Source organism: Dermacentor silvarum, chromosome 10 (genome assembly GCF_013339745.2).
Source record: "Dermacentor silvarum isolate Dsil-2018 chromosome 10, BIME_Dsil_1.4, whole genome shotgun sequence".
NCBI lineage: Eukaryota > Metazoa > Arthropoda > Arachnida > Ixodida > Ixodidae > Dermacentor > Dermacentor silvarum.
The window spans coordinates 99737650-99801173 of record NC_051163.1 but is presented as its reverse complement, the minus strand read 5'-3'; the positions used below and the strand labels follow the sequence as shown (position 1 = coordinate 99801173).

Below are 63524 nucleotides of genomic sequence, written 5' to 3'. Positions count from 1 at the left end.
TTTGCCTTGGTAGTATTCCCTTTCCTTTTTGATGAACCTTTGTTCACAGGTTGTACAGTCCAAATGGGCATATTCATTGCTTTGTTTCATGACAGCTTTATCAGTCACATTGCCTCACCCATGTGAGTGTATTCTGTTTCCTTTGTGAAAGGCTACTGTTGTGATCTTTAATCATGAGACCTGTTTCTGTGATCTTTCCTGTACAAGTACGTGCAAATATTTGCGCAAGCTGCTGTGATAGCCTTGTTGCCTTAAGACATTTTGTAATAAAGTGCAATAATTGTATACATATTGTTTGTCTGGTAATTTTAGTTATAGCTAAACTAGTTGGTGGTATTACTAGGTAAAAGAAGTTGCATTTGCTATATTTTGGCTATGATAGAACACCAATAAGCACTTCTTGCTTTCCTATTGTTTGCTTGCTGTGAAAGCTGCACATGTGTTTTGGAATTGCTTCAATAGACACCCGCTTCGAACATTAGTTTTACTGCTCCGAAAAGCATTTGTGCCTGCTCCGAAAGCCCATTTTGCTGCTCCGACAAGCATTTTTGCCTGCTCCGAAAGCCTGTTTTACTGCTCCGAAAAGCATTTTTGCCTGCTCCGAAAGCTGCTCCGAAATGGCCAAGGCCAGTATCATCACTGCGACCAGCACAGACAAGCCGGCACAGCAGTGTCTGGGAGGGATCCATAGTCGCCAAACAACTGACTACGTCACGCGGCCGCGCAACTTCTCATTGCTCCCCACGTCGAGCGGACAGGACCACATCACAGCCTAGCCGATGCTTAGCGAGAAAGTAGACGAGGACCGCTGCTGCAACGACGACTGAAGCGCAGCCCCGACGGTCAAAACACTCCCTGCACTCGACGTGCCCAGGCGTTCAGTGGCGTGCGAAAACATTCCCAACATCACGTGTGCGCACTTATACGCCTTTCAGAACGTGATCGTTGACGATTTGGGCAAGAAGAAACCATCCCGTAGATACGTTTCTCAAGGGACCGCGAAAAAAGAGAGAAAAAAAAAGCCGCAGTTTCGCCCGAAAGGTGAAGCAATGGAAGCGCAGCAGCAGCAACAGCGAGCGAATTGACCTTTGCGCTGTCTCTCGCTTCAACGCGAACTAAACGTCGAAGGCACAGCGCATACGAAGCTACTGGCACTAGGCGCACTTTGTCAACATCGCAGATCATTTCGATGATAAGGTCCGCGCGGGTGCGCACTTCGCGCACGTTGCAGATCGGTTTCAGGATACGGCACCCACGCGGGTGCGTCGTGTATCTGCAACTTGCCGGTCGCTTGTTGCAACACATCGGTTGCTTGTTGCATTGTACAAGCTGGCTGCCCTGCTAAATTTACCTGACTGCCATATTCAAACGCAACGTAACATGCAGGAACATTATAGATTGGCGAAGTATCACCAGGAACGCTTGGTTATTCGATTGCGAAAGCATTTGCGATGGTTAATTCAAACATACCGCGCACCGACAATGCTCTCAGCAGCGCGCGAAATCACGTGGCGGTGCCTCCAACCGGCATTGCTCCGACACTGCCATAGAGCAAAAGCTAAGGCGAGACCCCTCAACGCCGCGCGGAGAAAAAAAAAAAGAACCGCGGCGTCACAGCAAGGTCGCCGTTTCTGCGTGGTGCCGTAACACGCGTGTACATGCCGATGTCTCGGCCAATGCTGAGGCTGCAGCACAGAGAAGCAACGGCGGAGGCCCAGTCCGGCTGACAGTCCGGCCAACGCTCGCTTCAGCGGCAGAAAACGAAACTTCAGGGAGCGGGCTAAGCTGGCGCCGTGCCGGCGGGAGCGGCGGACGCGCATGGAGACAGTTGAAGGTGAGGGGGCTACAAGGGTGTTGAGAGGGAGGGCGAGGGGAGCCACCGAAGCGACAGAGTTGCTGAGGCCAAATCCGCTTCCCTGCCGCCCTCCTCCTCGCCTGCGACAGTCCTCGCGCGCACCCGTCGCTGTGTCGCCTTTTCCTCTTATCAACCACAATCTCTCTCTCTCTCGCCGTGCCTGCGCCGCCCGCTCCCGGAAGTTTCGTTTTCTGCCGTTATCGCGAAGCGAGCGTTGGCCGACGCGGGCAGTTTCGTGGCCCTCGCTTGATATGTGCTTGCGCGCCGCGATATTTCACGAATCGCACCGTTCGTACGTCGTGCTATGGTGCACGAATATTTCAAAAATAAGTCCTTCTTTTAATTCAAACAAATTTTTGGGCCCCTTCGAGTTTGAATTATCGAGATTCGACTATACATGGAAGTCAATGAGATTTAGGTCGGGATCGCGAAAACGGGACGTAGTAGCCGGGAAAACGCAGCAGCGAGGAAGGTATCAATGGGGTTCCACTATTAGAAATCTTTTCTGGTAAAAATAAATTTTTTTTTTCATATTGTGTATGTTTTGATGATACGAATTTCGGGTGATACGAATATTTCACGCGAACCCGCGAGATTCGTATCACCGAGATTTTACTGTAGTGCCATTCTGGTTGCGTCCGTACCCCTTGGCGATGTCGTTTCTCGGTGACCAAACTGCAACTTTGATCGCCAACACCTGGCGAAGCAGCGCTGATAAGACCTAACAGCCTAGGCAATGTTCCCATGACAAAAATTTCCTCAAACTGCCACAAGAAGTTTGCCGCTTATCGAGTGACTCGACAGGGATTGCACAGAATAGACTCGGGACCGTAGAAGTGGCGTGCAAGTCTGTGGGTGATCAGCCGTGAACTACACTGTGCATTAAGTTGGCGATTGGCGAAAATGTGACCAACTGGTCAAACGTGTCGGCTTCTATACATGACTCGTCGAAGGTTCCAGCGCAATCGCTGGTGCTGTGTGCCTTCCAGAAAGTACTACACAAGTCATGTCGCACGTACGATCAGATTACACAAAGTCCGGTGACAACAGACAACGGATAGAACCACCGATAACATTCGAGAAACTTCCGTTATACACAGCGCGTCCTGCGACGAGCAATAACGTTTAACATTTGATAGCCGGTGAAAAGTGGTCACCGGAGAAATAGTAAAGGAGTACACATGTCAATATTCCTTGAAATAAAGCATGGCTAACCAAATTTTGTATATACAGTGCAGTCCACTTATGACGAAATCGAGAAGAACGAGAAATCGCTATACAGTAGCCGACCGATTTTCCGGACTTCGCGGGACTGAAAAATGGTCCGAAAAATCGAGCAGTCTGAAAAACCGAACGGTCCGAAGAACTCGCCCCCTCCACCCCCCCCCCCCCCCAAGAGAAAAAAATTATGAGGCTGAGAGTGGCTTAAGAAAAATGTCGCAGTTTCGCCCAAAAAGCGGAGCATCGATTGCGATAGCAAATTAATAGACAGCAATACGAAGTACGGATGTTAGCTTTATCGGCCGTATAAAGTTGTAAATATGGGCTTACTAACTAAATAAGCACGGTGTCACGCGTGCACAGGTTACATGAACACATCTCGCTCGATGACCGCGGGCAAATTGACCTTCGCGTTGTCTATTCTCTCGCTTCAACGTGAACGTCGAGAACAAAAACACAGTGCATACGAAGCTACTGGCACTCGGCGCACGCCCTTTGTACCCATCGCAGATCGCTTTGAAGATGAGTCCCCCGCGGGCGCACACTTCGGCCACATAGCAGACCGCTTTGAAGATACGGTGCCTGCGTGGCAGCAGTCGCACGAACTGAACGCAACTCCCGACCGACTCCGTCGCCTTCTCCCCGTGCCCCGCGAGCGAACGAAGTACGCGCGCTTCTGGCCGCCTTCCTCTCTCGCGTGCGCGAGGCAAGCTTTCAAACGCACACATGGTAGGGCGTAACCGATAATGACGATAGTGCGGAGCTGACCGAAAAAAAAAAGCAAGTGCCGCTTTTTGGAACGTTTTGTCGGCCAAGGAAGAGTGGGCATGGCTTCGGAGACGAGAGGATAGCGTGCGTCTACCAATCTTGAAGGCTATACAGGGGGGCACTGGAAGCCAAGCCCGGCCAAGCCAGCGGAAAATCCAACATGGCGGCCCCCAAGATCGGGCAGCGTGGCTCGGAGCGAGCGATTTAGTCCGGAAAATCGAACATTGGCACTTAGATTTGTCCGAAAATCGGTCGCGAAAATGCATTAGCTCTATGGGAATCCTGACGGTACATCTGTGAAGTCCGGAATATCCAACAAGTCCGAATTTTTGAAGTCTGAAAAATCCGTCGGCTAATGTATCTGGACTGCCTTAAAAAACAAATGATGAATATACCTTTGCAGTCCCGAAACTGAAACTGCCACTTGCATAAAGAAATCGACGTTGTAATAAGTACGCTGTGAAACATAAAACATTTATTTATACCTCTAAATAGCGTCTCAATCGTTAGGCACGCTAAAATAGAAATCTGCACTTGCTTTCGCGGAAGTTTCGGATTCACAACCGCCGTGTGCATCGCGTCTATCTGCTGCGCGAACACTGGCGGCTATAATTTAGCATGCATGAATTCAATGATCGGCTCGATTGACGACGTTGCACTTTGGTTGAACCTTGGGGTTGGTGCCAAAGACTTGTCAATCTCGTCACTGCTGCTGCCGTCGTCGCCTCCGTCGCACAATGCCGCCGTCTGTTGCGACAACGATCGCCCCGTCGGGGCGATCGCAGAATGAGGCAGCTCTATTTGCACTCAGAAGCTCCTCCATCAAAGCACCACTATTACATCCTCAGTAGCGACGTGCTCCCAGAGTTCGATAATAGAGTTTTAGATTAGGGGGATGCAGGTGTTGTGGCCCCCTATTCTAAATCTCTCTGTCAGCGGCTTCCACCAGGTTAGTGTCACCCATGGGTTAGTGTCCTGGCGCACAAAGCCCGCCTTTTCCTTTGATCGGCATGGCCACTGCTTCTAGCCTTCATGATCGTGGCGCTCCCGGTTTTCATAATCGTCGATATCATCGACTGCATGAGCTCGTACTTCTTCGAGTCTTGCAAAATCAGTTTCGTTTCAAGGGGCGCACCTCCCGCTGCTTCCGCGGCACAATACCGCTCTCGTTGAGAGAGCGCGCGGCAGGGAGCGAGGCGCCCCTCGCCAGAGGAGGCGTTGCCCTTGCTTATCGCCTTTCTTCCGCCCCCTCCTCGCGCGACCGCCAGCGACGCGGGCGCGAAGCAGCTGGCGCCATCTTGTGCACGCTGCACCAACTTGTGATGCTCTCCGTGGCTTTCGCAATCGGCGCGCGGGCGGGATGCGATGCGCTGTAATGGCGGCAGATACAAACACGTGCAGGCAAACTTTTCACCCCGTCTCAGTTAAGGGCAACGTAGGAACGCAATTTTCACGATTATTCTGCATGAAAAACACCGCCCAGAAGCAAAATTTCAATCGTTATATCCGATTTGCGGTGAATAACATATCGTTATATATGTTTTTTTTCTCATAGCCCTAATGCATAAATTGATACTCTTAGCTCAACTCATCGTTATAACCGATATATCGTTATATGTGGTATCATATTATATGTGGACTGCACTGTACATCATTTTATCCAATAATTCATTACATTCATATATGTTTATCGAGGTTTGACTGTATGCAACGCTTGATGCGATCAGAGTATGTCCCAGGGTTCTCAGGTGTCCTTGTAATTCTTTTTTTTTTCCTCCCCGTGCTTGCAGCCACTGTAACCTCTGTGACCTAGCGGAGTTGGTCCAACCACAGATGCAGTCCAACGAGCTGCAGCGGCTAGCGAGGACTTTAACTGACAAGCAGGAGAGCCAAGCTGCTGTGAGTGACTTCCATCATGGCGGAATCTATCAAGAATGTGGAGTTGTATCTTTGCCTTCCCTGTTGTCTTGTATGCCTCGTTCGCGCTACACATCATATAAAGTACCGTCTGCTACCACGTTTTAGAGCGCAGCTCTTAGGCGCCTGTTCTTGCGTTGAGCATCCCATGGCGTAACCAAGCGAACGAGCACAGCGAAGGATAAAAAAGCGAATGTGGAGCGCAGCAGGGGATGGAAGACAGTGAGAGCGAAGAGAACAAGAGGGGGGAAGGGGAGGAGAGTATGGCAAAAGGGTAAGGAGGAAAGCGTAGTGCCGCACAAGGCATGATCTGCGGCAACGATCCCTACAAGATGGCGCCAGAGTAGCGCGCATCGTCTGTTCACCGAACACGCCATTGATGAGGCATGCTGCGAGTGCATCCACCGCACACCTCGCATGCCAGCTAGCGAACTGACGAAGGTCAATTCGCTAGCTGTTGCTGCCGTGCTTCTCTGTACAGCGTTTTGACAGTGAGTTTCCGCGGTCATCGAGTGAGATGCGTTCACGTTTACTTATTCATGCGTGGCACCATGCTAGTTTATTTAGTTAGTATGCCTATGCTTACAAGTTTATACGGCCTATGAAGCTACTATCCTTACTTCGTATAGCTGTCCACTAGTTTGCTATCGCAATTAATGGTTCGCCTTTTGGGCGAAACTGCGACTTTTTTTTTTAAAGGGCCCCTTTTCTGGCCATCAAGGGACCTTGTATGTCACTTGCTGCCTGCGGTGGCTACTCTGGCTACTCCGTCACCCATGCGCTGCCTTTTGCAATCTCCCGATTAGCAAGGCAGTTGTGCCACCCTTCACTCCATTTGGAACGTGCCGCACAAGATATATTGTCCGCGCCAGCCAATATATGGGAAAGTGAAGACACGTATAGTGGTGCGCTCAGATTTCGTATTAGGGAGTATGGTCGAACCCACTTATATTGATACCGGTTTTAACAATATATCGGTTATAACAACGAGAAGCTGCTGCATCGTCAACCTTTGTATGTTTTGAAATAACCCGCTTGCTACAATGCCCACAGGCCTCATTATTGGTTATAACGATAACCTTATAAGGCTTATAAGGTTATATAAGGCTTATAAGGTTATAAGGATAACCTTATAAGGTTATAAGGCTTGGTTTGCATTGATGCGAGCGGCGGGACGAAGCGCAATTCGCAAGCTTCTGCTGCCGTGCTTACTCGCTACAGCGTTTTGACAGTGAGTTTCCGTGGTCATCGAGTGAGTTGCGTTCATGTTTACTTGGGCACACGTGGCACCATGTTTGTTTGTTTAGTTAGTAGCCTATGTTTACAAGTTTATATGGCCGATGAAGCTACTATCCTTACTTTGTATAGCTGTCCACTAGTTTGCTATTGCAATCGATGGTTCGCCTTTTGAGCGAAACTCCAACTTTTTTTTTTTAAGGCCCCTTTTCCGGCCACCAGGGACCTTGTGTGCCACTTTCTGCCCGTGACCCTACCTTGTAGTTGTTACATAGCAGTGCCATTCTTGAACGCCGACAGCTGAGTGTTGTTACACGCAATCGGAGTGTGGGGGAAGCAGAGTTGAACAGTTAAGCCAGTCAACACAATCAGTAGCCGGATGGAGGGAGGGGCACTGGCCTCTCCGCCATTATAGTTTTCTCACAACAGCTACGCCATCCCTCTATTTTGATTGTTTTCATGCAACCCAGTTATAACAATTATTGATTATAACAATGAAATTTTTGTGCCCCTTGAATATTGTTATAGGTGGGTTCAACTGTATTGTAATCGTCGGTGAATGTTTTTCGGAAGCCTTTCTTGCACAGACAAAATTAGAACTTGTAGGGGTCGCTATTGGCATAAACCTAGCTCTTAGAAATCGAGAGTACGACTGAATCCCGTCGAGTCGGAACATGATCAAAATGAGGCTAAACACTGACCACAGGAGATTTAGTAATGTTAATAGCTCTAGCACTAGCCCTTTGTGAACAAGGCTCCCGTGTAGAAGCCAAAACATTAACTTTACTATATATCAAATTTAGTTGCTGCAGCGGAGGTGGACATTTTGGCAGGGAATCGCAATATCATCTCTAAGCTATCTTCAGGATGCAGAGCATGAAAAAGAAATGTGTGCAGATGTGAACACCCGCTTTTTTTTTTTTAACGGGGTCGGTTGGCATTGAGGCTGATGTCATAAAGAAGCAGGTCTAAAACTCGAAGCATCACAAGCTTCCACGATTTGCACATCTGGGCAGAGATCGACGGAACCGCAAGCAATGCCCAACTGAGTTTCTTGTGGAAACAGGCCTGGCTGTGCACATTGAGCATGAGGATGAAGCATGGGGATGCTTCATTCCTCCTCGTTTACCATATTGAACCCAGACAACAGTTCAGGGGTGGTCACATCCGGTATTTGAAATAAATGTCGCCACCATAAATAGGTGCAGTGTGCGATAGTAAGATTTGTTGTGGTACTGAAAGAAGTATGACAAGCATTACCAAATCCTTACTGGAACCTTACCACTGTCGTTAAAAAGTGTACATTCATTGCATTGTACCGGTGCAAACATATGGAGCAGAAACTCGGACGCTAACAAAGAAGCTCGAGAACGAGTTAAGGACTGCGCAAAGAGCGATGGAGCGAAAAATATTGTGCGTGACATTAGGAGACACGAAGAAAATGCCGTGGATCAGAGAGCAAACGACGATAGTGATATTCTAGTGGACATTAAGAGAAAAAAAAATGGAGCTAGGCAGGTCGTGTAATACATAGGGCAGGTAACCGGTAGATCATTGGAGTTACAGAATGGGTGCCAAGGGAAGGGAAGTGCGGTCGAGGACAGCAGAAAATTAGGTGGGGTGATGAAATTAAGAAATTTGCAGGCGCAAGTTGGAATCGGCTAGCAGAAGACAGGGTAATTGGAGATCACTCGGAGAGGCCTTTTTCCTGCAGTGGACTTAAAAATAGGCTTATGATCATGATACTCAAAGAAGCAGGGGTATAGAACCTAACTGCTGTGGTGGCTTATGGCTGTGGCTGTAGCTGAGCATGACACTCAGCTATAGCCATAGGCAGAATACATTTGTCTATGTTTGAGGGTACGTTATAGAACCTAAGCTAGTCAGATGCTTCCTCTTCCTCATTGAAATCTGTCGTTCAGCCTCATAACTGTAATTTATTGAAATAATTTGCAGCATTCTATATGCTACAATAAAATCAATAAATTGACCTTTGTTAAATCAGAAAATTGGATCGTTCACACTCGCCTTCTGGCCCCGCCAAGTGCATGCATTATTTAATAGCATTTGACTCTCGTTAATTCAGGTGTGTTTGGCCGCACACCAGTTAATTCATACGACTCTCGGAGCGTGCTGAGTGTCAAGTGCTGCAAAAGAGCACAAGCATTCAACTGAAACAAAGAAGTGGGATCCACATAATCGCAGTCATCAGGAGAAACTATATGGGAGTGACATGAGACTGCTTTATGCCGTTTCATCACATTTACTGCTGCACATAACATTACGTTGGCTACTAATCTCCAAAACTTTTTCGCCATCATTGAATGCGTGATCGCATTTACTGCCGCACATAACATTACTTTGGCGACTAACTAATCTCCAAAACTTTTTCGCCATCATTGAATGCGTGATCGCATTTACTGCCGCACATAACATTACTTTGGCTACTAACTAATCTCCAAAACTTTTTCGCCATCATTGAATGCGTGATCGCATTTACTGCCGCACATAACATTACTTTGGCTACTAACTAATCTCCAAAACTTTTTTGCCATCATTGAATGCGTGATCGCATTTACTGCCGCACATAACATTACTTTGGCTACTAACTAATCTCCAAAACTTTTTCGCCATCATTGAATGCGTGATTGCATTTACTGCCGCACAACATTACTTTGGCTACTAACTAATGTCCAAAACTTTTTCACCATCATTGAATGCGTGATCGCATTTACTGCCGCACATAACATTACTTTGGCTACTAACTAATCTCCAAAACTTTTTTGCCATCATTGAATACGTGATCGCATTTACTGCCGCACATAACATTACTTTGGCGACTAACTAATCTCCAAAACTTTTTCGCCATCATTGAATGCGTGATCGCATTTACTGCAGCACATAACATTACTTTGGCTACTAACTAATCTCCAAAACTTTTTCGCCATCATTGAATGCGTGATCGCATTTACTGCCGCACATAACATTACTTTGGCTACGAACTAATCTCCAAAACTTTTTCGCCATCATTGAATGCGTGATCGCATTTACTGCAGCATATAACATTACTTTGGCTACTAACTAATCTCCAAAACTTTTTCGCCATCATTGAATGCATGATAGCGATCATGGATTCATCTGCAGTGGTTGTGTCTAGCATTAGTACAGTGGAATCTCGTTGATACTATCTTCGCAGGAACTGGAAAATAAAATGTATCATCCAAAAACAGTAATATCTAAAAATAGTAATATCCAAACAAGCTCCAAAATGTAAGAAAACAGGCTTACTTGGTGACAAACTCGCTAGCTGAGCTCTCTTTGGCGTTGAGTGATACTGCTCCGCATAACAGGTGTGTTATGCGGAGCAGCATAGCTCAACAGCACACGAACCGCAGCCAACACACTTTTATTCAGGAATCTTAAAGTAGGCTCGTCAGTCATGTGAATGCACGAAAATCTCGCTTGAAAAGCCAACGAAAACAAGCGCGAGCGAAAGCTGATGCTAGGAAACGATATTGCGAAACAAGTAGTTCGGCTGACACCAGACGTGAGTACGAAAATAGCAGTCGGGTGGGTCCGCATGACACCAGTTTCCCGCACATACGTCACTGAAGGGGCAGCGAGGTGCTGGGTCAGCTCTCATTGGTCTCCTTCCCTCATGGCTCTTTTGCCGCTGTGGCGTGCCGCAATTTAAATCGGTTGAGGCCCAATCCCTCCCACGGCACAGAAAACGTGCTTTGCGGCAGCGTTTGTGGCGTGTGTTTTGAATGGCATTGGCGTGCAGCGCGCGTTTTTTCACTGGTGTGGTTAGATCTTAATACGTTTGTGCATCGTTGGAATGTAATTTATTCTGATACACTTGAATATAAAGCTACGAGTTTCAGAAATACCAGTTTGCAGTCGTATTATCCAATTTCAGGAGAAAACGCGACCGTATCAACCATATGAAATTCATTGGCTGGAAAAAGAAAAAGAATATGTATTATCCCAAAAAACATATTACGCAGAATCGTATCAATGAGATTAATCGTATCAGAGACAGCGGCAAGCACGCTCGTCGGTCGTCCATGGGTCAAGTGCAAAAACTCAACCATGGGTCAAGCGCATTGGCTATTTATACATGACTCATCAAACATTCCTGCATAATTTCTGATGCCATGTACATTCTAGAATGTACACCATTGTATGTGTCATGCATGCAGTTTGATTACAATATATTTTCTCGTGTGAGAATTGGCGACAACATTTGGTAAAATTTCTATTCATGCAAGCGCGATCTGCTCTGAGCAACAGCGTTGACACTTGTTAGCAGGTAAAATACGATCACCGAAGAAAAGATAAACACTGCATGTGTGTTAGTATCTTGTGCTGCTTCTCTGCAAACAAAGTTGCTATGCCCTCGCTACTGTGAGTGCTTATCAGTCACGATGTGACAATAGCAGTTCCTGCACTGATATTGTTCAAGACATTAAGAAGGGTTATGGATCACTTCAGTAAAGAAAGGCTTGCTGATGTAGTCAGCATTCCTTTACTGTTATCATGACACATTCATTAATTTGACATTCAGTTAACTTAAGACATTTCTTTTTGAATCCTGAAATCTGCATTAACGTGGTTCAGCAGAATTGCTTGCATTCACGTAAAGAATTCGAACACATTTTTCGGTGATACAGTTGCAGGCATTTTTTCGGGCGTTTCAGCTCTGAAACCTTCATCAACATGATCTAATGTGCCATGAAATTTAGGAAAAAGAAATTGTTAATGCCTCTCCTAATCATTTTCTGTTTGTTTCTGTCATGCTTTAGCACTGCTTTGTTTTGTGTGTGTGTCTTAACATGATTTGGCTGTCCAAGGAAGAATTCTCCGTATGTAAGTAAAGTTGTCTGCTGGATCCTCCTCTCTTGTCGCACTTTGACGAACCAAAAAAAAAAATTGAAATTCACGCAGTTGTGCAATGTGCTTCTTGCAGATCACGGAGCAGGTGTCAAAGTTGACTGCAGACGTAGCTCACCTAGAGCAGCGCATCCTCAAAGGGCGTTCACTGCGGCAACAGTGGGAGTCGCTGTGTGCCGACGTACCGAATCTCCAAGGATGGTTGGTACCTGTTACTCATTGCACTGGCACATGTTTTCAAAGTTGGTGAAACTCGTACCATGCACTTCTCATACATAAAAGCACATGGAAATTATGAAGGTTGGGAAATGTTTATAACGTACAATCCATTACTGATTACTGTCTATATATTGAGCAGTCATAACATCTCCTTGGAAATCCTATGCCAAAGTATAGTTTTGTATTGGGTGTCCAAAAAGTGACTGTGCAGTGAAAAAATAAACAATGATATGATGATAATTGTGAATGACACTGCAGTTTCACATGCGATATTATAGTGCAAGACCTGTAGTTCAGCTGATAACGTCTGTGGAGTGCACTCCAAGACACGTGTACGAGAACAATCCTCACACACTTCAGGAGCCTTTACCCAGCGCACTGCACAAATAACTCGAGCAACCCTCCACCAGGTCTTTTAAGTCAAGTTAAAATGATAGATCAATGCTCGAGAAAGTCTTAAGGCGTTAATGTTATCGACAACAGGGCTTTAGTACAGTCAACAACCGATTTTCCGGATGCCCGATTTTTCGGACATGCCTGATAATTAGGACGCCTTCGCGGCACCGCCACGTACCCTATGGAGTCAATGTACAAGAATGTCTGAAATTCCGGACGCAAAAAACCCTTCACCGTCCGATTTTCTCGACTTTTTGCCATGACCGCAGGTCCAAAACGGCATTACTCGTAGCCACCACTCCCGCCATTTTGATTTTCTCGACTACTCGAATTGGTGCCCTTGCACGTAGATCCGCTGGCAGCCGTAGACACCATTGCAGCAACGCTAGGTCTAGCTACTTCAACGTTCGCTACCAAGCTTCCTTCTGTTCGGTGCCGTGTTTCTCATTGAAACAATTCGCCGCTGTGAGCAATGGCGCTGACTCCGCCTTTGTAATCCTCGCCAATGTCTTGGCAGCTCGGAAAGTGCGGCACATTGCATAATGCCGGTTCCCGAAAGTCGGCTTTGCCTCAATACAGCGGTGTTACTCAGTGAAGCATACCAAGAGTGGAAAGGGGCAATTGTCAGGGGACGCGGTATGTATTCCTTAATTATATACACTTGCACCCGCCGTTTTCTATCGCAGTACGAGCGCTGATACGCCTAATAAGTGTACTGGCAGGCCTTCAGAGCCATTCTGGACGTGCCTGTGGCAATTTGAGCCCTTGGGGGCAGTGAAAGGCATGCATTCGTTTTTTTCGGACATTTTCGCGTCCCCTATGGAGTTCGAAAAATCGGTTGTTGACTGTAATCGAGAAATGGAGGTAAATACAGGACACGATTTGAGACTCGACCGGGACATTCAAGTACTAGCCCGATGACGTAGTGACTCCTCATAACTCTGTCGCTAGTACTCATCGACTCAGAACAAAAAGATAATCGCATTGCAGTATAGGATGGAAGAAAGTGCTACTTGTCTACTTCTATTCAGTTCTTAGGAAAAAATAACTTTTTTATGTTACTCTTGACAACAATGCAGGTGGTTGAAAGATTTAATTTTTGCTCTACTCTGCGCCACCCATGCTTTCGCGTTTCGTGAGTTACGCTATTACATTGTGGTTTTGCTGGCTCATGAAACTCGCACAAACTGCAAGTACTAGAAAACGAGGCCCATTGGACAAACGTCGAAGATCAGGCCTATGATTTGGCACAGGCTTTCCCTTCCTCACTCGTAATGTTGGCTCTGTCTTGTCTCGGTTTCCGGCCGCACTCTTGCGTTTTGCACAAGAAGCCGTAGCGCCAGCTGTCAGGCACCATTTTACTCACTGACAACAAGCAAAGGGCGGTGATGGTGTATGCAAAGTCACGACTCTCTGTTCTGTGGCGGGCAATTTGAATTATGCTAGAGGTATGCGGACCCTTCAGACGTGATTTTTCTCTTAAACTAAGTCTTTTCTCTTGGCACGAAACAAGCGCTGTGAAGTTTCAGGAATGATATTTTAACAGCCCACGTTGACTTAACATTAGCCTTTAGTGTTCCTTTAACCCGGTACATAAGCTCGTTTGAATGCAGCATTATTCTTTTCTTCTTTTTACTATCCAATGTAGCTCTGAAACTGCCACGACATATGTCCAGAAGATCCGTGAGAGCTGGCAAGCCCTTGCTAAAGACAAGGCGCAAAGAGGTAAGCTTGGTTCTACATTTTTCTCTCTCTCTCTCTCTTCATAGAAATTATGTGCACGTGGCATGGTTTCTGAGCTCGACCATTGTGTGGTAGTACCTTTACTCAGAGTTTTGTACAAAAATAGTATTACTAGGGGGAACTGTGGCGCTAGTGTGTGGGGCAGCTGCAAGCGTGGCATTTCAACCACCATGGGAATAACGGGGTAGTACGTGGATTTGCCTTCGACTTCGTCCTTTGTCACTCCAGGCAAACTCCGACAATCATCATGAACCAACTAGCCCAGAAACAAGCTTTATTGAAATAAAGGCATCTTGATGTAGCAAGCCTTTTTTCTTTTTTTTTTGAGACATTCGATAATTCAACATTTTGTTAGATCTGGCTTTCTGCTGGTCCTGTGAAATTCGAATTGACGAGGTTTTACTTATATTTTTTTAATTAGGCTCCGAAATTTCTCATTTTTTAAAACAATTTTTTGAAATTCGAAAAGACGCACTGGCATTCATAGTCGCTTCCAATCAAGCTAATCGGCAACCAGACCACTCGTGCTTGCGTCCTACTCCCACTCACTGGCACTCGCCTACATACTCACTCACATCCTCTCTCGGTTGCACCCGTGTTCATGCTCAAGTCCACTTAAAGTCACCGTCACTGACTCGTGCATACTCATGTTAAGTAGCACTCACTCCTGCCCTCCTTCGTCCTGTCAAGTTCATCGACACTCGCTGACATTCACTTGCTCTTCCTTGCTATTGCTGTAGCTCACGCCTGTCGAGTGCGCATGGAGCAAGTATGTGTCAGTGTGTTTATGAGTGAGTAGGCAAACCTATGCTTAGATTTACATACTTAGATTTACAAAAGAACCCCAGGTGGTCAAATTTATCCCCCCCCCCCCCCTCAATTTTCGGCAGCACCTGTCATAGCCTGCGCGTTACTTTCTTTCCGGCAGCACCTGTCATAGCCTGTGCGCTACTTTGGTACTTCGGTACATTAAACTACATAATTTTTGGCAGTGAGCATTGCTGTCATGTAGAGACTTTCGTGTGCTTTTCTTAGCCGTGTTCTGCCATCAACATTGTTTTCTGCAGTTACATGCTGTCCCTGCTTCACCTTCATTATTTTAACTGACGTCTTCTCGTTGCTTTCAGAGTTGTCATTCCATGAGAAGCAGTTCCACATCCTGGAGAAGTAAGTTCGAGTTTATCACTTCAGGAGTCTTAATTTTCTATGCACATATGATGTGAAGGAGATTACCATTTACAGGGAGAATCAATTTATGCTACGGATGATTCACTATTCTTCGTCTATCTTGGGTGAGCAAGTGAAAGTAAGAAATGCTGGTGGCCATGTTATAACGAGCACACATGCATGCAGACAAACACAAGCTGCTCAGGTGCACGCATTCTGTGCTTAGAATGACAGAAATCTGAGCAAGTTTTAGTAAGGGATCATGGCTGGAAAAGGTAGGCATAGTTCAATACAAGGCACAAGAGGCACTTTCAAACCTTCCAACTTTAGAATATGAAAAATACTGTAGTCGAAGTCGAGAAATTCAGATCTTTTTGAAGTGTGTACAGAATTAGTTTGATTACTCAAGGTGGTGTTTGTTAAGTAAAGTTTTGAAGATTTTGTTGTGTAGGGACTCTGGGATCGGGCATTCTGCGCTGTAGTTGCAGCAAGATTGATCTGTGCCACAGACAAACAGAAACGTTTAGGACATTTATTCATGCAATATTCACATAGCGGCAGCCCTAATTTTGGTTGCTGTTACATCTTGGTTCTGTAAATTGGTGTTGTTGCCGCTGGTAGATCTGAAGTAGGCCATGGGTTTGAAAAAATCAGTCAGCAGCTGTATTTGTACTTTCTTGGAATCTGTTTTCCCCCGAACTAGACACGAATGAAAAATCGTATAAATATTGGTGTCAGTATAAGTATTGTGACAAGTGCTAAAAATCCTACAGTTTACAATAAATCATAAAAGATGGCAGGTATGCATTTGTGTTCTTTTCCTGCGTCTTGTGCTCGTGCTTTTTTACAGCTGCCTTTTCATGCCATGACTCAAGTCATGGTCTGCCATTTCCACCACCACTCTCTCTGTCGTCGCAAAGAACTACTTCATAATTTATAGGGTGTTGCCACCTGTCTTTCAGTCTTGCAGGATTTTAATGTGTTCGCATTAGGAGTGTCGTAGTAAAAATAAAAAAATAATAAAAAGTATGTGTGTTAAATGTGGAAAGCTGGTGACGTGCTTAGAGGTGCCAAAGAGATAAGAGAGTACCACTGTCGTTGAAAAGAAAAGTGTACAATCGTTGCATTCTACCAGTGCTAACATATGGGTCAGAAATTTGGAGGTTAACAAAGAACCTCGAGAACAAGTTAAGGACCATACAAAGATTTATGGAACAAAAAATGTTGGACCTAACGTTCAGAGACAGGAAAAGAACAGTGTGGATCAGAGAACAAACGGGCATAGCCGATATTCTAGTTGACATTAAGAGAAAAAAATGGAGCTGGCCAGGCCACGTAATGTTGTAGGATGGATAACCGGTGGACCATTAGAGTTACAGAATGGATACCAAGAGAAGGGAAGCGCAGTCGAGGACGGCAGAAAACTAGGTGGGGTGATGAAGTTAGGAAATTTGCAGGCGCAAGTTGGAATCAGCTAGCGCAAGACAGGGGTAATTGGAGATCGCAGGGAGATGCCTTCGTTCTGCTGTGGGCATAAAAATATAGGCTGATGATGATGATATAAGTTTATATAAGCTCTCTTTTCTCTTTGGTACCTCTAAGCACGTCTCTCTTATTTAAGTACAGTCGCATCCGACACGAAGTTACCTTCATTATATCTAACGTTCTTTACAAGCATGTATTATTTACATGCTGCCAGAAAAATTCTGTTTACTTGGTTGTATATGATAATTTGTATTTAAGAAATTGTTTAAGGAAATATGAATGCATACTAACTCGCCCAGCTTTTGGAACTTCTGATAATTTGTTATATATAAAGGTCCGACTGTATATAACGAACCATTGGATATATCGTTTTCAAACAGTTGCGATGTGCCTATGGCGGTTCTTGTTGCTGGGTGATGATATTGAGGCGAACCCCAGTCCGATGTCAAAGGCGCAAGAAGAGAAGCTTGACTCAGTGTGCAATGCGATCCTGCGTCTAGAGGCAAATAATACAAGCCTTTTGCAATCTGTCAATAAAATTCTAGAAATGCATAACACCCTTAAAAGAGACTTAGATACGCTTACAAAACGCGTCAATGACCTTGAATCTAAACCTGTGCCTATGCCCTGTAAACAGCCTTCTCAAACCTGCAACAACGATGTTAGCAAACTCCAAGAAAAAATTGATCACCTAGAAAACCGTTCACGAAGGTCGAATGCATAGTTCTTTGGCATTGAAGACACCGACCGTTCAGAAACGCAGGAAAGTACCGAGACCATAGTTCGAGAATTTTGTGTAAACAAACTATGTGTTTCAATCCAGTCTATTGCGAGGGCCCATTGCCTGGGCCGCTTCTCAAATGAGAAAAATCGGCCAATAATAGCGAAATTCTACAATGAAAAAGAAATAGAGACACTGCTACGCAATGGTAGCAAGCTCAAGGACACCACATTCAGGATAGCATGGGAATACTCGGTTGCTGTGCGCAATAGGTGTTGTAAACTTTGGCAGTTCTCAAAGTCAATAAAGAAAGAGGGTGATCATTCTTGCCTTGTCTTCAACAAGCTTTTTGTAAATAATGACGCTTACGTCTGGGACTCGGATGCCAACTGCGCAGTTCGTTTGCAAATGTCCGAAAATGGTGCACCACAAGTAGAAAATCGAGCCTCGCGAAGTCGCGATGAATGACCCAATCATCCGCCTGCCTTAGCACAATCAACTAACTTTTCTTTGCCACCACCATATAAGCATAGTCGTGATAATTGCATTGTGTTTCCTTTATACAAATATAAGAAGCATCCTCTCGTAAATTGTCCCACTTTCCTCGCTTATGGACTCGTGTTCTGCATCAGTAATCGCTGTCACGGAAACGTGGCTTACAGACGATGTACCAGACGACATTTTTCTTACACATGCTTCGTATAATATTTTTCGCTGCGATAGAGCAAATCGCGGCGGCGGGGGTGTTTTTTTGGCTATAAAAAGTGAATTGTCCTGTTTACCAATTATGATTACTACGTTTCTTGAATGCGTATGGGTGTTGTTAAAAGGTAGTAGTGCCGACATTCTTATTGGTGTTTTTTATCGCGCCCCAGACATGGGCAGTGGTTTTGCTGAAAAGTTTTTCCGCATTTTGAGTGAAGTGTGTAACCGTTTTTCAAATTGTTCTCTGTTGATATTTGGTGATTTTAATTACCCACACATTAACTGGACAACACTATCTGTCGTGGCAAATGAAAGAATCTAACTCATTTCTTCAGTCATGTTTAGATTTTTCTTTATCTCAACTTATCATGCAACCAACACGCCGCACTGAAACTTGCTCGAGTATTCTCGATCTAATCCTTACTTATGTTCCCGATATTTGTGCCAACATTAGACATTTAGATGGTTTCTCCGATCATGACGTCATTACTGGTAACATAGTGTGTCCACCTATCAGTAGGAAAATCATTACAAAGAAAATTAAATGCTATAATAGAGCTAACTTTGATGGAATAAACGCTGATTTATATCTTTTTGCAGATCAATTTCGTCATAATTACCTGTCCCGTACAGTTAACGATAACTGGACTGCGTTCAGAAATGTGTTTACTGGCCTTATTTGTAAATATATACCGACCATAACGATTATGAGTAACAACAGTTCTACCCTGTGGTTCAACCAAAAACTGCGGCGCCTAAACAACAAAAAAAAGCAACTGTATAGGCAAGCCGTCAAATGCAATCACTCATCATTGTGGCTTAACTACAAACAGTGCGACAGGGAATACCAGGCTATGCTTAAAACCACTCGCCGTCACTTTTTCAGCCACGACCTATCATCCATGCTGACTAACAACCCTCGTAAATTTTGGCAAGTAATCATTCCAAACAATCATCCTGATGTAATGCTTACTGATCACACAGGCACCACTATTCCCGAGTCAAGGTGTGCACAGGTATTAAACGACACATTCTCGTCTGTATTCACCCGCGAGGATCATGCCCTGTCATAGGTACACTTCCCGATATCGCGATGCCGCAGATAATTGTTAGCGAGTCCGGTATCATATCATTACTTAATAATCGTAAGGTGTCATCTGCAACAGATCACGTCGGTTTCAACAACAAGTTACTCAAACGTACATCACAAAGCATCTCGGGAATCTTGTGTGCTCTTTTTTCGCAAACTTTGTCCTCGGGCCAAATTCCTAATGACTGGAAAACAGCCAAGGTCATACCTATTTTTAAATCTGGCGACCGCTCATCACCACTTAACTACCGGCCGATTTCGTTAACTAGCACCGTCTGCAAACTACTCGACATGTCATACATTCGCAAATCATAACGTACCTGGAGGAACATTACATAATCTTCAAATATCCAGCACGGCTTCCGCAAGGGATATTCATGCGATGGGCAACTAGCTGGATTTACTAATCACTTTCTTTTATGGATTGATGCTGGAAACCAAGTTGACGCCATCTTCTTAGATTTTTCGAAAGCTTTTGACTGTGTTTCTCACCACAGGCTACCACTGAAACTAAAATATCTTAACATTCACCCAGACGTCATTGCATGGATAAAAGATTTCTTGTCATATTGAACTCAATTCACAAGTATTAATAACTACAACTCCTCCTCTATTCCTGTTACTTCCGGCGTTCCACAAGGGAGCGTGCTTGGCCCTTTGCTTTTTCTAGTTTATATTAATGATTTGCCTAACTGCATGACATCCCGGGTAAGACTGTTCGCCGATGATTGCGTTATTTACCATGAAATTACTACTGACACTGACCTTGAAGCGCTGCAATCTGACCTAGATGCATTGAATACATGGTGTTCCGACTGGCAAATGACCCTAAATTATACTAAAACTAAGTGCATGCCATTTTCACATTCCTCGTCTCGCATTTCAACGTCATACTCCCTTGATAATAATACTGTTGAGTTTACTAACACGTATAAATATCTAGGCGTCAATTTACAATCGGATCTGACATGGCATCATCATATCAACATTACTCTTGCATCTGTTAACCGCACTTTTGGTTTAATCAAACACAGACTAAAGCAAGTGCCTTCACACCTAAAGAACTCGCGTACACCACTTTAATCATACCAAAAATTTAATATGCATGTGCCATCTGGGATCCGAACCAGGACTACATCATACGTAACCTTGAATCCTTGCAAAGCCGTGCTGCTCGTTTTATCTTTTCAGACTATTCCCCGTACTCTAGTGTTACATCTTTAAAAAATCGTACCGAATTAGATCCCCTATCATTACGACGGAAACACGCGCGGCTGTCTCTCTTTCATAAGCTTTATCATCACGAGCATTTACATGATGACTTCTTTCTATCACCCTCCGTCATTTTTCCTCGCCGAGATCACCCTTTCAAAGTCAAACGCCCAATGTGTCACTCAGCTCTTTACGCGCAATCATTTGTACCCAGAACCATACTTGACTGGCATAACCTACCATCAGACATTGCTACTGAAGTTCGCCCCGATAAATTTCAACAAAATCTGCGTACGCATATCCGAATGTGACGTGTTTGCGCAATGTAAAACTGTACTTTTTTTTTTTTTTTCTGGTGCCTTCGCTGTCCATCCGATATTCTTTTGCAGTTATTCTCTTGTTAGTGCCTTTTATGTATTCGGAATTCTAGGTGTATCAATTGTTCAAATCTATTCTAATTTTGTGCTACTTCCGTTTTATCTGAACTTTAATTTTTTTTTACTCAAAGTTGTGTCTGCATATCTTGTCACTTTTGTTGCATTTTTGTCATAAAGTGTTACGACAGTATGATCAGCTATCCCCACCCCCCTATATAATACCCTCTACTGGAGGGCCTTTAGGGGTATTTTGAATAAATGAATAAAGAAAGAACAAAGTGGATGTAAGACATTCCCCACTGATACTAGCAAGTAACGAGTACATGTTAATAATGAATATTATATATGTGGCTATTTTCACGTTGGATGGAAAATTCACTGTATCAGGGTTCAGCTGTACTGAGTAATACAGACAATCGACAAACTGAGTAATGCAAATGTTAAACAGGTGGTTGTGTGCACACCTCACTGAGTTTGGTGAGTACACCACATGGCGATAAAACTTTGTTAGCAAGTTTGACTTCCTTTTGTGACTTTGCATAGAGCAAGCATGTTCTGCGTCATGAGCACAGAAAATAGTTATTTAAAACCCATGATGTCACTGTGTGCTACATAATTCATGCTTGAAAAGGCTGAGCTGCTCTCGAAATGTTAGGTTGCTTTAGCAAAAAAATTTGTAACATGTTTTGATTACTGTTAAAATTCTTCTGTCAGTTTACCTTTGGTTAGCATTAAACATGTTTACGTTTTCCCAACCACACATATGTGTTTTTCAAATGTTTACATTTAAAGGTGTAGTGAGGCTCCACCGCATTGTTTGATGTGTGAAACAAGCCCGACTGTCCCTATATGTTGTCTTTTCCTCTGTGTTTTGTTTTTAGGGACTATAATAATAAACTAAAACCTTGTTTATTGGGATTTCACGGGACCGAAAAAAATGTCAGAATTAACCAAATGTAGAATTATCGAGGGGTGTCAAGAAAACAATAAAAAAATTCTTACTATGCCAACACGCTTTGTTTACTGAATGAATCAGCAAGTCCTGTTTCTTTTATGCACAAAAGCAGTGCGTAAGTTGCAATTCTCATCATCTGATGACTGATTAGTGCTCGCAGTGATGAAGGCATTGCAATTTCCTTTGCAGCGCGGCCGTGGCACACATCGTCGTCTGATAAACGCCTCCCGATTATTTTTTCGCCAGTGAGTTGGTTGCCAACTGATCGTCTGTCCATCACGATGTAGCCGGTGCTCTTTATCCTCGACCACGCAATTATTTTTTTTGCCAGCGAGTTCATCACTAACAGATTGTCCGTCCATCGCAATGTAGCCGGTGCTCTTCATCATTCACCACACAATTGTTTTTTTGTCGGTGAGTTCATCGCCAACAGATTGCCCGTCCATCGCGATGTAGCCGGTGGCCTTCATCCTCGACCACGCAGTTATGTTTTCGCCAGTGAGTTGGTAGCCAACAGATCGTCCGTCCATCACGATGTAGCTGGTAAACTTCATTCTTGACCCACGCAATTATTTATAGACCGCAGCTCTAAGGCGCCCATTCCTGTGGCGAGTGTCAGCATTGTCCGAGCGAACGTGCAAAAGTTGAAAGACCGAACACGGAGTGCCGCGGGAGATGAAAGATGCGATGAGGAAAGCGGAGAGGAAGGTGCAGAGGAACCATAAGATGAAAAGTGGAGGAGGGTATGGCGATAGCGTGAGAAGAAAAGCGTAGTGTGGCGACGATGGCCAGAGTAGTGCACGTCGTCTGGGAGTTCTGTCGACGGTGGCTGCTGTGAATTGCGCCCGTCTACTGGCTCTCGCGATCTCCAAATTAGCAATACAGTCGCGCCAGACTTCGCTCGTTCGCAATCTGCTGCACGAGTCAGATTGTCTGTGCCAGCCAATATATTGCAAAATGAAAGCACGTATAGAGCAGCGCTCAAATTTCGCATTAAGGAGCATCGTAATCTTCGGTTAATTTTTTTTGCCAGTGAGTTGGTTGCCAACAGATCCATTCACTGTGATGTAGCTGGTGCTCTTCATCCTCGACAGCTTCGCATTGAGTCAAAACTACTGTTTGCCGCAACTGCTGCGGACGAAACCATGGCCGCTATCTACACAATCATGGACGGCGACGTTGCGGTTCTGACAACACGAGGCCTATTCCTGTTCGTTTAGGTTGGACATTGTTTTGGCTCTTTAGCGTCACACATTTGCAGAGCCCCATGCTCGCCGAGCTGTAAGAATTGTCTGAACTAACCAATGTGCGGCCAAATACGTCCGAATTAACGAGAGTTGATATGCCTGCCTGAACCAGAGGACGAGTCCGAACGATCCGTTTTTCCGAATTAACGAGGTTTTACTATATGTCCATTTGCACACGCAGGAACAAGATTCGACAGACATGCCAGAAGTTGCTGTCGCTGCTCCAAGAACGTTGCCTGCAGGCTTGTCACAAGATGGCGCAGGCTTTGGAGACGTGGGCCAAGTGAGTGCACATTGTACTCACATTAGGGCGCTTTATGAAAAGGTACTATCACTAAAAGCAAAATAATTGCACTTATGCATTTTTTTATTTTCAGCTCTATGTGCTGTTCAACAAATTATAGCCAATTCGTGTTAAATCAGACTTCTAGGGACTTCAGATGTTGTTAATGAAGCATATGAGCTCTGAATAAGATTTAGCCTGAAACGGAATCATAGGCTATTGTACGAACAAATATGCACCTAAGGTAGGTACTAACATGCCAGGATGAAATTTGAGAGCATCTCTAGCAATGATTTATTTGGTGAATTTCAATTGGCAAGGCACAATTTCAGCAGGCACTAGATGTGTAGCATTGCAACTAAGTGTCTGTGAATTAGTTGTGGAAGTTTCAATCATACTGGCCATCGTGGGAAGGTGAATGCGCCTCCTAGTTTATTTGTTCATGTTCGATATTTCTTCTGTTGCAATAATGCAACATTAGTTCTCATGGCAGAGAGAAGAGAATTCCCTCCCACACAAGGGACAATTTGACATTTTGAACTATCTTACGATCCCAAACCGAATTATCACCAACTGTACTTGTGCTACACCTAGCTCTTATTAGTGCTAGCCAGCATCACTCACAGCTGTGTGGAAGGAAGGCATGTGGGACGTTCCCTTCAAGCATGCACTAGTTAGCTTTATTGTGCTACGTACAAACCAGACATTCAGATTTGAAAACAGGGATAGCAGTTGATGTATGACTTGCATCAATTGAGAGTTGTGTGAATAGGATAGGTGGTGTTCCCAGAAGAAAAAGTGTGCTTGCTGTCTTGAGACATTGCCAGCGGAGATGTTAAAGAATCCTTGTTTTCGAGTTCGAGAATCACAAGCGAGAGACCTGGCAAGTTAGTTGAAAGAGGTCTAGCTTATAAGTGATAGGATTGACCCCCCCCCCCCCTTCCCCACCATATCGCATCTCAGGGAAAAGAATGGGGGCGTACCCGGTAGAGCAATCCACAGAACGAAAATATATTAGTCGCTGGACTACTCGTCCTCGCTTGTGCCACCGTCCTCACTATTGTTGCCATCGTCAGTCACTGCTGCCGTCTCATCAACACGTCGTCATCAAGTTAAATACCGCACTTCGCACCACGAGATCGCGTTCAATGGCCGACCATGCTCAAAGCACCCAACTGCACACAGCCCCCAGGGAGGCTCTTTTCACATGCCCAGTTGGCTGGAAGTTCTGCCAGCCATTTGTTATTGGCTGGAACCAGTGCTGTATCTCAATGACGTACACCGCAATCTTGGCCTCCAGCTCTAGAAAGCATACCAGCTTCAGCCCGTGGAAACCTCTTCGCTTGCTGTCACAGCTGAAAATGTTGCCTCAGTGCAGCCGTTACACTTGCACCACCAACTCCATAATGTCAAACTTGCGGCCCATTTCACACTTGTTTCTTCAGTGTAAAGAATGCCAGTCCTCTTGAAATGCTGCTGTGAACGAGCGCTGCATGCTTATCGGGCACAGAACACTCATAGCAATTGACGAAAACGTGGCTGGCAGTAAATTCAAACGGATTAAGCCAAGAGCCAAAGACAGATGCATCTTTTCTATTAATTATTGATACTCGTTGGAAATGCCACCATCTCGAGTGTTGGTGCCACCACGATTGGAACAATGGCTCTTCCATCAACTATCGACACTTCTGGAAGGACAGTGTACACAGTAAAAGTTAGAAAAAATGGGAACATATTTCCGAACAAGTGCTCAGAATACCGGAATAAAATTGTTATCAAGCCATAGCATCCCTGATATCTTCTTTGTCTTGCCTTTATTGCAGGTGCCATGCTTTGGTTTTGATTGTAAGTTAAGCCCCCCCTCCTTCCCTTCGGATTTTTAAATGAAAAAAAATAGGTCGACTTACAATCATGTAAATGGAATGGAAAAATATCTCCGGAATGTTCATATAGCTGTGTTGTTTTTGAATCTGCGTGTTGCAAACCTTTGTTGTAGCTGAACTGTGGGTGCTTTGCAGGGATGCATTGGAGATATACGGGCAAAGTCGGCGCCTTGACACTGAGCTGGACAGTTGCCTGGACATGCTGGCATCCTATGGTGCCGCCATCAGCAAGGTATCATACTTTAACTCCTCTTTATACTTTGAAACTAACTTAACAGCACAAGAGGACCCTGCAGTACTTCTAGACTGGGGTGAATAAATCTGCCTGTTCCCTACTTACTAGACAATGCTCTTGTGGAGCAACATGTAAGCCAATGCTACAGAAACATCTTGTTAATTCAGACCTGACAGAACCTGGAAAAAATCAGCAGCCCCTCCCTGTCTAGGAAATGGGGGTAAGCGAAGCTTGTCGTGTGTTTCTTCGGTGTTCCTTGGAATGAATTGCACTGACGAGAACCACATTGTGCCTGAACCACAACCGGTCACACGCACTGCAGCTGGCTTCGAAGTTCCAGTTGAGAAACTAGCATTGAAACCTGGTCGTCATGCCGGGGAAGTTCGTACTAGAGTTTTAGGTGTAGACCACTGTTGTCGGGTTCCTGGAGGGCTAGACGGCGCTAATGTTTCGCCTGGGCTTTGGAAGCCCTCACGCTAGAATCGGCACGTCGACGAGCCTTTTCTTGAGCGAGTTTGCGACGCCGTTGCTCAAACGCAGCCTGCTCCTCGGCGGAACGCACCACGCGCGGCCTTCCCATCTGGTCGCCGAAACTGATCTGAGGCGAGGGAAGCCCGAACCCCCTTTCCTTCCCTTTCCCTCCCCGAGACACACTAAATGACTCTCATTGGTCGCGCGCTGTACGTGATCCGATGCGGCGCAGCTTTCCCGCACCTTCTCTTTCTTTCCGTCTTCCTTTCTTTCCTTCCTTCCTTCCTTCTTTCTTGCTTGTCCCTGGCTCATACCTGTGTATCCAATGCGGGTATGCGCCACACGTGAGTTTTTGCGTGACAACGTCACCGAAAACTTGTGAGCCAATACAAGCTTCGCTTGAAAAGATCCAAATTTATGTTGAATTATAAAATGGACCAAGAGAAAACAAACTACATCCGGATCAACATGTGTCTATTTACGTAAGAAATTCAGTGCACTCGCTTCTACTGGGGAATTTCTTTTTCTTTTTTAAGATTAAACGAATGAAAAAAAATTACCTGCGGCATATAGCACAAATCTACTCATTTGGCCGGATTACTTGAAGAAGTGGGCATTACTTACACTGGAAATCAAAATGCATAATTGACTAATTAACAAAATTTCACTAATTAACTTTTAGACTAATGTGGCATGCATGTTGCATTGCACAAATTGCAGCCAGTGATTTCACAAGGCACATCCACGTGGAGTGAATTTTGGAACGAATTTTGAAACTAGCATCAGTTTAGAGCTAATTACTGTCAAACTTGCACTGTTGTTCCACTTCTTTAACAAAAACGTCTTTTTATGCATAGCTCAGAAGCAACTGGAAAACCTACGCATTTTAGTAATGCATATCTCGAAACTGGTATTATTCTCAGAATTCGTTCTAAGTAGATATGGACCTACGAAGTCACCGGCTGCCATTTGTAAACTGCAATACAGTACGTGTTGTAAATAGTAATTAGTTTAGAAGTTAATTTGCAAACTTGGTAATTAGTCAAATATTCATTTTGATTTTTCATGCAAATAATGTCTGCCTGTGAGAGTAATGTAGTTCAGGAAGGAGAATTGTACTACATGCCACAAGGGATTTTTCAAAAGTTCTGTTACCCTAAAATAAAAAGGTGGGTATATTTCACAAAATCAGTGTGGGCTGTGTAGTTTTAGACTTCTCATGACTGATAAGCACATGCAGCAACGAGTGACTTCCTTCGTAGTGCGATAGCATTGCGAAGCATGTGCCCTCATCCAAGCAGATGTGCTTTTCTCTTCTGCACACACATTTTGATTATATTTTTGTCAATCAGTGAGCTGGCTGGAAACTAGTCTTGGATCACAATATAGCTGACAGGCTTCATACCAGCACGCAGGCCGCAGTGTGCGTGTGAAATCCAAGCATTTCCCGCTTGTGCTTGCACCGATTGCTAAAGTCACGGAGAGCATCATGAGTTGACGCAAGCGCGCCACAAAATGGATGGCTGGTACAGATCTTGGAGGCTATGCTTCACGTCATGGCTGCCATACATCACCATCAATCTTGAAGGCTATACATTTTTGCATTAAAGAGCCGGAAATGTGCGACATGAAAGAGCAGAAACAGCGCTCGCGTACAACCGAAACGAAGCGGTGGAGTCCGCAACGCCGTAGTCATCAGCGGAAATCGTACGCGCATAACAACGCATTGGCCACGGGATTTCGTGGTCGCCATCCATGATCGCATCCATAGCCGCCACGGTTTCTTCCGCAGCGGTTACGGCAAAAAGTAGTTTCGTTTTGACTCAATACGCACGTCGGCCGCGTGCCTAAAAAGCTGCATAGTGGCCATCCATGATCGCATAGATAGCGACCGCGATTTCGTCTGCAGTTGTTGCAGTGAACAGTAGTTTCGAGAGCCAATCAGTCACGAGATGACAAGAATTGCAGCTTCCACACTGCTTTTGCACAAAATAGCAAAAGGATTTGCTCATCCATTACACTAATAAAATGGTGCTGACGTAGTAATGATTTGCTTATTGTTTTCTGGATACCCTGATAATTCAGCATTCGGTTAATTCGGACATTTTTTTTTTTTCAGTCCCGTGAAATTCGAATTAACTGGTGGTGCTTCAGTGGAGGAGTTTCTTAGTGCACATAGTGCTGCCTCGTTCTGCGAAGAGATATCTGATGGGGCGATCATTGTCGCAACAGACGGCGGCTTTGTGCGACAGGGGCAACAACAGAAGTGACAGTGACGACGAGATTGACAATGGCCCATCTTTGAAACCGACCCCGATCGAGTCGCTCATTGATATCATGCAAGCTAAATTATTGCCGCCGGTGTTCACGCAGCAGCTGGACGCAATGCACGCCGCGGTTGTGAACAAGAAGCTCCCGCAAAAGCAAGTGCAGATTTCTGACTGTTTCAGTGCAACTAACGCTTGACACGTTGTTTAGAGGTATAAAATTTTATTTTTCACTGCGAACTTTGTACAACACCTCGTTTTAGCACAAGTGGCAGATTGTGTTTTGGAGCTTGAAAGGTATGTTTAGTAGCTTTTTTTTTTCTTTTTTAACGGCAGTCCAGATATAGCAATGATTGGTTATAATGATCGGACTTTTCATATCGTTTTAAGTGGGCTGTACTGTACACTAATAGCATTACCAGTGTTAACAACTTACTACAATGTTCCCAGGCCGCTTATTGGCTATAATTATTAAAGCTGGCTACTGGGTGTCTGTGCTGAAAGGAAAAGGAATGCGAAATCTCGAAAAAACAAAACGGAAGGACACAGGATCTCACACTTGCCTTGTTGCCCATTTGGTGTGTTGCGTGCCTCGCATCCTTCTCTCCTTTCCACCCTCTGAAACATGAATCAACTGTTCTGGCAGGGGAGATGGGACAAAGGCGTGTGAGGGTGCTACTGCGATGAAGCGTGTCATGCGACTTGTGTGGTGCAAAAGGAGGTGTGGTATGGAGACAAGCGCATCCCCCCACAGACACTTAGCGCTCATTTTCTTTTTCATTTCTCTGCGCACACACCCAGTAGCCAGATCTAATTGTTAACTGATAATGCGGCATGGGGGCATTGTAGTAAGCTGTTTATTTTACTGTAGAACACACAGAAAAGTTGCAGTGGGCAGCTGCTCATTGTGATATCCGATGCATTGTTAAAACCGGTATTGCTATAAGTGAATTCGACTGGAGCTGCTTTTCATTCTTAATGGTTCCCACGCTGTTTGTGGCACTGCACACCTTTGCACTGAACCAAAAAAAAAAAAAAAACTGTTGTTGCTGTAACTGTAGTGAACCTGCGGTTGCTATCGTCGTGATGATGGATAGCAACCACTCGCCCCTGAAAGCAGGCGGCCATTGTGATGTTATGCAGCGCACTAAGTGGAGAATATAGGGGTATGGTGGTCATGAAGCATTCGTTGCACCTTTGCATAGATTCTACTGATGACTATGGTGGTGTGGACTCCACTGCTTTGTTCCGGTTGGGGCTAGAACTGCCCTCGCTGTTTTTGCTATTTTTTATCGCACGTTTGCAGCGCCCTGCACTTGGTAGGTCTGGGGCTTGTCCGAGTTTTGAATAAGAACAGTGCGAGAAACGGACAAACGAAGAAAGACTCCCGCATGTTGGCGTTTGTCCCTGTTTCTAACATGCCCAAGTCTCTACCCTTCATAGCTTTATGGTTGGACCGATTTGATTGGTGCATGACTAATGAACTGTGAATTAATGAGTCTTTTATACCATTAAATGATGTACCGTATGCTTGATGGGACCCGAGGGGCAAGTCCGAACTATTTGATTTTTCGAATTAACGAGATCTTACTGTTGCTTTACAGGCATCAAGGACCCTATAAACTTTCGCCAAAGAGTGCACCAGCTTGATTTTTGAATTTCTTGTTTTCTTACCTTTTTTCATGTTCATTGTGGCGCATCATAGAAAATGATTGGCTACTGAATTGGCTAAACTTCAGTAGGCGTAACAGAAAAAAAAGCTTATGGCAGAACTAAAAAGGATAAAATTTATGACTGATGAGGTAGTAGTGCTAGCTGATGGTGGTGAGCAATATCATCCTTCTGGTAAAATGGCTATGGCTAAATTTGAGACTAAACGAGCCATCAGTACTGTTTAGACAGTCGTTCATATTTGGCTCCCTTATCTTATTGACAAAACATTCATTATATCTGTCCTAACCGAGCAAACAAAATGAGTGAACCTCACTTGAGTCGTGGTCTCTCTTGCCACCTGCTTTCTCCATTTCAGGCTGGTGAAGTGTTCCAGTCGACAGCGAGCAGCCTCGTCGCGGATCTCAAGGCCCAGCAACCGCATTCACCAACCACAACACTGCCATCCACTGTCACGATAGCATCCAACACTACCACGTTGTCATCGGGTGACCTGCCATCTACAAATGGGGCCGGTCCTAGGAAACAACGCCTTCCACGGCAAATCACACGCGGGTAACGTTTGGCTGTTGCTTTCCTGTTGCCGGCTTCGAAAGCTTACTATATTCACTTAGTTCAAGCTGATCTGTCTTTGACCTGCAGCAGTAGCTTAGTGATAACGGCGTTGCGCCGCGAGTTCAATCACAGTTATCGCTTTCAAGATAGTGCCCGCAGCAGCGAGCGACTTTACCTTCTTGCTGCCTCTCCCTTCAACGCGAGCTACGCGGCGAGAACACAGAGCATACGAAGCTGTCAGCACACGCCGCATTGAGCCCCCATCGCAGATTGCTTTCAAGGTAAGGCCCTCGTGCCAGACGCAGCTGCCGCCGTAGTGCGGTTGATCACGGTTCATAATGGTTCAACATGGATGGATAGGGCGCTAAGGGGTGATAACAGCTTATAATGATCTGAACATCATCAGCGCACCGGGCGCCACCTGCAGTAGTTTGCTTGCGTCATCAATTCACCTTGCGCTGCCGTCGGTAGCAGTTCGTGTCGACGCAGTGCTGTCGTTTGTACTGGTTGGATCAAGTTTCATAACATTGATATTGACCCCAGGCTGCGTGGAGATAAGCAAGTGGCACAGTGCTTCCGTATACTTAGACAGCCTCATAGGAGTTTCTGCGTGAATATTTTTTTTTCTCGACCAGCACTTCATTGCGTGACCAGATGTGACAGATCGCTAATGACCGAAGCCGTGTAGCCGTTTTGCAAGTGAAATGCTGCAGCTGATGAAATTCACCGTTTGAAGCATGTTCGATTGGTGATCGCAGCTATTGAAAGTGTGAAGCATAAACTGGCTGAGATATTGTCAAGATAAAACTGCCTTAAAATGAACCTGCATGAAGCTTCTCAGAGGAAACAATCACCCCGTTTGCAAATATTAGTGGTATACAATTTGAATCAATAAACGACTCTGAATGTAATTGATACTAATGGGCGGTTCATGCCCATTCATGCTTATCGAAGGTCAGTCGGGCCTCAAAGATATGATTGAATAAAGTACAGAATTTAATTAGAAAAGTCCAATAAAAACAATTGCCTACTTGTAAAAGATATAACCCTTTAAGGACGAGACATATAAATACCCAAAATAAATGTTATTTTCTATCTAAATGTGCAAAAAACATCAAGAATAAGCAGAATCAACAAAAAGAAAAATATTTTATGTAAATTTTTGCACCAGGAGGGGGAAAACCCCAGGCAGGAAACTGGAAGTGAGCTTCATTCCAAGCCACCTAAGGCTTCGTTTTTAATTTGTATAGACGGCTCTCATCATATGTGAGCCATAGGTGCACATTTCATTTGCTCTACATCACACGTGTGACACCACTCCGGCTGGATATTTTGCATCAGCATGTTTCCCCTGACCCTGCTTTCAAAATACAGTGAGTCGTGTGCCAAACTTCTTCCTCGTCCAGTGTTCCTGCTCCAAACCAACAACTGACGCTAGCTGCCTGTCATTCAGTGTCGGCCGAAGACATTTAGCCAGAAACGTCGTACTCAATACTGAAACTTGGCAACAAAAGCCTTGTTTATGGTATGTTGCCAGTAGGCAACACTCGTCAATAAAGGATTATAGTGGAACCTCGTTGATACGAGTCTGCGTAATACGTTTTTCAGGGTGATACTTCCTTTTCTTTCTTTTTTTTCCCCGATAATACGATTTAGTTGGATAATACGTTGGATGATACTATTTTCTGATAGGCTTTATTTTCTGGTTCCAATGAAGATCGTATCCACGAGATTCCAGCGTAACTAGGTTGGTCGCTTACTACAGCTACATTTATAGATCAAGTATTTAGTCGCGTTGAGCGCCCTAGCAGAAAAAGCACAAATCAAAGTATGCAACTAAATTACGCTAACTCCACTAATGCGCTTTACACTGGAACTTGCCGTGGTTATTTTTTCGCCCTCTCAGGCGATCGCTGGAACTTGAGAGTGTGTGGGGCCTGGAGCCGTTCGCAATGCTAACAAGCAACGCAGTGGTAACAAGTGCGTTGTTTCGCATAGGCACAGTGGCTTGCAGAAAGGAAAGAGTACAACCTTCTGGTGTCAAGCTCAGCATTTTTGCTTCCACAAATGGCTCATGCTATATGAAGTTCTCTCCCTGTTTTTCTCTTCCTTTCCGCAGGCTCCAGAACCTGGAAATCAGCACCGCTGAGCTGCTTCAGCTCATGGACGATAACTACGCTGTCACAATGAAGTAAGGATGTATTTCATTCTTCTTTTTAGTTAAATAAATAAAAAGGCATAGTGTCAAAATAAGTCGCAAGAAAATAAAAAGTGCTGTAGTAAGTCTCGATGACTTCATTTACACTACAGTGAAAAAGTATTTGAGCTGTATTACACTTCTAAATATAAAAAAACCTACACTTCGGAGCTTGGTAAGACAGAAGAAATGGTAAAGTGAAAGACAGGTGGCAATGTATTATATACATGTATTATATTATATATTTGCAATGTACGTTTCGTTGCAAGAAATGCGATAACGCTTGAATAATACTTGATAAAACTTGATGCCACCTTGAGTTCTCATTCTAACTCACCAGTGCGCCATAGGCAGTGTCTGATCAGGCCTAGTTCATTTTTTATCAGTGAAGATAGTTTGTATTGTATTCTAAAAGAGCCAGAGACTGCACATGGGAAGTTTCAGGAACTTGTACTAAGCCACAGTGGTCCAAATATGAGAAAAATACTTCGAAATTCATGATGCTACATTGACATATTGGCACTGGAGCTTTGGCATCAATTTCACGAAATGACCATTTAACATTCTTTTCCTGTTTTAATAGTCAACCTCTTACTGCAAAATTAAGAAAAATAGAGTTTTTAAATGATACTTTATCGGTCTAAAATGATTGAGTGTTTCTCTTTAGTGTCCCTTTGAGTTTATAGAGAACAGTGTTCAGGGGACCACGGTCAATTGTTCGTTATGCTTAAAGATGGTTATAGTGAAAGCCCCAAAGTTAACCATTCCGCCCATCAACCCAACAGTTCATGAGTAGTCGCCATTTGAGCTATCCCCAAAAACGTCGCTGTTGGCTCTTGGCCTGTGCTGTTGCAATTTTCCATAAATTCTGCGGCCACGCACCACTGAAGCACTGTATAATAAAAGTGACGTGCACAAACAGACGCTGACGCCGAGAAAAGTGCCGACAACAAGGAAGCTTGATTTCACCTCCAAAGTGCAATTCTTCACATTCCTTGTCGTGGACACTTAAACTGTCTCACTTGTGGTGGAAGCTTTCTGCGCATTGTCATCTGCTAGCCTACTGTTTCGGATGCCAAAGTCCCACCCTGCTTGGATGTTTGACGATGCCTCTGTAGCTAGCACAACTTTTCGTTTGAAAGTGGCACTACAGTGGCATCTCTTGTTTAGTGCCATTACGATAACGCCACGCCGCATGCCAATACTACCAATGCAACACATTTAAAAATGGCGACGTCGCTCGTGTACTCGTGTACAGTTGGCTACTGGTGCGGCTTGTAGCGGCTACGATATTTACTTTTCTAGGTGGCGTTAGCTATGCACCATATTTATCAATTTCAGTTAAAAGCTGACGCATTTTTTGAAAGTCTCGAATCTAAGCCGACCCTAGAGTTTGGTGTATGCCGACCCTAGAGTTTGGTGTATGATTATTTGAAAAGAAATATCGGCCTAGATTCGAATAAATACGGTAGTTCGTAGTACGGAAGCATTGTTAACATGATGCAGAAACTGAATAATGATCATTATTCTGAAATGTTCGGTGTTCTGAAGTTCATAGTACTGAAATATTTTTACATTGAAAATATAAGAAGTCGGAAGGGGATTTCTGAAAAGTTTGTTAATCTGAATAGTTCATTAATGTGGTGTTTGTAGTAACAAGGTTTTATTGTAGCAGTATGAAATATTTGCATTAACTTCAATTGTTGATGGCCTGTGCAAAGCGCTTTACCCATGGTAAATTTCTACAGTCGAGTCCCGCTACAACGAAATTCACGGGGCACGTGAAAAATTTCGTTGTGGCGGAACTTCGTTGACGCGAAATTAGTATGTATATACGTACACCAAACGGCAAAGCTGCGAACAAAACCGAAACCATCGTCCGGGAAATCTTCGTGATGGCGGGGCGGCAAAGGTTGAGACGTACGAAAGGCAGTCGATAAAGTGTCAACTTCACGAGAGAATGCATTTCGCGCCGCTATTACAGCATTTTTCGTACATTGCGGCTGACGCCTAACCCAATGTGCGTGCCCGGCCAATCGCGAAACACTCAATTTGCGGCACATGCACCATCGCAATGAAGTGGTTTGAATTACAGTCAACGACCGATTTTTTGGATGCACAATTTTTCGGACATGCCCGATAATTCGGACGTCTTCGTGGCACCGCCACATAACCCATAGAGTCAATGTATAAGAAGGTCTGAAATTTCGGACGCCAAAAACCTTCGCCGTCCGATTTTTCTGACGTTTTGCCGAAACGGCATTAATCGAAGCTGCCGCCGCTGCACGCAGATCCACTGGCAGCTGTAGCCACCACCATGACAACGCTAGGCATAGCTACTTCCGACGTTCGCTACCAAGCTTCTTGCTGTTCGGTACCGTGTTTTTCATTGAAACAATGCACTGCTGTTGGCAATGGCGCTGACTCCGCCTTTGTAATCCTCGTCAATGGCTTCGAAGCTTGGAAAGCACGTCACATTGCCTAATGCCGTTTCCCAGAAGTCAGCTTCGCCTCAATACATGAGTGTAACGCGGTGAAGCATACCAAGAGTGGAAAGGGGCAATTGTCACGGGTCACGGTACGTTTTTCTTAATTATGCACTCATGCAGCCACCGTCTCCTATCACAGTATGAGCACCAATACGCCTAATAAGTGTACTGGTGGGCCTTTGGGTCTATTTCGGACGTGCCTGTGGCGATTTGAGCCCTTGGGGGCAGTAAAAGGCATGTGTTCGTTTTTTCGGACTGCCCAATTTTTCGGATGCTTTCGCGGCCCCTAGGGAGTCCGAAAAATCGGACGTTGACTGTATCACAATTTCACTGCATATTTATAACAAGTCGGCAAGCTTGGCAAGCTTGCGCTTACCAGAAGTTTTATTTTCAGAAGCCAGTCAGCCTGGATTTCTTACGCTGCACGGCAAGCAAAGGCGTTACGCGAGTCTCACAGTCCATTAAAAGAGCCATCGCAATGGCATTGTCGTGGGTTCTGATAACTTTTCTGATAAGGTGAAAAGGATCCATTATTTTCAAAGCAGTCGCCGGAGTCGGTGTGTCTAGCGGATTGTCATTTCCCCCTGACGACGAGACGTTGGCATCTTGTTGACAACAGCGGCTGCGGCGCGGCCGCTCAGGTGCTATCTTGAAAGCAATCTGCGACGTGCACAAAAGTGAGCACCCGCGCGGGCCTTATCTTCAAAGGCCTTCGATGTGGGCAAAGGGCAACTAGTGCCGGTAGAGTCGTGTGCACTGTGCTTTCGACGTTTAGTTTGTGGTGAAGCGAGAGACAGCACGGAGGTCAATTCGCTCGCTGCTATTGCCGTGCCTTCTCACTCCAGCATGTTGACACTGAGTTTCCGCAGTCATCGAGCGAGATGTGTTCATGTTTACTTGTTCACGTGTGACAACGTGCTTAGTAATTTAGTTAGCGAATGTTTACAAGTTTATACGGGCAATAAATCTACTATCCTTAGTTCGTATAGCTGTCTACTAAGCTGCTCTCGCAATCGATGCCTCACCTTTCGGGCGAAAATGTGAGATTTTTTCCTTCTGCTTTCTGCCTCGGCAATCATATCTGCCTTCTCCTCGAGAGAGAGAAATTTACACTTCGTTTGCATAGCGATTTTGACGACACAGACCACAAGAAACAGCAGCGATTGCGGTCATCCCCTGCAGTCTCGCCCAGGCGCGTGATGACCACGCATGGCTATGGATTGCAGTGGCTTAAACGCTACTTTGAGTTTGATTTCGTTCCCGATAACCTCGTTCAAGCGGACATACGATCGTCACAGCTTTGGATGGGCCTTCTAATTTGACTACTCAGCAGTTCCAATTTTAATTCAGTCCCAGTTTTGTTCTCGAAAAGTTTGTTGAAGCGGAAATACCGAATAAAACGCCTTCATTATGAAGGGACTTTTTTTGTATTACTTTCTATGGGCAGCTGACGGGGAATCGGAAAATCTTCGTTGTGGCGGAAATTTTGTTCTAGCGACATTCGTTGTAGGGGGATTCGCCTGTACTTGCCAGTTAGAGCTTATGCAAATAGTGGTACAGTAAAAGCTTGTTAATTTGAATTTCGCAGGTACGCTTAATGAGTTTGAATTAAACCAAATTCGAACTAACGAAAGTCATTGAAAGGCAGCCAGAATTGAGACCGGGTTGCTAGAAAGCACTTGTAACTTACAATATTTATTGCTGAAAATAATCTGTGATCATTTTTTGCTTCTTTTCTTAAACGATGACCATTAGTTTGTCTTCCAAAACGCGGACGTGACGCATAGCTTCATCTGCACCCTCCTTGAAGTTAAAAAATATGTGCCCGACACAGAGCGCCTCCATTACAGTCGCCAACGGATTTTTTGGACTGGATATTCTGGACTTCATAAATGCACTGTCAGGGCTCCCATATAGCTAATGCAATTTTGCAACCGATTTTTCAGACAAATTTAGGCCCCAATGTTTGATTTTCTGGACTAAATCGCTCGTTCTGAGCCCCGCCCGCCACACTACCCGATCGTGGAGGCCGCCATGTTGGATGTTCCGCTGGCTTGGCTTCCAGTGACCCGCTCTATGGCCTCCAAGATTGGAGCGAGCGTGCTGTCTTCTCGTCTCGGAGGCCATGCCTGCTTTTTCTTAGCTGGCAAAATGCTCCAGGTGTGATATGACGATTTATTAGACGTCTAACGCAATCGAGGCAGTCCACGAACGCTGATGGTGCGCACAGCGACAGACGCAAGAGCACTTCTTCCTCTTCTTCACTGCAATGGCCCCCGGGAGAGAAGATGAGCCATCCTGGTGACCTACGGCGTAGGTAGGCTCAGGGGGTCATAGTATGGCTTAAGTCGGCTGACATGAACCGTGTCACGTCCGCAATGTCTAAGGTCGTGTGATGGTGTCACAGGCTCGACAACGTAGTTGACAGCCGAGGTACGGTCGATGACGCGGTAGGGACCATCATAGCGTGCAAGAAGTTTGGTTGAAAGGCCAGGGCTGTGAGGTGGGATCCACAACCAAACAAGAGAACCAGTCGGAAAATGTAGAGTAGGCACGTTACTGTCATGCCGCAGCTTTTGGCAACCTTGGGCGGCGGTCGTAAGGGTACGGGCGAGCTGCCTACAGTCCTCTGCGTATTTGGCGGCTTCAGACTCTGGCGTGCATTCAGAAGCGTCGGGTCAGTATGGGAGCAGGGTGTCGTGTACATGAGGGCTTGCGGCCATATAACAGAAAGAATCTACTATCCTTAGTTCGTACTATCTACTCAGCATTCTGCTAACATTCTTGACCTCCTTCTCACTACAACACCCCAGCTTGTTTCCTGCTTAAGATATTTACCTGGTTTGAGTGATCATTGCCTCATTTATTTTGAACTACGCACGTCTGTTCCCGCTACCAAAACACCAAAAGTTATCCGAGACTATAAAAATGCTGACTTTGAGTCTATAAACCGCGAACTAATGGATTTTGTCACCCAGTTTATTCCAAGTGTCCACACGCTCAGCGTTGATGAAAATTGGACCTTATTCAAAGAAAAAGTCAATTCTTTAATTGATCAATTCATCCCTCAGAAACGTATTATATCTAACTCTCATGCTCCCTGGTTTAACACACGCCTGCGGCGCCTGCTGAACAAGAAAAAAAGACTATTCCGGCGGGCCAAGGCAACCCAAACGGCCGAACGCTGGCACGCTTACGCCACCGCTAAGACGGATTACAAACAAATTTCGTCTGAAGTAAAAACAAATTACTACCAGCACACGCTCCCGTTCCTTCTTAGAGATAATCCAAGAAAATTTTGGAATGTGGTCAGCGGGAATAAGCCGAATACCGTAGATCTTTGCGATGATCACAACACTCCGATACACCAGAGTGACTGCTGCAAAGTGTTAAATGATTTTTTTGCCTCGTGTTTTTCGTGTACCCTGCCGAATGTTTTCCCTCAGCCTTGTACAACTGATTTTTTACCCATGGATCCAATAACCATTGATTCTGTTGGCGTAACATGTTTAATTGAGAGACAGAAGATTTCATCTTGTTCAGGTATCGACGGCATTACAACGAAGTTCTTGTAAAGTACATCCACCTGCTCATCATTGATTCTTCGTGAAATCTTTGAACAGTCATTGCAGAGTTGTTCCATCCCTCTTGATTGGAAGGTGGGGAAGGTGGTTCCATTGCATAAATCAGGTAGTAACGCTTCAATACTTAACTATCGGCCCATTTCATTAACGAGCGTTCCCTGTAAACTTCTTGAGCACATTATTTATTCTCATCTTATTACCTTCCTTGAATCTAACAAGTTTTTCAATTCATGTCAACATGGCTTCCGAAAATTTTTTTCGTGTGAGACACAGCTCCTTTCTTTCACTAATGATTTATTTCGCGCTATGGATGCTAACGTTATTGTGGATTGCATTTTTTTAGACTTTGCTAAGGCCTTTGACACTGTTTCTCACGATCTATTGCTAATTAAACTCGGTGCTCTTAATATTAACGATCAAGTATTAGGCTGGATTAAATGTTTTCTTTCCAACCGTAGTCAATATGTTTCAGTTAATGATTATGACTCACCTCTTGTTTCCGTAACCTCTGGAGTACCTCAAGGTTCTGTATTAGGTCCTCTCCTGTTTTTAATTTATATTAATGATCTTCCTAACAACGTTATCTCCCATATAAATCTTTTCGCAGATGACTGTGTGCTTTATCGTTCAATTACTAATCCCTCTGATGAAGCATGTTTGCAATCAGACTTGGACACAATTTCTTCATGGTGCAGCGAATGGCTCATGACGCTTAACACCACTAAGTGCAAACATCTGCGTATTTCCAGCCGTCCTCCTGAATACACTCCTCGCTATCTTCTCAATAACTCTCTCCTATCACCTATCTCATCGTACAAATATCTTGGTATTCACTTAACACACAATCTGTCCTGGAAAATGCACGTGAACTATATATGCAACCAGGCTAACCGCACGCTCGGATTCTTACGGCGCCATTTCACAGCTTCTAATAGCATCGTTAAGCTTCATCTGTATAGGACATTAATAAGACCTAAACTAGAATATGCTTGCTCCATTTGGGATCCTAATCAGATAACTTTAATTAACACTTTAGAGTCTGTTCAAAATCGCGCCGCCCGCTTTATTGTTTCAAATTATTCCCGAACAGCCAGCGTGTCTGCAATGAAATCTGCACTTGGTCTTCCCATTCTTTCTCTGCGCCGTAAATATTTTCGGTTATGTCTTTTTCACAGAATTTATTATACGGACCCTATTCACAAAGATAAGTTACTCCTCCCTACATCTTATATATCTTCACGCATTGACCACAACTTCAAGGTAGGAATACCGCAATGCCGAACTAGGCTTTGCATAAATTCATTTATTCCTCGAACTGGAAATGACTGGAACCATCTCCCTGCCTTCATCGCTGCCATCACCGACGTCAACAAATTTAAGGAAACTGCCGCCGATTTTGTATGCCCCTCCTCTCTGTAATGCCTCTGGCCCTGAGAGTACTGAAATAAATAAATAAATAAATAAATAAATAAATAAATGGCGAAAAGCCAGTGGTAGCTTGTGTGGCGGTATTATAGGCATACGTGACGAACGGCAAAACAGTGTCCCAGTTACTGTGGTCCGAGGCAACGTACATAGTCAACATGTCACCGAGTGTGCGGTTGAACCTCTCTGTCAAGCCGTTCGTTTGCGGGTGGTAGGCGGTAGACTTGCGGTGAACGATGCTGCATGCAGCGAGAAGGGCTTGTATTACTTCGGACAGGAACACACGCCCCCGGTCGCTGAGCAGTTCGTGTGGTGCTCCATGTCGAAGAACGAAGTTCCGCAAGATGAAGAAAGCAACTTCGCGCGCAGAGGCCGCCGGGAGTGCGGCAGTCTCGGCGTAGCACGTCAAGTGGTCGACGCCTACAATTATCCATCGGTTACCCGAGGAACTGCAGGGAAGTGGCCCGTATAGGTCTATGCCAACGTGATCAAATGGCCGGGCAGGGGAGCGGCTGTAACTCGCCAGGAGGGCGCTGTTGAATTTTACGCCTTTGGCACGCTGTGCAAGCGCGTACGTACTGGTGCACGAAGTGATACATGCCGTGCCAGTAGAAACGCTGCCTCAGCCGAGTGTACGTACTCAGAACGCCGGCGTGACCATTATGAGGAGCGGCATGGAAATAAGCGCATATGTCAGTACGCATGTGTCGTGGTATCACAAGCAGCCATTTGCGACCATCAGGCAAATAATTTCTGCGGTAAAGGATGTTGTCATGGACAGCAAAGTGAGCGGCTTGGCGACGAAGTGTTCGAGAAGAGGGTGTGACGGATGGATCGTGGAGGAAATTCAGCATAGTTGAAAGCAGGGGATCCTTACGCTGCTCGGCCGGCACATTAGCGACGTTGATCGTCGACATGGATGCGAAGGGCGTTGACACTGAAGCCACATCGGAAGGTAGCAGTGATCGGAAAAGCGCATCGGCGTCAGAGTGCTTTGTGCCCGATCGTAGACAACGCGGATGTTATATTCTTGTAAGCGAAGTGCCCAGCGGCCGAGGCGACCTGACGGATCTTACAAAGAGGACAGCCAGCAAAGGGCGTGGTGTTCGGTAACAATGTCAAAAGGGCGACCATATAGGTATGGACGAAATTTGACGAGAGCCCAAATAATGGCCAAGCACTCTTTCTCTGTGACAGAATAGTTGGCTTCTGCCTTCTTTAAAGTGCAACTCGCATATGCGACGACGTACTCTTCGTAGCCGTCTTTCCGTTGCGCTAGGACTGCACCAAGTCCGATGCCGCTGGCGTCCGTGTGTAGTTCTGTGGGTGCTGTCGGATCGTAGTGTCGAAGAATCGGCGGCGAAGTAAGTAGACGGATGTAGTTTCTTGAAGGCGTCGTCACACGATGTTGACCACGCGGAGATGCCGCTGCTAGCCGTAAGCAAATTGGTCAGTGGTGCGATAATAGTGGCAAAATTGCGCACAAAACGCCGAAAGTAAGAGCAGAGCCCTATAAAGCTGCGGAGTGCCTTAAGAGTAGTGGGCATGGGGAACTCTGCGACCGCGCGAAGCTTGGCTGGGTCAGGAAGTACACCATCGTTCGAAACAACGAATGGCACTTGTTCTGTTTTCTTTCTTTTTTCGGTCGGCACTATTGTCGTAACCACTTACTGCAGGATCCTTTTTTTTTATTACCGTGTGGCGGCACACAGTTCGAATTAATCATGGAGGAGCCGATGCACGTGCGAAACGAGTTGGTTTACCCACAGACAGCTATGCTGCATGGCCTGACTGTGACAGGCAGTTCGAATTATCCAAAAGCTGAATTAATTGAGGTGAAAATTAACGAGCTTTTACTGTATAAAGATTTGAACTGCCTGAAGAGTTGCATTTGTAGCTCCATCTTGTGGCATACATTCAAACTAGTGTGGAGGGCATGTAACTATTAGTGTAATCACCTGCCATTATCTGCTTTGCTGCTGATGTAAAGTGTAGGTCAGCATGTAGTTTCTTTCTTTTATTGTTTTCCTTTGATGAGCACATCCATGGAACGCAAAATTTATTCCTATGCGTTGTTGTTGGACGAAGTGTTACCAAGATGTTGTAATGGTCAGGGGTGGGAACCCTGCACGAATAGATGACTTTCAAAAGTCGAGATATCGCGTTGATTGCATTGCTGCGGCCGCGCAGTCGCTGCGATCAAGAAGTGCAAACTGAGAGAGCGAGTGGCGAGGGAACTCGGTAAAGGAGAGGTCAAAAGAGGAGCAATGTCGCTCCCTTTAACTTATTCAGGGGACTTGCACCTAATCATTATGTGTGGACTCCAGATGTCTAGGTACTTTTAGTGAGTCTAGTGAGTGGCAAAGCAAAATCAGTGAGGTGCAGAATCTTGGTTTGCGCTAATTGGGGGTGTCACATCACCTAGAAATGTCTTTGAATAAACCACTGTGGGTGTTCACTAACCCTAGCTTCTTCACAATCTTCTGTTGGAAAACACCTCCAGTCACTGCACCAGCACCTAATACAAAAATGGTATGAATAATGCCTTTACACTGCTCTTCAACACTTCTTTAATGCTGCAGAATGTAAGGTTTTGTGACTGTTACTTCTCATAATTATAATAATGCTATAAATTAAAACTTGCATGCTCCACACTGCTCCAGTTATAAGACATATGCTCCAGTCGGCTCCAGAATGAAACTTTATTTGCTCCAAAAATTGCTACAAAGTGACATTGAGCATTGCCACCCCTGTAATTGCCACACAGAACTGATGCGTGAAAATAGTAGAGTGAATGATGGGCTTCACAAGAAGCTATGGAATGAAAGAAAGGTAGCCACAGCATTAAGAGATGGGAAGGCAGTGTTGTGGATTAGAGAGTTAGTGGGGGTAGCCAATATTCTAGTTGAGGTTGACAGGAAGTAATGGAGTTTGGCATGTCATGCAATGCGTTGGGCAGGTAACCACTGATGATCTACGCTGCGAGGGTTACAGAACTAAACCTACAGGAAGGCTCCAGGAAAAGGGAAGTGCAGTAGAGAATGGCAGAGAATTAGGTGGTGTGATAAGATTAGTAAATTTGCAGGCAAGGCTGGAGTTGGTGGCCACAAACCAGCAATAATTAGGGGTCACAGGGAGAAGCCTTCCTCCTGCAGTAGACAAATAATGCTGCCAATGTTGGTGAATGCCCTTCAGGTCATTGCTTTTTTGTTGTCAATTCACTGATCATTTGGATGGTCATTTCGCGGTGTCTCTAAATCCACTGCAATGTTTCTGCTTCCCGATTTTCTTGCAGGCTCTTTGAGCTGTCATTCCCGCCTCAAGCAGCAGCTGGCGAGGACTCGTGACCTGGCTAGCCTTTGTTGGCCTGTGGCCTTAAGGAGTATTACATTAGCATTTCGTCACAACTGTTACCTGCCTGCGGCAATGTTCAGAACTGTGCCCTTCAAGGGCATTTTGTTGATGTTGCACTTGAAGTGCAGATATGTATAATGTACAGATTTATGGACCATCCTGCAATGTATGATTATGTGGGCGGCAATCCATAATTTTACCTAAAGGTTACTGTAGATCACTATTGTGCTGTGACCTGTACCCTTTCACTGCCGGGTTTTTTTCTGACTGCTCCTCACCCCCTGCCGGGTATTTTTTTTTCGTGTTGGTTCAGTGGAAATTTCATGCTATACTCGCGGACAACTTTCTGTGGCAATGAAGGGAAAGCTACGGAGGCAAAGCGCTCACAAGTGAGGGTGCTTCTGAAAAGAGGCCCGCGTTTTAATCCACGTTGGTTTATGTTGGCGAAGAGTAAACATAAACAGCTTATTAGCAACAGTTAAATAAGACAGAACACACCACTGAGTGTAAAAGTTTACTCATATTGCTGCTTTTCCCTTCCGCGTCTGGGCAAACGCGAAATCGTCGCACGTGGAAGTTGCGTTGATTCAGCGTCTGTTCCGAGCGACCAAAAGCACTGTCAAACGCTGCCGGACTACTTGGCGTGGCAACACATGTGCAGCATCCACGCGCCCGTAGCTTTCCCTTCATTGCCACAGAAAGTTGTCCGCGAGTATAGTAATGGACCATGATACTCCACAGGATATGTAAAGAGAGAAGTGCAGAGAGCAGCAACGGCGGAGGCCCAGTCCGCCCAACTTCCCGATAACGGCAGAAAACGAAACTTCAGGGAGCGGGCTAAGCTGGCGCCAGGCCGGCGGGAGCAGCGACGCCGGCACGGCAGGCGCGCATGGTGACAGTCGAAGGTGGGGGAGCTACGAGGGAGTTCAGAAGGAGAGCGAATGGGAGCCACCGAACTGACGGCGTAGCCAAGGCGAAATGCGCTTCTCTGCCGCCCTCCTCCCTCACCTTCGACAGTCTCCGCGCGTGCCCGTCCGTGCCGGCGCCGCCTACTCCCTGACAGACAGACAATGAACTTTTATTGAGGTCCTGTGGGACTAAGTTTCGTTTTTTCTGCAGTTATCGGGAAGCGAGTGTTGGCCCGCCTGGGCATTTTCGTGGCCCTCGCTCGCTCGTGCTTGCGCGCCGCATTTCACGACTCGCACCGTTCGTACATCGTGCACGAATACTTCAAAATAAGTCCGTATTTTAATTCGAACAAATTTTCAGGCCCCTTTGAGTTCGAATTATCGAGATTCAACTGTATTTCGCAGAATTCATCAGCAGTTCTTGAATTTCTTCGTCCGTCAAAGCACGGACGCACGTGGCGTGCCGACTCGCCATGGCTACTGTGCTCTGCCGAGACGAAGTGACGCGGGTGTAAGCACATGCACTCCATCTGTTGTCTAAAATTTAATTTACAAGTTCTATGTCTTTAGGTTACCTCTCCATAGATGGCGGGACATGAACGCATTTTTTTTTTTTCACGAGTTGTCTCGGGAGTGGCAGGGAGTGAGTTTAAAAAGCAACACGAGTATACTCGGGAATAGCAGGGTTTCACGAGTTATCTCGGTAGTGGCAGTTAAAGGGTTAATAAGGTGGCTGCTTTATCTTGTATCCAACTTCCTCTTGAAATATGTGTAAAATGCAGCTACATAACTATATTTAGGGCAACCATTGAGGTTAATTGCATGAACTGTGTTGAAAGTGCAGAATTTTCATAACAGATTATAGCACAATTTATATTTTGTCCCTTGAATATTTACAAATTGAATGAATTTTTAAACTAAAAAAATAACTTGCTTAAATTGTCTCTCGGTTACCTAGTGTGAGTTGTTGCTGAGATATGTTTATTTTAACGGCTTCTTCACTCTTCATGGAGGAGATAAATCACATGGAGAAGATAATCTAGGGAGAGTGCTTCTGCATATTCCCAACAAGGTATTGGAGTTAGGCCTAATTAAGCCTAATGTAAAGCCCTGTACTACTGTGGCTGTGTTGGAAAGGATGCTTGTGTTATTTTGTTGTGTATCTATTTGTAGCCCCCTTCATTCATTTGAATTGAAGCATTCCTACATGAAAACAGTGCTTAGTTTAATGATCAGGAGTGATTGATTGTCAAGAAACTTTAAGTGCAATAGAGTGCTCAGTGCCACGAGAGCCTAGTTGTATTCTCAAAGTAGCTGCTGCAATGTCAATTTTCTGCAGAACTTATTTTGCTGAAATCTCCAGAAACAGTTCAATGGGAGTGCATGCAAGTTAAATGAGCTCATTGTTGTGTGTGACAAATATATGTTGACATGTGAGGTGCTGTATTTTGTAATGACTGCTGATTATTCTGGCCTGCCATTGCTTAGTGAATATTTCTTTTTTTAATGTCGTCTGGCATCACGCAAATAACAAAATTATGGCAAGTGAAGAAGGAATTTATGCAGTCTCTTGTTATGGTAATCAAAATAAAGTATGTTGCTTTCTCACTCTCTGTTTTTCCATTGATGTGGCTATCTAATGTCCGAAGAATTGACGATGGTTTCTTCTTTCGTCGGGAAGCATTGTTTCCAGCACTGGGCAACCAAGTCTATAATGATTGCCTGAGCGTCTATAACAAATCAAATACCTTAGGTCATGCGCAGGCATTCGCATGTTTTGTGATCTTAGTAGCCCAGAAGAAGGAAATGGCAATGGAATTGTGACATGTTGATTCATAGAGGTGTGGAAATTTTGTGAATAGTTCTTTTTAACTCATGCCAACAACCGTGCAATCATTGATTCTTGTGCTGTGAAATACCATGCTTAATAGAAATCTTTACTTGGATTGACCTGAATTCCCCCAGTGCAGGGTAGCTAACCGGGCTCAGTCCTGGTTTACCTCCTTGCCTTTCATTTATCCTTTTCTCTCTCTTGAGCTGAAGTATATTAGCTTTGGCCTGAAGAAATCGCAAGGATCATTGTTTGATGTCACTTGAATTGCCATGCTCCTGCAGGCAGAGGTTTGCATTTTTCCTTCAAGGTTGCTCAGAGAGAAGTTAAGCTTGTAGGAACTAAAGTTTATTTGTGTCGCTCCCAAAGGAAGCACAATTGCGCCATTGTTTTTGGTGGGCAGCTCGCACTTCCATTTGTGGAGTATGGTCACGTGGTTAAAGAAGCAATCGTATAGTGCGGAGGCGCTGCCACTAAGGCATCAACAGACAATGTTGGTGATGGCAGTACTACTGCATCACCACATTTTGGCACTTTTGATTACCAATGCCCAGGCGGCTGCTTTCGAAATGAGACTGAAAAATTCAGATGATGACCTTTTTCTTTTTCGTAGTTTTTACTCATTCAAGATTTTGAGATTGACTTGTAACGACAGACTGCTGTGTGCAGTGAAGGATTCTGCATGAGGTGATATCTTGTGACATACAGTGGGATATTTCTATTTGCTGTGAAAGAATCAAATATCTGCCGTAGCTTATGTGCGTTCAGTTTGTAATAAAGTGGTTCACAAGTGTTCCAGATAGAGCAGCAAAATTCATTGCCGGCGTCACAACAAGCTTGTCCCCTCTATGTGTGAGATGCGACTCTCTCTCAACCTCAGTTCACTTTGCTCACAGGATGGCAAACTTTCATGAAACTCTGCTCTCTGAGGAAGCATGCGCAGTAGCTGCAATGGGAACTAAAGAACAACGAATAAGCTGCAATGTAGTGCCAGCGTCTTAGTGATATTGTTCTCCTATTTGAAATCTAGATGAGAAGCGTTCTCTTTGACATGTTGGTACCAATTCAATGCTTCCTAGTTGTCCTCTTTAGAGTTCCCTCAAAAATGCACCCCAGGAGGGTATCTTTATTCAGTGCACATACCTGTGGACACATTGATGGTTATCGAAGCACAAGCTTACGCAAGGGAAAGAAGTGGATAAGAGTTCCAGGGATGAGAGTCCTTCGCCAATTTGATATTCATGCCAATAGACCGATCCCACCGGCCAGTTTCACGACGCCACCGCTGCCGCGGTGCATGCTGGTACTTGTAGTCATCCGGCCGCTCCAGCTGCCCGGATTGCCTGTGCGTCCTGTTTCCGAACGATTTTTGGCAATTTTTATGGTTCGTGTAGAGCCATCGTGCGATGGGTGGATTGACCTGCTGCGTTCCTAGGTGCTACAACAACCACACAAGAGACAAAGGCTTCGGATTCTATGTGTTTTCTAAAGAGCGAAAGCTTCGAGAGACGTGGATCCAATGGATTAATAGGTGGTCCTGGTAATACACAGCGCGAGAAGAAACACGGGGACGAATAGCGGCCGCATTTCGATGGGGGCAAAATGCGAAAACACCCGTGTACTTAGATTTTCCGGAATTTATAGATTATTTGTCGATTATCGATTAGCTATTGATTGGCTATCGATTGGCTATCACAAGGTACTGGCCACGTATTTGGGCTAGGCTAAGCACTACCAAGTCATCCCCAGCATTTCCCGAAATTTCTTGATTATTGATCGATTATCGATTAGCTATTGATTAGCTATCAATTGCCTATCGCATGGTATTGGTCACGTATTTGGGCTAGACTAAGAACTACCAAGTTATCCCCAGCATGTTCCTGGAATTTATTTATTATTGATCGATTATCAATTAGCTTTTGATTGGCTATCGCAAGGTATTGGCCACGTATTTGGGCTAGGCTAAGCACTGCCAAGTCATCCCCAGCATTTCCCAAAATTTATTGATTATTGATCCATTAGCTATTGATTGACTATCGATTGGCAATTGCAAGGTATTGGCCATGTATTTGGGCTAGGCTAAGCACTGCCAAGTCATCCCAGCATTTCCCAAAATTTATTGATTATTGATCGATTATTGATTAGCTATTGATTGGCAATCGATTTGCTATCGCAAGGTATTGGCCACGTATTTGGGCTAGGCTAAGCACTACCAAGTCATCCTCAGAATTTTCAGGAATTTATTGATTATTGATCGATTAGCTATTGATTGGCTATCGATGACTTGATTATTGGGTATCGCGATTATTTTAAAAACGCCGCCTAGCTTACCTAAGAACTTCTAGATATCGCTGTTACCGAAGTCTGCAAGTCGTGCGCGAAACCCATGTATAGGTATACGCGTCATTATGGCACGAAAGTTTCGGCGCCGCATTTCGAACCTGTCTCCAACAGGTATACAAATCCTATTATGTCCGTCGCTAAGCAAACATAATGTTCCAGTCGCCGAGATGCACGTGTGCAAAAATAGTAACGCAAAACGACCGCGTACATCAGCATGTACTACATACAAAGCTCAAACAAATAGTACGATACTCAACGCGTAATCAGCGGGTAACAGCCGAAATGAAAGAGCAGCAGGCACTTTTCAACGTTCGCCTCGCATGCTGCAATGAACAGCCGATGTAATTTCTTAAAATACATGACGAATGTTTCTCGGTGGCGGAGTCGCAGAGATGTCTGGGAAGCTCGTGCGCATACTCAACGAGCGCGGCCTGCGGTTACAGTGGCTAGAATAGTGTTGTGTTTGCCTGTGTTCAGCTGTGTTCAGTTTGCGGGTTGGCAACCTCTCCACGATAGTACTAGTGTAGTCAACCTTGTGCGTGACGGGCGTAGGGTATATAAGGCCCTGACCGGAAATAAAAGCTCTCTTTGTTGTTTCGCCGTTACGACAGTAGTTTCGGGCTTGCCTTCGCCCGGTGTCTTTTTCTTCGCGCCATCTTGCATTGGTGCGAGATACAACATAAAATGGCGACGAGGTAAAACCGCGAGTTCTTCAAGATCGATGCACGCCTGCACTCATCGCCCAGAAGCTTCATCAAGCTCAAGGATGCGAGCTCGAGTTGCGTCGCCCACTCCAGCAGTCTCCGTCGTTCGCGACGCCACTCCGGCAAGTTAGGCTTCGCAGCGCTGCCGTGTCGCCCGCTACTCTTTTCACGCCTGCGCCTCACTCTACGCCGGTAAGCCATGGCTGCCTTATTCAACTGCAACCCGCCGCCTCCTCCGTTTCTTGCTACGCCGGGTCCTGCATCAGTACCGTGGAGACAATGGAAGCTTGCGTTTCTCAACTACTTGGAGGCTATCGGCGGCGAGGACCTCACGCAGCGACGCAGAAAAGCTATCCTACTGAATGCACTAGGCTTGGAGGGGCAGCGAATATATTACAGTTTGGCGCCACTTACTGCGTCGGAGCTCATCAACGTACATATGAAGACTGAGCCCGACTCGGATGTTTTCGACGAGGCAATTTCACTGCTTGACAAGCATTTCGCAACAAGCGTAAACGAGTTGATGGAGCGACACCGTTTTCGACAGCGTCGTCAGCTGCCGGGTGAGCCCTTCGAGGCTTATGCCGCTGCACTGCGTGAGCTAGCCGCAAGCTGTGATTTCGGTGATCAAATGGAGAAAGCCGTACGAGACCAGCTACTGGAGGGGTCGACATCGCAACAAATACGTGAGCGTCTGCTTTTTGAGGGAACAAGCCTTACGCTGAGCCGCGCTGTGGAGCTTGGCAAGCACATCGAACAGACTCGACATGAACTTAAGGAACTGTCAGCTGATTCAGTGGTGCAAAGAATAGTTGACAAGCCTGAACGTAGGAGTGCAAGTGGATTTTCGGCGTGCTACCGTTGCGGGTCAACCGAACATCGAGCGAATGCAAGAGAATGCCGTGCTAAGAAGGTGAAATGCCGAAACTGCAACAAAGTTGGACATTTTGCGTCTGTGTGCCGTTCAAGACGCCCAGGTGAGTCTCAGGGCAACACCGAAAGCAAGAACACGCCTGAAGCGACGAATGCTATCTCTGTTCTCAACCTCAGCACTGAAGGTATGCGAGGGAAAGGAATTTACATCGATGTCAATGTTAACAATACTACTCTGAGCCTCCTCATCGACACGGGGTCGTCTGTCTCTCTGCTTAACGAAGCAAGCTTTCAAGAACATTTCTCTGGCTGTTCACTTACGGATGCTAAAGTGAGGCTGGTCGACTACTCAAAGCAACGGATTGCAGTCAAGGGATGCTTTCTGGCGAACGTAGCCTACAAGCAGGTTCAAACCTCTGTTCTTTTTCACGTTGTCGAACGTGGTACATCGCTTTTGGGACTGGATGCCATACAGAATCTCCAACTTTGCATTGAAGGGGATACGCTGTCATGTCTACAAACAGATTCACAGCCTTCATCGTTGCTGCCAGCCCACCTGCGTGGTGAATTTTCGCACCTGTTCTCTGGTAAACTTGGCCAGGTCAAGGGTTTTGTGCACGAAGTCAAAGTTCGTCCCTCGGTGAAGCCTGTAGCTGCCAAGCTACGACGGTTACCGCTTGCTCTCCGTGAACGTGTGTCTGCCGAATTGCGCCAACTGGAACTGTCGGGCATCATAGAACGAGTTGATGCGGCCGAATGGGTATCGGCGATCGTTGTTGTGCAGAAACCCAATGGGACGATACGCCTCTGCGTTGACCTTCGAGAAGTGAACAAGGCCATCATAGTGGATGGGTTCCCTCTCCCCCACACGGAAGAACTGCTGCACCACCTGGTAGGTGCAACTAGATTTTCAAAACTGGATTTGAAAGCTGCGTACCATCAGCTGGAACTGACACGTGAAAGTCGTGAACTAACAACATTTGTGACTCACGAAGGCCTTTTCAGATTTAGAAGAGTATGCTTTGGCCTTGCATCTGCACCTGCAGCTTTCCAGAAGTTGATGTCATCCATACTGAAAGGGTGCCAAGGGGTACTGTGTTACATAGATGATGTGGTAGTATGGGGAAAGACTGCCAGTGAACACGATGAGAACTTGCGAGAAGTTCTGAAACGGATCTCCAATGCAGGTCTCACACTGAATGAAAAATGTGTTTTTGATGTGGACCAAATATCCTTTTTGGGTCATGTAGTGAGTAGTGAGGGCATCGCACCCATGCACTCAAAAGTTGAAGCAGTCACCCAGGCAGCAGTGCCAAAAGATGCACCAGCGTTACGATCGTTTTTGGGACTCGCAGGATATTACGCCCGTTTCGTGCCACACTATGCGGACGTTGTAGAACCGCTCAGGAAACTATTGCGCAAACAGCAAGCGTTCGTATGGGACGAAGCCGCACAGCACAGCTTTGATGCAGTCAAAGCAGCGTTATCGTCATGCAGCGTGATCCACATGTTCGATCCAGAACTGCCGGTGGTTGTGACTACGGATGCCTCCGACACAGGACTGGGCGCTGTACTGCAGCAGCAAGCAGGGAAAGAGCTGCGAACGGTAGCTTTTGCATCCCGGTCATTGACGTCTGCCGAACGCAAGTATTCTGCGGGGGAAAAAGAGGCCCTCGCGTGTCTCTTCGCGTGTGAACACTGGCACGTCTACTTGTGGGGCCGGCGATTCCTTCTCCGAACTGATCATCAAGCGCTGGTGACATTGCTGTCGTCGGGAGGTGCTGGTAGAAGGCCACTACGAATTGCAAGATGGTCTGCCAGACTTTTGTATTATAACTTTGACATTGTGTACCAAAAAGGAAGTGATAACGTAGTGGCTGATGCCTTGTCCAGGCTAGCTGTGACCTCTGCAGCTGAGCCAGAGTTGGACGAAGAGGTGGTGTCCGTGGTACTGTCTTGTATCACCAAAGGGCAGCTTCAAGCAGCTACAGCCGAGAGTGAAACCTTACAGACTGTGATTAAATACATTGCTTCTGGATGGCCTGCCAAAAAGATTTTAGGCCCAGAAGTAAAGCCCTACCATGAGGTGAAGGAGGAACTCTCAGTGATAGACAACATAGTGTTCAGAGGGGACAGAATTGTTGTGCCTGAAACTTTGACATCCGAGTTGGTGGTGTTCGCGCATGACACGCATCCAGGCATCACACGAACAAAGCAAAGACTTCGAGAGAAATTCTGGTGGCCACGAATGGATACGGAGGTGGAACACGCAGTCAGAAGTTGCCACATTTGCCAAGCAGCTGACAAGTCGGCAAAACCGACTAATGCACCCCTGCAGCCTGTTGCGTTCCCAGAGCTGCCATGGCAGAAGCTCGCCATTGATATTGTAGGCCCCCTCAACTTGCAGCAGGCAAGTCCGAGGTTTGTAATAACTCTAATAGACTACCATTCTAAGTGGCCAGAAGTTTACTTCGCAAATACAGTGACGTCTGAAGTTGTCATCGACTTTTTAACTGATGTTTTCAGCCGCGAAGGCTACCCGGAGGAAATAATTTCTGACAATGGACCCCAGTTTAAATCCCAGGTATTTGAAAATTTCCTGAAGGAGAGGGGAATCAAGCATGGTGTCTCGTCCGTATATTACCCCCAAGCCAACGGCTTGGTGGAAAGATTCAACAGAAGCCTAAAGGACTTCATTCAACTCTCTGTTTTGGAAGGCAGATGTGTCCAGTCGACTGTAGTGGAATATCTGGCCGTGTACAGAGCAACGCCGCATTCTACTACAGGAGTTTCCCCGTCTGTGTTACTTCACCGCCGCCAGCCCAGGACTCGCCTCGACATTGTGGGCTTGCCGTCCAAGGAGTTCTTCCAAGAGCCTGCATTGGCCATGCGCCGGCTGCGTGCCCGTGTTCAGGCAAAGCAGATGTCAATGAAGACTTACACAGACGAGAGGCGAGCGGCGAAGGCTCCGAAGTTCCGGGAAGGAGATTATGTGAGAGTTCGTACCCAAGCAGCGACGGGAAAGGCGGGACTATCCTACTCCAAGCCCCGACGAATAGTCAAGCAGCTAGGTCCAAACTCTTTCCGCTTGGAGGATGGGCGTACATGGAATGCGTCGAAGTTGGTGTCTGTTCCAGAGCAGTGTCAGATCGGGAGGAACCAGCAGTCGCCGAGCGCCCTGCCCACTGAGGAAGACCCCGACCCGTGTGGTGCAGACGACTCGCAACTGCCTCTGCAGGCAACCACGCCTACGAGATCACCGCCTTTATCAAGTTCATGTCAACCCCCTAACTGCCCTTCAGTGGTGACGTCAAGAGGACCCTCGACTAGGGACCGACGGCTTCCGTCACGGTTCCGGGACTTCTATGTGTGACTTCATTTTTTTTGCGAAGGGGATGATGTTGTGTTTGCCTGTGTTCAGCTGTGTTCAGTTTGCGGGTTGGCAACCTCTCCACGATAGTACTAGTGTAGTCAACCTTGTGCGTGACGGGCGTAGGGTATATAAGGCCCTGACCGGAAATAAAAGCTCTCTTTGTTGTTTCGCCGTTACGACAGTAGTTTCGGGCTTGCCTTCGCCCGGTGTCTTTTTCTTCGCGCCATCTTGCATTGGTGCGAGATACAACAAATAGTACTGCGGTGGTGTGGTTGACCAGTTGACTACAACCAAGATGGTGGCAATGCTACGTCAGGAAAACCGGCACATGCGCAGATCGGTCGGTAGGATCGGTCTATCGCTGCACCAAATTGCGTCGAAAGCACACGAATGACGATAATCATGCCAAAAAGAGAAAAAAAAAATTATTCACAGACAATTACTCCCTAATGCGAAATTTGAGCCCAGCTCTATACGGTGTTTTCATTTCGCGATATGTTGAGGCATCACACCGATCACCGCATCGACTGGCAGAGCCGCGACGCGCGACGCTATATTGTTACGGTGCAGCTGGCACTCGTGAGACATGGTGCAATTGGAAGAGCTCAAGTCGGGTATGTCGGCTTGGTGCGAGCTGGTTACCGTCTCTGTCAGCGCTGCTCTTATAAATACAACTTAGTTTTGTTTGTCTCTCTCCGCACGTAACACCATATAGACCGCCGGTCACACAGTTGCCGCTTCCCGGCAACTGCAGCTTATGCAACCGTAAGCTTTACCGGGAAACGCTATGCGACTATGCGAGAAGGCGAGCTTTCTGGTTCTTTTTGTTTTCTTTCCGCCGCTGCCGCGGATGCTTACACGGCGCGCTCCTCTGGCGCCATCTGGTAGAGGTCGTCTCCCATCTTGCGCGGCACTACGCTTTTCTTATGCTGCGCTCCGCTTTCGCTTTCCTTTCTAGCTGTGCTCGTTCGCTCGGTAACGCCGAGGGAAAACGCCGACGCTCGCCGCATTGCAGGAACGGGCGCTTAAAGAGCTGCGCCCTAAAATGACCAGAACAGCTTTGGCTTCGGCAGGTATCGACGAAAGATCGCCGGTGCATTGCGGGGCGTTGTGTGGTCTCTTTGGATTGCAAACTGCTGCCAGCCGCGACTTTTTTTACAGCGAAACGCTCTCTATGGCTAAGCCGTGCCGTCCGCGCGGAAAAAAACTATCATCGGCAATGGCTCGACCGTCGTCGTCGTCGTCTTCCACAGCTGGCTCGTTGGCGCCCGCGCAATTAACCGCACGAACGCGATCGTGCCACTGCTCACGCGTTCGCCGTCTTCTTTCACAGCAGTGGTAGGTTAGTCCGTTGCCGCTCATTATTCCAGCGTTCCTGAGCACGAGGTCGCGGGATCGAATCCCTGCCGCCGCGGCCGCATTTCGATGGAGGCGAAATGCAAATACGCCCGTGTGCTTGCATTGTAGTGCACGTTAAAGAACCCCAGGTGGTTGAAATTCATCCGGAGCCCTCCTCTACGACGTGCTTCATAATCAGAATGGTTTTGGCACGAAAAAACGCCATAAAGAAGTAGAATTTCACTTATCTCGCCGTAATGGGGAGGCCGTGTTTGCGGGGGTATGAGCCATTCATTGTCTTACATGATGGGGAGATTTAAAAACAAATGTAGGCGACCATAATGTTCTTTTAAGTGTCTTTAATGGCGCTAGCCCCTAGACCTTGGGTTAACGTACGTCCTTCTCCTACCACGGCGAGAGGAACAACTGACGACGTGACGATCATTACCTCCTTTTAGATGGTTTTTTCTCACTGTTTCGGAGGCACCTCAAATTCAGGTTGCCCGAGGCCGACTTCCGGTGTGCTCCTTGAGGAACATTATGTTGCTGGGTGCTAGCGCCATGAAGCAGATGTGACGCGAATGTATGTGCGTACCTATCGTCACGATGACCACCGATCAGGACAATAAAAAATGTCGCAGTTTTGCCCGAAAGGCGAAGCATCAATTGCAATAGCAAATTAGTAGAGAGATATTCGGAGTAGGGATAGTAGTTTTATCGGCTGCATAAACTTGGACACATTCGCTTACTAACTGAATTAACAAGCGTGGTGTCAGCGCGCGCAAGCAAACATGAATAGATCACACTGAATGACCGCAGACAACGACTGTCAAAACGCTGGCAGCAAGCTCAGCCGCCGTAGCGGGCGAAGGTCCGTGCGGTCTTTCGCTTCAACGGAAACTGAGCAGTGAATGCACAGCGCATACAAAGGTCAGAGCCGTGTGGAGATAACAGACGGTGCGGGCGACCGCCACTGCCGCGGGAAAAGTACGAGCACAGTTATCGGCAGAGTAGAAGCTGCGCCCCCCCCTCCCTCCCGCGCTGCCTTCCCGCTTGCTTTCGTGTGGGAGATTGAGTGGCAAGTTCCCATTACGCCCGGTTGCAAGATACGCCTTTGGTGCCGGAGCACAGCGTCGCCCCGCTTTCCTCCCTCCCATACCCCCACGGCCTTTCGCGCGACGGCCGCGTTTGCTTTCTGCCGCGCGTTCGCTCTCCGTGATAGCGCGCGTCCCCCGCGCGCGGCGACGATTCTATCGCCCTTGGACTTTATCGGAACCGCACGGCGACGCTGCCGCCGACGGCAGAAATCTGGTTGAAGTGTCCATATAATTGCTATCGCAATAAAAACTCGAGGACGCTTAAGTTTCGCTTTTAAGAGTGGAACGCGATAGCATTCAAAGATACCTGACTGCTTCTCACGGTTCCCGACGACTGCAACTTATGCAACCGTAGTGGTTACTTGCAGACACTGGCGGCGAACGCTATGCACGTAGGCGAGCTTTCTGGTAGAAACGTGGCCTCTTGCGTGGGCCGATCCCGGAGATAGTGAACAACCGCGCCAAAGAAATTACATCGTTTTCAAGTTTCCCTGTTTGCTTCTCACTTTTAATATTCCAGTCTGAGAAGATTTAACATAAAAGGCATGCATTGTGGGTGTTTTGTTTCATGACATTTGTTTGTGGATTGTCATTCTCAAAATTCCGAGGAATAGCTTTGCCAAGAATGTGGGACAAGGGGTGAACAACATTAGTGATATAATGGGTATGGCAATATGTCACAAAAGAGCGCGTAATTCAAGCGCGCGCCGAGTGTCGCGCAAGCCAGCGAAAGAACACGCCGGCCCCGCGGCGGCAACTTCAACAGAGGGGGAAAGCGCATACGCCTCAAGCGACGACGCTAACAACGGCGCGACGTCTGGTCTAAGAGGCGGCGAGAGAGAGAGAGAGAGAGAAAAAAAAAGGGCACAACACAGCGTATACCGAGAGTGGGAGGCCGTAGCTACAGGGAATCCGAGAACAGCTTCGTGAACTTAGTCTTTCACAAACTTTGCACACTGTCGTCTTATTCGCAAAAGACCAATCTTCAATTCGATACAAGGAAAGGAGAAGAGAGGTACAAGTATTAACCTGTCATAGCTCGGCCTCGACAGACGTTAGTTGTGCATGATTCTGCGTAAATGTAAATGTACTGAAGGGATTCTCCGCATTATATGCGAGCATGCCAAAGGGCCCTAGACGGCTCAGTTTGTTAAACAGCCCTTTACTAGGCTCCACCGGCTGATCGTGGGGCCATTCACCTGATTATCGCTTCACGCTTTCTTTCTGTAACATGTCGAACAAACGATCGTCTAAAGGCACATGACATCGTTCGTACCCAACATTGCCGATGTGAATTTTCACGCTGCTTGAGCACTAAGAAAGGGCTGATGCGCAGGATCCAACAATGCGCCACGCAAATTCATTCTACCTTCGGTTTTTGCCGTGGGAACTCTGCCGCCTAGATGCAAGGTGGATAACCGGTTTGGCAGTCCACGTCTTGGTTTGCGTACTTGATTTGATTGATTCTGGGGTTTTACGTGCCAAAACCAGTTCTGATTATGAGGCACGCCGTAGAGGAGGGCTCCGGATTAATTTTGACCACCTGGGGTTCTTTAGCGTGCACTACAACGCAAGCACACGGGCGTTTTTGCATTTCGCCTCCATCGAAATGCGGCTGCCGCAGCCGGGATTCGATCCCGCGATCTCGTGCTCAGCAGCGCAACGCCTTACCTGACTGAGGCCACCGCGGCAGGTGGTTTGCGTACTTATGCTCCTGGAAAAACCTATTACATTCTAATACATTTATTTAACACCGGAAAGATGTTGGGAGGCTGTAAGGCTGCATACGCCAGTTGCAGCATTGTACTGGGTCAATACTATAATATAGTGTCAGCTACTTGCGAGACGATACACACTAAGAATAGTCAAACAGATACTTGCGTCAAGGTACACTGGATTCAAGGCCATGGCGCGAACCCTCACAACATTGCTGCTGACCAGCAGGAACAGTGCCCTCCTAATCCATCTTCCGTCTATTCCACTTCCACCTCAACCCCTTAACTCACTCCGAGCCCGTAAAAATTTTCTCCGGCCGGACACACGCGCTCTTATCCCACCGTGTGTCTGCTCCCTGTTCCTTCACCTTACTAGGGCGGAGGAAGTTACGCTTAGCTCAACGTGTAACTGGTCGCATTTACCACTGGGTGCTACGTGTCCATACTGCTCCGCCCAGTGATGGAGGCAGATGCGTACCACCTAATATGGACATGTACAGGCTTACAACCAGAACGCTCGCGTCTCCTACTGCAAGCCGGCCTCCGCTACAGTGTCACAACCAGCTATGACCGCTGGATACATGATTACAGATACCGCAACACACTGTCTCAATTCGTACACAACACAGGCGTCACAGCAAAGATATAATACACATACCTGTATACACATCAAGAATCATGTTTAAAGGGCAAGTATTTATTGCAATAATAAAAAAAAGAAGCATAGACATGATGATGCAGTGGCCACATCACGGAAATAAAATGTAGAAAGACAACGTGAGTCAAAATGACATTAAGATTATAGCATGTGATAACATGTAACTAGTAATGAAATATTCTTAAGAGGAAGCTTTAGCGCGGGTTCTCCTATCTAAATACATGTAAAAGTAGAATTCGTTTTTCTCGGCAATCACTGCACCGAATTTGACGAGGTTTTTTGAAATTAAAAGAAAAAAAACTTAAAATGTAGTGACTTTGCTTAGAATTTTTTATTTAGGTCGTCAAATGTTTATTAAAAAATTGGCAAAAATTGCAAATTTTCAGAAAACGAAACTATGAAGTTTGCAACTCAGCAATAAAAAGTAATATAACAGTTTTGTGAATTGCATCTAATAGTAATTCTAAAGCGGACAAAATTGACATGTTACACATGAATCTAAAACAATAGTAATATGGAAATACAGCTTTTGCAGAACCCTCGTACACAACGTAACGAATTCACGTAGGATATAAATTGTCATATTGAATTTGTTCGCTTTGAATGGTCTAATGGCTGCCTTTTATAGAACCACGATATCTGTTCTTGATGCAGATCTATTAATTTGTAAACTTCGTACTTCTATCTTTTTTTTTACGTTTCGAATTTTCGGAAATTTTTAAAATGAAATTGAGGCCCTAATTCAAAATTCCGCTACCAGCAGTCTTCTCTCTTTTTAACTTTCTCTCTCAAATGGAACAAATGACAGTAAAATCGGTCCAAGGGTTATTTCAGAAAAGCATTTCTGCTTTTTGCATGTATTTGAATACGCCGCGTCGGAGTTGGGCCCGAGCTAAAGCTTCCTCTTAAGTGTACTCAAGGAGGTGCTAAAGTCCCTAGATATTTTTTTGCGTTAAGTAGCGACAAGCATTGAAGCACCGCCGACGAATCTCATTGGGTGGCGCTCATTCCGGCAGCCATGTTCTTCCTAACGCTGTTCACCCGCATTCACTTTCAGGCTGCTGCGAGCAGCGTAGATAGCAGCGGCCGTTGACAGTCGCATGCTATCTAGGATGATAATGGCGGCCGATGGAGTGGATGTCGCCACTTAAAAAAGAACAGGAAATCTAGGGACTTTAGGAGGCGCGTGTGCCTATAGGTGCACGCGCTACTCTTCTTCTCCGACATAATGATTCTGTTGAAAACGATGATAATAATAAAATTAATGATCCCAAGAAGCACAGTGCTGTCATTTTTGAAGTCCACGCACAAAACGAATTTTTCCGAGAGTTCACAAATTATCAATGTTCCTGGGTAAGTGAAATGCGGTCAGTCTTGAGTGCCGCATTCCGGGCACAGCTCCAGAGAGCACGAACACACCGGCAGTGATAAAATATGCTTTGAGATAAGATATTAGTAATCAAGAAAGCACGGTAAGTTCCAGCGCACATAAACAAAAAAACCCGAGTTCGTGTTCTGGAAGCAGCTTTTATTATTTCGGCGCATATGTCGCATGTAAAACGGACCTCCATCGTTTGAGACGTAAGAACCAGTTCAGGATATTTGTCGTGATCCGAACAACAGAGGTTCGGCGAAGCTATTTACCGATTGCCTTCGACAGTGCAGATGAAGCAGCGCCACCTGCGGCACCACCTATAATGCCGCCTGCGATTCCCGCAGCTATGAGCACAGCTACGAGAGTGATGGACTGCTCGTCCGTTTCATCGACAAGTGCGCTGAGCGACGTCCTCAGTGCTTTTAACGCTTCGCCACGGTCTCCGTGTTCATCCGTGATAGACTGGGAAATCTTCTCCACGAGATATTTCCTCAGGGCGTCAGTGTTTTTCTCGGGCTTGTTCAGCGTTGCAGCTTGAATTTCTGAGATAAGGAGAGAAAGGAAGGCGTCAGAACAACTGTGCATATAGTATCTGATTGGACTTGATATATTTTTTAGAACAGCAAGCTTGTGTTATTTTAAAAATTCGAATGACTCATTTTTAGAAGGATTGAATGAACGCACGCTACTGCAAAAGTAGGTGGGAGGGAGAGATTGAGCCAGTTTTATATGACCCATGGCCGTCGAATCCCTAAATAGAAACGTATTGGTTAGGGAATTTTTAGTGGATGGCTCCTTTGGTGTGGCTTACACTATTTCACATTATTTTAGGATGTGCCACATTTCTATGCGAGGCGCTTGTGGACCGATGGAGTCATTGTATTTCATTTCATTTCATTTATTTACCCTAAGGGCCCAGAATCGGGCATTACATAGGGGGGGATAACAACAAGAAACTTCAAAACTGGGTTATAAGCATGAGCAACAAAACGCAAATTAAGAACACAAATGATCACAACATTAAGGAGATACAGTGCATCTAGTAGTGGCATGAAGTAATTGTTATTAATGCAATAATACAAGATAGAGCTACAACACTTTTAGAATAACACAGCAAATGTAGGACAGAGTTCAAAGGTAGTTAGGCGTGCAAGCAGGATAATATGGTTGTGTAGAAATGATCAGCTGGTATGCCAGGTTTTCTCATTAAGGTAGGTTAGTAAAGCCGATTGAAAAGAAGATGATTCCTTAATGTTGGCGATGGTTTGCGGAAGGGCGTTCCAGTCATTTATTGATAAAACTAGAGGTGAGTGTAAATGTTTCTTAGACCGAGAAAATGTTGGGTAGACGTTGAGGTCGTGGTCAATACGCGCGGAGATGCGGGCTGCTGGATGAATGAATTTGCGTGAAAAGGCACTGTCACTGTGATAAATACTATGAAAAAAGGATAATCTCGAATACTTTCTCCGTATCACGAGCGGTAAAATGCCAAGTGTTCTTTTTATGGATGACACACTGTGATAACTAGAATACGAGGACGAGATGAATCTAGCGGATTTACTTTGAATGGATTCCAGCATCTCGGTAAGGTAAGCTTGATGGGGATGCCATATGTTGGACGCGTACTCTAATGATGGTTTAATTAGCGAATTAAATGCCTGAAGTTTAGTGCCTGAATTAGCAAGGCGTAGGCGACGTTTTAGAACGCCAAGCTTTCTAAATGCTTTGCTAGTGATTAATTCTACATGATCATTCCATTTTAGATTGTAATTGAACAGGACTCCTAAGTATTTAATCGATGAAATTGATTCTACTGCAGAATTGTTAATTAGGTATTTGTTAGGCAATAAATTGAGACTGCATGGGACCAAATTTAGCGTGTTTAGTATTGTATGTTACGATCTGTGCATAGGGATTGCTTACGGCACAGATGTCCCAGGATCAGGAGGACCAAGATCGGGTAGGCGTCCATGGCGGTAGCGCTGTGAAATGGAGAAGCTGGTCAAGGTAAGCTCTTTGTCACATTAAGCAAGCTTGCTAATTCGCAGTCCTTAAGCCTGCGTAGAGATATTAGGCCACTAGAGCAACCATGTGCACTGATCTGCTGCGTTTCTTGCGTGAGAGTGACCTGGATTCTAGGCAATAGCGTCGTTTGCCATATCCACATCCCGTCTCTGTATTTCTCGTAACCATCACCGCCGCACTTTCTTCTTTCTTCCACGCAGAAAACCAGGTGAAAGACTTAGTTCTTCAGACGGACCTTTATGGGTTGTTTATCACCAAAAATATTTGGTTTTCTTTGTGGTTTCTCAACTACTCAATGTTTTTTTGCATGAACATACAGATACATACAGTTACACACATACATGGAAGCGAGTTTCATGAATATACCAAGACTTGCTAAAACTTCTAGGGGCCGTATTTTCTATGAATACTCTCGGGGGCATCACTTTAGGCGCACGCATATTGGGCTATATAGCATACGCTGCGCTGGGCATGACGCCGCACAAACGTGCACCGACGAACGTAATGGACCGAGAATACGTACCCAATGCGAGGCTTGTGCCGAAGCGCAGTCTAAAGGCACGCGTGCGCGCGGTTTTACGGGCAGTAGTGCCGGTCACTTGTACGCGCTCGCCTCTCTCTAGAGTCTGCGGGCAATTTTTCACGAACACGATGTGAAGTATTACGTGGGATGTAAGCGAAGGTCTGTAGTCAAGCGGTTATCGTCGTGCGAGAGCCACGACACGCTGCTGTGTGAAGAATGCGACAACAAAAAACGAAGACTCCGTTTTTCTTTGTACAAATTGAAGGACAGGGCACACAGGTCGAGTGAAATTAATTGCGGTATTGTCAGGAGCAGCCATACTTGACATGTCCGTATAACACTTACGCGTACATGTCACGAAACCAACGTCGCTATTAGAGAAACTTAGCATCCTTAGCGAGAAATTGCTCGCCAAAACACGTTTTCTTCGTTGCAGGGCCTCAGAACCGTTCGTTTTGTTTGTTTAAATGAAGCTGCGTGAAAATGGCGGTGAACATTTGAAGACCACAAATGCCAAAAATTATTTAGCTTTCATTATCCACCCAGCGTAGCCTGAAAATTCGGGCTTTCCCCGTCCCACTTTCTTCAGTTGTCTTCATTTAATTAACGCACGTATTTTAATTAATTACGGCAAACATTTAAAATTAATAAAAATGCGTTATACAAGACGCTTCTCAATCACTGCATCCAGAATGCTTTGATATCACAAGTGGTATATTGTACAGGATAGGCAAGAACGACTCTCCACGCACCATTGATCCGCGCCGCAACATGACGAACTAAAATACTGCAATATATTAGTAGCAAACAGGGCGAGTTGGCGCTGGTTGATGTTTAAAAAATGCGCATTAAAACGAAGGGCAAGGCGGTGTAGGACTCATGTGTCCTTCGCCTTGTCCTTCGTTTTATTGAGCCTTTTAAAATATCTACCCCAATCTAGTGCTTTATGATTTCGTATAATTCTGTGAAACATGAGAAAAATAAATGATATACTGCAGACAAAAATTTCACATTGGAGAATTATACCTGCGACGTCAAGGGATGTACACGTAAAACTCTGAACGGTTACAAAATCCTACCTTTCGATTTGTCGGACCGTATAGGTTGCGAGGAAGGCTGAAGACAGGCTTCGTATATGCT

The 63524-nt window shown here is 45.6% G+C and overlaps 2 protein-coding genes across 3 annotated transcripts in view; one reads left to right on the top strand and one right to left on the bottom strand.

The window, feature by feature from the left end:
* Window positions 1-5613: 5613 nt before the first annotated feature.
* On the top strand, window positions 5614-46137 carry LOC119466353 (uncharacterized). Its single transcript, XM_037726861.2, has 9 exons — window positions 5614-5743; window positions 11967-12091; window positions 14154-14230; window positions 15376-15415; window positions 23389-23490; window positions 25509-25605; window positions 30376-30572; window positions 32692-32763; window positions 43563-46137. The coding sequence occupies exons 1-9, from the start codon at window positions 5678-5680 to the stop codon at window positions 43612-43614; spliced, it is 828 nt and encodes a 275-aa protein (XP_037582789.1). The 5' UTR covers window positions 5614-5677; the 3' UTR covers window positions 43615-46137.
* A 13845-nt stretch (window positions 46138-59982) lies between these two features.
* Window positions 59983-63524, bottom strand: part of LOC119466355 (uncharacterized) — a 19454-nt gene continuing 15912 nt past the window's right edge. The window contains exons 1-3 of one of the 2 annotated variants that reach the window (XM_037726862.2): window positions 63464-63524; window positions 61760-61818; window positions 59983-60378 (exon numbers count right to left, since the gene is read on the bottom strand). The exon at window positions 63464-63524 is cut by the window's right edge and continues 35 nt beyond it. In XM_037726862.2, coding sequence (XP_037582790.1) covers window positions 60098-60378; window positions 61760-61808 — 330 coding nt within the window. In that variant the 5' untranslated portion in view covers window positions 61809-61818; window positions 63464-63524 and the 3' untranslated portion in view covers window positions 59983-60097. The remainder of the gene's footprint in view (window positions 60379-61759; window positions 61819-63463) is intronic. The other variant, XM_049657019.1, reaches the window with a different exon arrangement.

Coding starts and splice junctions, on each gene's coding strand:
- LOC119466353 (XM_037726861.2), top strand. CDS start 5,678: ATGCAGTCCAACGAGCTGCAGCGGCTAGCGAGGACTTTAACTGACAAG. Junction 12,092..14,153: donor GTACCGAATCTCCAAGGATG/GTTGGTACCTGT, acceptor TATCCAATGTAG/CTCTGAAACTGCCACGACAT. Junction 25,606..30,375: donor ATGGTGCCGCCATCAGCAAG/GTATCATACTTT, acceptor TCTCCATTTCAG/GCTGGTGAAGTGTTCCAGTC.